We start from the raw sequence: 72,089 nt of genomic DNA, 5'->3' as shown, positions 1-72,089 counted from the left end.
CCAAATACCGCACCTGCCTAGTTTCACACGTGCAATATAAAGCCTCGGTTTGCCCGGTAAGCTGTGGTGCAAGGAAGGACATCCGCTCCTCCGCGGTGCCCAGGAAGTCGTGGGGCCCCAGTATGCTGACTCAGCCCGCACTGTGAGGCAGGCGGGGGCAGATCAGCGGTGGTCTCTTCGTCAGCAGCGGCGAGAGGCTTCTGCGCACCTGTTCGTTATCGGGCTTTGTGTGCCAGGAGGGATGCAGGGTAGAAGCGCGGGAGAGCCCACGGATGCTTGTGGTGATGAATCAGGCGGGTCCTGGGCCGCGCTATGTACTTCCAGCTATTTGGTGGGCGAATCAAAGCGACTGCGTGCGTGTCAGTAACGGCCGCTTTGTCGGCATTGGCTTGAAGTTTTTCCACGTTGTTCTCGCTGCACGGAAGGAGGCAGGAGGTTGTGGCCCTGAAAAGACGACCTTTCTAGAGCCTCTTGCGGTCGTCCCACAGAGGTGTGCGATACCACTGATTGTTTTTTCGATCCAGCAAAATTCAGGCTGGTATCCGCGATACCAATCTGACACCGCTACTTTGTAAATACTAATGTGTATGTTAAAATGTATAAAGTAGTGTATTTCAAGAGTTGCTGCTTTTGGGGAACTTTCTTCAAACGCTACAAATACAATCACAGGGAAAAAATAAATAACGGCGTTATTCTGCACTGAATGTCATCTCATTCAAATTCAACTCTTTATGTAGTGTCTCCAAATAGCCTACAATAAAAGTGTACATACACTTGTTTTATAATACTGAGTGACTCATTTTAATTGCTAGTTTTTTTCTTGCTTGAGCTTTATGTATACACCTAGGCGGAAGAAAAAGTAGTTTCCACCAATCATGTTTCATTTAGACAAGATCTTAGTAATTAAGTTACTTTACACTGTTGCTGTTGGTGATATGCCGTATTTTTCGGATTATAAATCGCAGTTTTTTTTCATAGTTTGGCCGGGGGTGTGACATATACTCCGGAGCGACTTATGTGTGAAATTATTAACACATTACCGTGGCAGAGGGGTTAGTGCGTCTGCCTCACAATACGAAGGTCCTGAGTAGTCGTGAGTTCAATCCCGGCCTCGGTTAAATCACCAAAAATTATTCCCGGGCGCTGCCACTGCTGCTGCTCACTGCTCCCCTCACCTCCCAGGGGGTGATCAAGGGTGATGGGTCAAATGCAGAGAATAATTTCACCACACCTAGTGTGTGTGACAATCATTGGTACTTTAACTTTAACAACCAACATGAGAATGCGCATTAGAAAGTGTATTAAAGGCACGCACCTCTATACTGGGTGTTCCTGAAACAATTAGGTTAAGCCCACACCTCAGGACTACTGGGCGTGAGAACTGGGTCCTAGAATCCGCCCCAATATAGACATTTCCACATATTGCCTTCATTATAAGGCTTATATAAGGTTTTCATTATTTTGCGGCTCCAGACAGATTTTTTTTTGTATTTTTTTTTTTGTCCATTATGGCTCTTTTAACATTTTGCCGACCCCTGTCTTAAACAATTCCTAATGATTAAAAAATGGCAAATTGATGGATGTTAAATCATTCCTTTTTGATGAAGATGCTGCACTAAAATTTAAGAAGTTGTCCACCATCATTCGTGCGTTGCCCTCTTTTGGCCACTTGTGTCTGTCTATTGGTGATATTTCTCGATGTTGCCTGTTTGTTACTGTACCGTTTGCATCGGCTGCAGGCTATCTGTGTGTGTCTGTGTCTGTGTTTTTGGAGACTATTGTTGCTTTAGGTTAGTGTATGAGCCTTTAAACTGTCACTTTCCACTGAAAACCTTGTGTATGTTAGCTGCAATGTTTGGCAAGTGTGCTACTCAACCATGCAGTGTTGGTTCTCTCTTCTCTCAATCCTCCAAAAACCTTTAATCCCCACTTTTTCCTGCTGTAACTTTTATGTCTTTATCCATGGAAAAGGGATTTGTCAATGCAGCGCTGCCTGCAAAACTTTCACACACACGAGTGCATACACACACGATACACACTGATACCTGGGTGACTGGAACAGGCACGTTGGCGATGTTGCAGCAGACATGATAGACTAGAAAGACCATTTGTTGACGTTGGTATCAATATTTTAGCCTGAATGCTGAGAGACAAAACCTGTCTGATCTCCTTGTCTCTCCTCTAGATCGGGACCGGCTTCAAGGATGAAGATCTGGAGCAACACTACAAGTTTTTAAAGGTAAAGTAGTGCCAACTCAGCCCATCTCTTGCGCTCTTTCTTCAGTTTTTTTCTAACAGAATAACAGCACAACACTAGGCTGCTGCTGGCAGTTTTATTTTTAGACTGATTTAGGGTGATCAATTTTGAATTGTAATCATAATTACGGTGATGTTTTAAAAAACAAAACAAAAAAACATTTGTTACATCAAGTTTTCGCTCCATCATAGTGTATACCATAGGCTCTTATTTCCTGCAACAGCGCTCTCCATAAACGTATGGCACCCCCCCCCCACACACACACACACATTAGTGTTTTCCATATACCGTATTTTTTGGAGTATAAGTCGCACCGGAGTATAAGTCACGCCTGCCGAAAATGCATAATAAAGAAGGAAAAAAAAAACATATATAAGTCGCACTGGAGCCCGGCCAAACTATGAAAAAAAACTGCGACTTATAGTCCGAAAAATACGGTAAGCATTTGTTTGAGGCTGCAAATGACATTTACACCGTCGATAATGCGGATTTGTCACTTCCGGTTCACCTTCGCTCATAAACATACTACAGTGTAATGGAGCATACTTAGCAAAGCGGGATCTGTGTTGCTAATTTTGTGGCTTTGTCACTAAATTTACATTAAAAGTTATAGAGAGGAGCGTGTCTTGTTGTGCATTCAATCATTAATCAAATATAAGCGGTAAAAAACAACAACAAGTAGCTGTAGTGTGAGTGAGAGCGCATATCCGCCTCCACAAGCTCAGAGTGTGTATAACACTGCCGTGCAAAGCGTGAAGAAAAGAGGAGGACATCTAAAAGTGTGATACCCAAACTTAATCACTACAATGAGTGCGAAAAAGACAGTTTAGAGCAGGGGTGTCAAACTCATTTTCATTGAGGGCCACATCGCAGGAATGGCTGCTTTCAGAGGGCTGCTTTTTAAAATTAATTTACATTATGCATGTGGGTAATAAACTGTGATTAATCATGATTAACCGAAATGCATATGCATTCGATTATTAGATTTTTTTAGGTATAACTTGCTTTAAAATCATAAATAAAGGTGACAAGCAGATATTTAACTATTTGTTTTTATCTCCCAAATTAGTTTTGCAATACAGTATATAATTATATAAATGGCATGATCAGATCATCTTAAAGTTTAAAATATGCATTTTTTTTCTGTCCAAATTTTAAAGTACAAATGCATTTAGTTAAAAAAAAAAAAGTTTTATTGAAACCCATTTTTTCCAGGCTTTCACAGGCCACGTAGAAGGATGTGGCGGGCCAGAACTGGCCCCCGGGCCTTGAGTTTGACACCTGTGGTTTTGAGGCACTTGTCCGTGCTTTGGCAACACTTAGTCTTCTCTGTGAAAAAAAGCAAACCAGTGGTATTTAAAGTGTGGCACCTGGGCCATGGGTGACCCGTGGCACATTGTGGTAATAAAATAAAAAATAAAAAAAAGATTAACATTTTTGCATAAAATAATAATAAGAATACAAAATGTTAATACTAATAAATGCACAGAGATCTGTCTTAAAAATGTTTAGCCTTTTAATTAGCCTATGTCCTTACAAATTACATGATGATGCCATTAACCCTTTCTTTTGTATTTTTTTTATACAAAAAACCCCAAATTGTAATTGAAAATGGTGTTTTGGGAGAAAAAATCTTTATTTTATTTCTGATGAAAATCGTTCAGCCTTAGGGTTAGTTTTGTAGATTGTGTTACCACTGAGTAGTAACCGGCAACTGATGGACTCGCTCTGATTGACTCCATTCAGTGAGGAGGTAAACATCAGCAGGTTTCAATCTTCCCGCTGAACATACTTAAAGTCCAGCTGCTTTTAACTTAGGTTAGGCAACTGAAGTATAGATGAGCTCACAATCACCTGCAACCACTTTGGCATAGCTAAGAAAACATTTGTGTTTCAAGTGTTTAAACTACAATGGTGAGTGGGGGGGGAAAAAGGACCTTGCTGCACATGGTGACACTTGAAAGTGTCTTAAAAGTATTTACGGTGCAAAGTACAGCACAATCACTTTGATTGAAAAGGAGCATGTTTTTTTTTTTTTTCCAATCCATCCTCGCTGTTGTGCTTTATAATCAAGCACCCCTTGTGAGCGTGATGGATGGTGGATTAAGGAGGCTGATGGAATCCAGGCTGCCAAATGATTGGCCGTGTTCTTGAATCAGCACCAATCCGACAGTGCATGGAACGTGGAAACATGGGGTTGCTGTCTGAGCATCGCAAACCCTTAATGTAATACTATGTAACACTGATAGCAATGGTGGTGTTTGTTGACCTTATCTTTGTCAAAAGTAAATTGCTACAGCTTCATAGTGTCTACTTTAATTTAATATATGTATTTATTCTGCAACAATGACTGTGGTTTTAGTGTTTCCCATACATGTTATTATTAATGGTGGAGGCACCACAAACAAATTCCCTATTTCGCCCTTGCTCATAAACAAATTATAATGGGACTGTCTGTTGTGTGAGTGAATTATATTTATATAGTGCTTTTCTCTAGTGACTCAAAGCGCTTGTACATAGTGAAACCCAATATCTAAGTTACATTTAAACCAGTGTGGGTGGCACTGGGAGCAGGTGGGTAAAGTGTCTTGCCCAAGGACACAACGACAGTGACTAGGATGGTAGAAGCGGGGATCGAACCTGGAACCCTCAAGTTGCTGGCACGGCCACTCTACCAACCGAGCTATTCCGCCCCACTGTTAATGTGGCATGTCATTACAACTCTGTATTGTGTGACGAAAAATTTTGATTCACATTCAAATCTTTCCAAATTCTCATTGACTACAATTCTGGTTAAATTCAAAATTTTAAGAAAGTTTCTTTTTTCAACATTACCACACTCACAGTTTGCTTGTACAGTCGTGGTCAAAAGTTTACATCCACTTGTGAAGGACATAATGTCATGGCTGTCTTGAGTTTCCAATAATTTTTACAACTCTTATTTTTATGTGATAGTGATTGAAGCACATACTTGTTGGTCACAAAAAATATTCATGAAGTTTGGTTGTTTTTTGAATTTATTATGGGTCTACTGAAAATGTGACCAAATCTGCTGGGTCAAAAGTATACTTACAGCAATGTTAATATTTGATTACATGTCCCTTGGCAAGTTTCACTGCAATAAGGCGCTTTTGGTGGCCATCCACAAGCTTCTGGCAAGCTTCTGGTTGAATTTTTGACCATTCCACTTGACAAAATTGGTACAGTTCAGCTAAATTTGTTGGTTTTGTGACATGGACTTGTTTCTTCAGCATTGTCCACACGTTTAAGTCAGGACTTTGGGAAGGTCATTCTAAAACCTTAATTCTAGCCTGATTTAGCCATTCCTTTACCACTTTTGATGTGTGTTTGGGGCCATTGTCCTGTTGGAACACCCAACTGCGCCCAAGACCCAACCTCCGGGATGATTATTTGAGGTTGTCCTGAAGAATTTGGAGGTGATCCTCCTTTTTCATTGTCTCATTTACTCTCTGTAAAGCACCAGTTCCATTGGCAGCAAAACAGGCCCAGAGCATAATACTACCACCACCATGCTTGACGGTAGGAATGATGTTTCTGGGATTAAAGGCCTCACATTTTCTCCTCCAAACATATTGCTGGGTATTGTGGCCAAACAGCTCAATTTTTGTTTCATCTGACATCACATGGACAAAGATAAGATCTTTTGGAGGAAAGTTCTGTGGTCAGATGTATATGTAATGTGTCAGTAGCCCTGAAGAGGAGCTTTTGAATTAGTATTAGTATAATTTAAATACCGAATGATATACTGTCAGAATCGGGTTGAATTGAGTATAGATTCTAAATTGAATCCGAAGAATCGTAATGGAATTGAATCGTGAGTTGCTTCTCAAAGCTGCTGTGTGTCACGGTGAGGTACTGTAGATTCTTTAAGCACACTTGCGTTTGATCAATTTGACTCACCCTCTTTCTAGTTCAGACCTTCAGGATACGTACATGCACATTGAAAAACAACCACATGCAAGGGCAGTGTTAGGAATGATTCATGTCTCGCTCACCTGTTTTGATGCTGCACGGCGGCCCTTGCAGCCGTTTTTTAAATGCTTTTGCAAATGTTTATCCTGTGGGTGGGCATGTGTAGACATTTATTTATGAAATCTGCTTTGTTAAACCACTAATAGCAACATAAGCTATCCAGTGGTGGTATATTTTGGTTTGGAAAATGTAACTTTGAGCAAGTTGCAAACAAGATGTAGCAGGAGGGCACAGTTTAGTCAATTCAGTGATTTTGTGACTGTATTTGGCTAGTATTTTGATACCTGTACATACACTTATTATAAAAACATACAAATCTAATGACTTTTTGTTGTCTTTTTAGACTTCAACTTGTAAGCTTGTATTACTCTTCTCAATGAGCAGCGGGTACTGTTTAAAACAATCATAAGCTTGTGAAATTAACAAAAAGCAATAGAAGTAAGTTTGTATTTTTAATAGGACTTCCAATACAATTAAATATTTAACTACCGGTACAATTAGGTCTACAGGTATTGATTACTTAAGTCATCGCGTAATCTATTGATTAATTTGTTAATTGATTAATCGAAATAAACACTTTATAGCCTCAATACAACTTTTCGGGAAAATAGTTGAAATAAACGAGGAATTTTTAAATAACCTTTATTCTTTTCTCTTACAAATGCACATACTGTACAATTGACATTGTATTTTTATGGGAGCATCACTATATATTACTAAAATAAACAGTATAACAGGCTATATAACACGAACAAATTCATAGATAATAAATAACCAAACTAAACAAACAGACTATGATAAAGTATGATACATTGAGTGACAATGTATTTAACAATTGAACACATACACATTTGAAAAGGTGGTAGTAGTAGTAGTGTTTTATATTTGGTCATCCAATTAGTTAGCAACTACTTAGCATTAAAGGAGCCATATGTAATTTCATGTCAAGTCATCATTAAATGGCCCTGATATGTCAGAAGGCATTATTAAATCATGTTATTTTCGAATACCTCTATAACTGATAACAGTAGTTCAGCCGGCATGTTAATTTCAAAATTAGATTTAAAACCCCGAAATCTTGTTATTGTTTTCATTTCGATGTCCCGCCCTCTACTGTTTGACCAATTAGAAAGTCCGTGAGTATGTCACATCCAGGTTGCCAGTTACGCACCACCCTCCTCGTCTGGCTACTGCCACTGGTAAAGTTACTAAACATGTCAGACCTTAGTAAATCTAAAAGGCGTTGTTACGATTCGCAACTTATTCATGACAAAGCCAGGAACAAAACGAGGATTTGTATCGGGGATGCCTTCGAAAGATAGAGACAATTGAAGGCGGAGAATATATTTTCATCTGATGCCAAACTTTTTAATTTCCTCCTTGATAGGTAAGTCTGGCATTTACGTTTTCTTATTACTTGTAATAAATGGAAATGGACATTTCGTATGTAAACTATATTGTCTAATACAGTCCTTTGATATTGTCTAACAAAGCTAGTATGTTCGTGCAACGAATGCTTAGTGTGACGGTGCTCAGCTCCTACTGTAATGCTTAGCATGCTAGCCCGGTCAATGACACATCGACATACAGGCTAACGGGGGAAATATATGCCCGTTAGCCTGTAATGTGGGTGTATTCGAACTGACAGGGCAAAATATATTTTCGACAAATAAAACCTATGTGGATATGGGTAGTGTCTGTGTCTATTTCGTTCTCAACATGCTGATACGCTGAGGAAATGGGTTCCAACTTTAGCATGACTGTCATCATGGCAGTGTGAAACATATGGAGACAGCCAAATCACATGATAAAACAATTCCTCATTCGTGTAGCCTATAGGCATACCTTGGTAAAATGTCTTCTCTTTAGTTGTGGGCGTACATTAAGCTGCTAAGCATGCTCTACCTATTTTCACCAGTATAACCATTGCTAGCGTTGGTTGTAGTTAGTTTTAGTCTTTGTTTTCTGATAGTACTGACAATAACCATAAGATTGCCATTTGTTGCGATATTGTACGCAGGCATGACGTACTTCTCCCTGAAAATAGCCCAGTTTCTTTCTAAAATGTGTTGGTTAGAGATTTGTTATTGACAAAACGCTTGTCTATTCAGCTATTATGGTCCCAGCACCTCAACCCTTACTAAGAGGCATAGAAGTTGAAAGTTCCTTGGAGTAACCCAGTAGATCGAGCTGGATTCGGCTACGTATATGGCAACCTCAGTCAGGGAGAGAAGGAGGGGACTACAGAATTTTGATCGTGATTGTAGTACCATTTCTGGCCACATTATTACATATGAAAAACACTCATGTAAATCAAGCATATGTTAGCTACCTAAGTAGGCTTTTATTTTGCTTGATTGCTGCTCTTAAATATGCAGAATGAATTCTGGTAAGCATTAATATTGTACCGCTATTGTGACATGCCAGCTCTGTTTGACAGTGCAAACATTTCGCCACGATGTCTGTCTTACTCACTTTTAAATGATCGCAACACCTGTCTCTGATATTCTGTGCTCTTCTCTATCTTCCACTTTGCCGTTGCATTTCTGAGCTACATCTCTTTATTAGCACCCGCTCCCACACACAGTCCACACCACCGGCAGCACAAGCTCCATCACCAATAGCTGCACTGCTCACGTGTGTGCAGGAGCAAGACAATGTCCACATTTTTTAGTCATTAAACGGATCATCGAAGCAACAAAGTACAAATAGATGAATTTTTTTAAACCGATGAATCGTTGCAGCCCTAATCACGATGAATTGCATCTTCTCCGTAGTTGTTATATATTGCAATTAATCCTTTTTTTCAAGTTTTTCATACCATCAACACTGTACAATATAGACAATATGTTTGCTTGATGCAAATATTTTATTACACATTATGCTTTTACAGACAAACTCAGACTAACAGTTACACAACAAACATACTCTTTCACACACGCCTACTCCATCTGACACATGCTAACTTACAAAAAACCCTACTATAAATGACAAAAAAATACAGACAGCGCTCCAGCAACTTCTCCAGCTCAGCTGAGTGTGTGACAGTGTCAGCCAAGTACCACTACTCAGTCTTCATAGTCAAAGCATGCATCTATTTCCAGCAACCCCTCGTCATCCACAATATTAATCTGTCACAAAATGAAAGCCGTAGCCACCCACCAATTTAGTAATTACTGTTGAAAGGTAGTTCATGGACTCAAAGAACTTTATTGGTCTTTCACTCACTTTGACAGCACACCTTTTTAAAGATATTTGTTTGTGTATCTTATGTCTTTCACCCCCAACACACCACGGCATATAGATATCAGTCCTGTGAGTAAGACTACATTTTCTGTGTCCCCATCAGGAACACATCCTACCTAAGCCCCGAGCCTATTACCGCTTCGACCAATCAACCGAACCTGACGTGTGGCTGGATGCAGTACAGGTGTGGGAGGTGAAGTGTGCCGACCTGTCCCTGTCGCCCGTCTACAAGGCCGCCATGGGAATGGTTAGCTTTGTCTCCACTGTTTGTCAAAAGCATTTTGTTAAAGGGGAACATTATCACAATTTCAGAAGGGTTAAAACCATTAAAAATCAGTTCCCAGTGGCTTATTTTATTTTTCTAAGTTTTTTTCAAAATTTTACCCATCACGCAATATCCCTAAAAAAAAGCTTCAAAGTGCCTGATTTTAACCATTGTTATAGACACCCGTCCATTTGCCTGTGACGTCACATAGTGATGCCAACACAAACAAACATGGCGCATAGAACAGCAAGCTATAGCGACATTAGCTCGGATTCAGACTCGGATTTCAGCGGCTTAAGCGATTCAACAGATTACGCATGTATTGAAACGGATGGTTGTAGTGTGGAGGCAGGTAGCGAAAACGAAATTGAAGAAGAAACTGAAGCTATTGAGCCATATCGGTTTGAACTGTATGCAAGCGAAACCGACGAAAACGACACGACAGCCAGCGACACGGGAGAAAGCGAGGACGAATTCGGCGATCGCCTTCTAACCAACGATTGGTATGTGTTTGTTTGGCATTAAAGGAAACTAGCAACTATGAACTAGGTTTACAGCATATGAAATACATTTGGCAACAACATGCACTTTGAGAGTGCAGACAGCCCAATTTTCATCAATTAATATATTCTGTAGACATACCCTCATTCGCTCTCTTTTCCTGAAAGCTGATCTGTCCAGTTCTGGAGTTGATGTCAGCAGGCCAGAGAAGCTAGGGTCGATATTCTTCTCTTAATCATCTTCGGTGGCATAAGGGACGGTGTGAGCCAAGACATCCAGGGGGTTTAGCTCGCTCATCTGCGGGAACAAACTGCCGCCATTGCTTGCCGTGCTACCGAGGTCCTTTGTCCCTGAATTGCTCACACACTCCGGCAGATTCAATGGGGGTCTGGCGGAAGATTTCTTTGACTTTATCGTTGGAAATGCATCTGCTTTGAGTGTCGCAGGATATCCACACATTCTTGCCATCTCTGTCGTAGCATAGCTTTCGTCGGTAAAGTGTGCGGAACAAACGTCCAATTTCTTGCCACTTTCGCATCCTTGGGCCACTGGTGCAACTTGAATCCGTCCCTGTTCGTGTTGTTACACCCTCCGACAACACACTGACGAGGCATGATGTCTCCAAGGTACGGAAAACAGTCGAAAAAACGGAAAATAACAGAGCTGATTTGACTCGGTGTTTGAGAAAATGGCGGATTGCTTCCCGATGTGACGTCACGTTGTGACGTCATCGCTCCGAGAGCGAATAATAGAAAGGCGTTTAATTCGCCAAAATTCACCCATTTAGAGTTCGGAAATCGGTTAAATAAATATATGGTCTTTTTTCTGCAACATAAAGGTATATATTGACGCTTACATAGGTCTGGTGATAATGTTCCCCTTTAATCAATTAGCTATAGTCTTTGTGTTATTCATCATCAGCGGTTTTAGAGTCTTGTCTGCTTGCCAGGTGGATCCGGTGAAGGGCATCTCTCTCAGGTTCCCCCGTTTCCTTCACATAAGAGACGACAAGAAGCCTGAGGACGCCACAACCGGATCACAGGTGAGTGCCCTCATCTGGCAGGTGGTCCTGAGACATCCTGATGAGCACAACGTGATTAAAGTTGTTTGGTTACTGCGTCACGGTCGCATCCTGAAAAAGGACCTGTTAAGTTTCTTTATATTTCAAGGGTGAATGCAACTACAAGGACAATGCTGCTTTACTGAGCCGCCATCGCTTTATGGCCGTCCAATAGGGCTGTATAACATCCAGCTTTAAGTGTTGGCTTCTGCCTAATAAACTGTGGGACAGCGACCAAGCAGTCGCCTTCTAATACATAGACCACCCAACAAAGGAAAAGTGCTCGTGCGTTTGCCCCAGGCCACTAGGTAGTGCTGGTGCGGCTCACACTAGTTCATTGGGCCCGTTTTAGAGGATACAGTAAACTACGGGTGTCCCGATACAACTTTTCCCGATACCAATATTAAACCTACCGGCTATCAGCATGAATCATTGTACATAGGGCTGGGCGATATGGCCTTTTTTTAATCTCTCGATATTTTTAGGCCATGTCACGATACACGATACATATCTCGATATTTTGCCTTAGCCTTGAATGAACACTTGATGCATATAATCACAGCAGTATGATGATTCTATGTGTCTACATTAAAACATTCTTGTTCATACTGCATATATATATGCTCATTTTAAACTTTCATGCAGAGAGGGAAATCACAACTAAGTCAATTGACCAAAACTGTATTTATTAAACCGTTATTAAGCAGTGGCACAAACATTCATGTCATTTCAAAACAGAAAGTGCAAGATTGTCAGAGACATTTTAAAACAAGCTATTAGTGCACGATGTCACTAAGATGAAATATCAAAACAACACTAAATTAAAGTGCACTTTTTGTACAGAACACCACTACAATAGTTAAAAAAAAATGAAGTGCACTTTTGTGCATGATGTCACACAAGATATTTCAATAACTGTCAAATAAAAATGAGCTGCATAATAGGAAATCAAATAGTGTATGTCCTTTGCTATGTGGTAGGTTCCTGCGAACGTTATCTCCTTCTGTTGTTGACTATTTTTTTCATACGGTGTTGATGTGGAAATGGTTGCTTCTGCATTTTGTTGGTGTGGCACCGAACGGAGATGTTGACATGCGGAGTTTCAAGCACTCTTCATTCTCTAGCAGGTGACTTTTCAAATGATGCTACATATTAGCAGTAATGCTACTTTTTGTAGCAACACTTTTGCCCCACACTTGACAAATTACATTCGACATATTCCCACTTAAAGCCAAACCACCACCAGACGATGGACCCCGTGCTGTTTTTCTTGGGAATTCATTCTTCCTTCATTTGTTACCAGATTCGCACCTTCTTTCTCTCGTATTACCACTCACACCACAGCTAACGTTACCCATGCCGCTACCTCTCTGCTCCGCGAGGGCGTATATGTATGTGACGTATGTAAGAATAACATGTATTTGTTATGTTGTGTTACGGTGTGGATGTTCTCCCGAAATGTGTTTGTCATTCTTGTTTGGTGTGGGTTCCCAGTGTGGCGCATATTTGTAACAGTGTTAAAAATTGTTTATACAACCACCCTCAGTGTGACCTGTATGGCTGTTGACCAAGTATGCTTGCATTCACTTGTGTGTGTGAAAAGCCGTAGATATTATGTGATTGGGCCGGCACGCAAAGGCAGTGCCTTAAAGGTTTATTGGCGCTCTGTACTTCTCCTTACGTCCGTGTACACAGCGGCGTTTTAAAAAGTCATAAATTTTACTTTTTGAAACCAATACCGATAATTAATAAGTAATATTACATTTTAAAGCATTTATCGTCCGATAATATTGGCAGTCCGATATTATCGGACATCTCTAATTAAAACTAAAAAAAAACTAAATCATGTGTACATAAGTATTTACAGCTTTTGCGCAATACTTTGTTGATGCATATTTAGCAGCAATTACAGCCTCAATATTTTTAAATACGATGCTACAAGCAAACCTCTCTTTGCGCAGTTTCGCCCATTCCTCTTCACAGAACCGCTCAAGCTCCATCAGGTTGGATGGGTAGCGTTGGTGCACAGCCATTTTCAGATTTCTCCAGAGATCTTCAATCGGATTCAAGTCTTGAGTTTTAGCTGGGCCACTCAAGGACTTTTACAGAGTTGTCCTGAACCAATTATTTTAATATCTTTGCTCTGTGCTTAGGGTCCTTGTTCTGCTGAAAGATTTAAAAGCACTCTGGAGCAGGTTTTCATTTAGGATGTCTCATACCTTACTGCATTAATCGCTCCCTTTATCCTTACTAGTCTACCAGTTCCTGCCGCTAAAATAGATCCCCACTGCTTAATGGTGCCACCACACATCACTGTAGGGATGGTATTGGCCTGGTGATGAGCGGTGCCTGGTTTCCTCCAAACATTAAGCCTCGCATCCAAGCCAAAGAGTTAAATTTTTTGTCTCATCAGACCAGAGATTTTTTTTTTATTATTTCAGTGTTTTTCAGGTGCATTTGGACAAACTCCAGGCAGGCTGCCATGTGCTTTTATTTTATAAATTTTTTTTAGTAAGGAATGGCTTCTGTCTCGCCACACTACCATACAGGCCTGATTGGTGGAGTGTTTCAGAGATGGTTGTACTTCTTGAAGGTTCTCCTCTTTCCTTGATGTAGCTCTGACAAAGTGACCATTGGGTTCTTGATCATCTCCCTGAAAAGGGCCCTTCTCCCCCAATCGCTGAGTTTAGATGGCCGGCCAGCTTTAGGAAGATTCCTAGCCATTTCAAACTTCTTACATTTTCGGATGATGGAATCCACTGTGCTCATTGGGACCTTTTTAAAGGCCTACTGAAACCCACTACTACCGACCACGCAGTCTGATAGTTTATATATCAATGATGAAATCTTAACATTGCAACACATGCCAATACGGCCGGGTTAGCTTACTAAAGTGCAATTTTAAATTTTGCGCGAAATATCCTGCTGAAAACGTCTCGGTATGATGACGTCAGCGCGTGACGTCACGAATTATAGAGGACATTTTGGGACAGCATGGTGGCCAGCTATTAAGTCGTCTGTTTTCATCGCAAAATTCCACAGTATTCTGGACATCTGTGTTAGTGAATCTTTTGCAATTTGTTCAATGAACAATGCAGACAGCAAAGAAGAAAGCTGTAGGTGGGAAGCAGTGTATTGCGGCCGACTGCAGCAACAAAAACACAGCCGGTGTTTCATTGTTTACATTCCCGGAAGATGACAGTCAAGCTTTACCATTGGCCTGTGGAAAACTGGGACAACAGAGACTCTTACCAGGAGGACTTTGAGTTGGATGCGCAGACGCGGTACCGTGAGTACGCATGCAGCTGCGGCTTCCAAACATTTGATCGCTTGCCCGTGCGTGCGTGCCGCTATGTGCATGTCACGTACGTAACTTTGGGGACTTTGGGGAAATATATGTGCTGTATGAACTTTGGGGAGGTGAACGGTACTTTGGGCTGTGGGATTGAGTGTGTTGTGCAGGTGTTTGAGTTGTATTGGCGGGTTATATGGACAGGAGGGGGGAGGTGTTTGTTATGCGGTATTAATTTGTGGCATATTAAATATAAGCCTGGTTGTGTTGTGGCTAATAGAGTATGTATATGTCTTGTGTTTATTTACTGTTTTAGTCATTCCCAGCTGAATATCAGGTCCCACCCGCCTCTCACAGCATCTTCCCTATCTGAATCGCTCCCACTGCCCTCTAGTCCTTCACTCTCACTTTCCTCATCCACAAATCTTTCATCCTCGCTCAAATTAATGAGGAAATTGTCGCTTTCTCGGTCCGAATCGCTCTCGCTGCTGGTGGCCGTGATTGTAAACAATGTGCAGATGTGAGGAGCTCCACAACCTGTGACGTCACGCTACTCGTCTGCTACTTCCGGTACAGGCAAGGCTTTTTTATCAGCGACCAAAAGTTGCAAACTTTATCGTCGATGTTCTCTACTAAATCTTTTCAGCAAAAATATGGCAATATCGCGAAATGATCAAGTATGACACATAGAATGGACCTGCTATCCCCGTTTAAATAAGAAAATCGCATTTCAGTAGGCCTTTAAGGCAACAGATATTTTTCTGTATCCTTCCTCAGATGTGTGCCTCGAGACAATCCTGCCTCAGAGGTCAACAATTTTCTTCGACTTGATGCATTGTTTGTGCTCCTTATATGTAGACAGGTGTGTGCCTTTCCAAATCATGTCCAACCAACTGAATTTACCTCAGGTGGACTCTAATTAAGCCATAGGAACATCTCAAGGATGATCTGTTGAAACAGGATGCCCCTGAGCTCACTTTTCATTCAGTCATTAGGGGTATTTTGTGTAGATTGTTGAGGACAAAAATGAATGTATTCCATTTTGGGATAAGTCTGTAACATAAAATGTGGAAAAAGCGACACGCTGTGTAGACTTTACGGATGCACTGTGTTTTGAACTAAGGAGCTGGAGGTAGCTTAGTTGAAAATCAAATGAATACACTGTTCCTTCCTATCACCCCACTACCAGATGCTTTTCAAACATTTTAGGACCTTTTTTTGTATGTCGCTGCAAAAACCCTATTGATTTTGTAAACTATGTTCTAGTCAGTTGGTCGAGTTTCACCAACTGATGGCTTTCATACTTTTGCTTACCATTATTGTTCTGTGGCAGAGCAAGAACTCTATTGATTTTTGCAATACGCAGATTGCTGCAACTTTTTTTTTTTTTTAAGTTTTTCCTTTCTCATAACTGACAGTCTCACACTTTCTTCTCCTCTTCTTTTTCTTCCTCTTCCTGCTATTCCTCCTTGTCCTTCCTCAATCTGTTGTTCCCGCTGCAGATAGCCGATCTGTATAAGAAGCAGCAGCAGATCCAGAACCAGGGAGACAAAGCGGACCCTGAGGACTACTACTGACTTGTGCACCATGAATGAAATCAATCATTGCTATCAGTCTAAATGTAAATATCTTTATTTTTGTCAGCTTGAATGAAAATAAAGGCCTGTACCACTTTTTAAAACGTCTGTTTGCTTCATGAACGGGACTCCCCACGGGTGTTCCGGTGCTGGGCGTTGGACACTTCATTAAGTACGCATGCGCATTTCAATATCAGGGGCCGTATTTGCATCTTTATTTATTCTTTGCTTCATTATCAACACTGCATAAGTTAATCAGAGTGTCTAGACAGGACTTGTCCACAGGGCTCCAGATGTGCATTCTGAAATGTGACAAAAAGTGCATCACAATGCTTCTTTCCGGTTGGCACGTGGCGCCAATGTCTTCCAAAATCTGCAAGGAGAAGTGGTGAGCACACACTGCTGAATATTCTCGTGTAAAACATTGTCTGTTTGATGTTGATGTGGGCAGCAGGCAACTGTGTGTTCAAGGACACCACCTACATTGTGATTCGTCCCTCCGTCTCCTTTCACCAAGTAGGTGTCTCGTTGAGTCTCCATCTCCAGCACACGTCTGCCAGTGCATCTTGATTATCACCACACATTTTTTTTTTTTACACAGATCCAGTGTTGCTCAAAAATCTGAATTTCAAATATCATCCTCCGTCTTCCCCCCCCTCCTCCTCCTCTTCGTTGTTGTTAGACTCCGACGCAAAAGGCCCAAATGGAAATCAAACAGGCAACCAAGCATGAAATATTGGAAATATAAATATGTAATGAGGTCTGTATTGTTTGTGCTGAAAGTGTGTGTATTTGTTCCACAGAGTGCACCTGTTAGCTGTTTGCTGCATTCATGTGTTACAAGTCTTTGGGGAGGCCACCAGGGCTGGCGGGTGGTTATCACTAAACAACGCCCTCTGTTGCCTGTGCATGCAAGACGCATTGATGAGCCTACATCCTGTCTCCGCCTACGTCTATGTCACCGAGAGCCACCTTGAAAGACATCCACCCCTTTGAAATACAGGTGATGTTGTCATAAAAATGTCTAAATAACTATGTTCTTCTCAAAATTTTAACTGATACTAGTACCAAATTGCTACTTTAAAAACGGTGCCAGCGCTTAAATGGAACCCAAACCTGTATTTAAAAAAAAATGGAAAACATGCTTATTAAAATAAACTGCCTTTTTATTTTTATGGAAATTGTCAAGTTAAACAGAGTAGTCATTTAAAGGGGGCCTATGATGATTTTAAAGGGGAGCTGCACTTTTTTTCGGAATCGTTCACTATCAGTATGAGAGACAAAAACACGTTATTTTTTTTAAGATTTTAAAGATGATAAGAAAACGCGTGGAAGATGCGGCTAATGGGAGTCACCATTGGAGCCTTCAAAGCCCTCTAAAACAACTTCAAAACCCTACATTTTTTGCATACACTGCAAGTATAAATATATAATGTAGTAACAGACACGTTTATAACAATATGAAATACATTACCGTATTTTTCGGATTATGAGTCGCTCCGGAGTATACGTCGCACCGGTCGAAAATGCATAATAAAGAAGGAAAAAAACATATATACGTCACACTCGAGTATAAGTCTTATTTTTGGGGGAAATTTATTTGATAAAACCCAACACCAAAAATAGACATTTGAAAGGCAATTTAAAATAAATAAAGAATAGTGAACAACAGGCTGAATAAGTGTACGTTATATGACGTATAAATAACCAACTGAGAATGTGGCTGGTATGTTAACGTAACATATTATGGTAAGAGTCATTCAAATAACTATAGCATATAGAACATGCTATATGTTTACCAAACAATCTGTCACTCCTGATTGCTAAATCCCATGAAATCTTCTTCCTCGTTGTTGCTCCTGGTATGCGCTGCTAGCGTCCTTTCTTTCTGCTGCTCGATCGCCGTTTTCTGCTGCATATTTCACTACGTCCAGCTTGTAATCTACAGTATATGATTTACTTTTTGGTGCCATTTTTGTTCAGTTTTTATAAGTTACCGCCAATGTAGAAATGATCCGTTTTAATAGCTACGGCACAATGCACTTCTGCCATGACCCTCCCCCGCCGAATTCTTATTGGTTGACGTGTGAGTGACGATTGCTGCCGTTTTGCTTTGTCTCTTCTGTGAATTAGTTAAATATTATTATTTGATATTTTACGGTCATGTGTTAATTTCACACATAAGTCGCTCCGGAATATATGTCGCACCCATGGCCAAACTATGAAAAAAACTGCGATTTATAATCGGGAAAATACGGTATGTACAATATTTACCATATTTTGGTCATTTCAATGATTTCTTCCTTGCATAGACTTCCGTTTCCATAGCAGCACACGTCCGACCTCTGGCAATAAATGTGTGTTCCTACTTCCGGAAACAAGCACAAGTGTGTTGTAATCATGGCAGACTTAGTAATAGAAAACGAAGACGACTATTTTTGGACAAATGATGATTCACAACCTTATCTTTTTGAAGCTGATTATACGGAAGAGGATAAACTACTGCTTCTAGAAGCGAGCACGACGAAAGCCAAGAGAGTGAGGTCGGGTTGACTCGAAGCTGTAAATGTGGAACTTGATGCCCAGCTATTTTGACATGGAGTGCTTACCTTAATAAACCGGAAAAATGTCCCTGGCCATCTGGAGCAAACAGACAACTGTCCATCAAGAGAGTCACCCTTTAATATCACTCATGATACATGCAGCACGTCATGAGTGTTATTCCAACTACGTACGCTATCTGGCTGGCTGTGTACAAAGAAATCATGAAATGTGGGTTAATACTTTACAGATACTGTAATATGATTGTTCATGTTTTTCAGTCAGTACAGATTGGTGTCTTATCACCATACTTGCCAACCTTGAGACCTCCGATTTCGGGAGGTGGGGGGTTGGGGGCGGGGCGTGGTTGGGGGCGTGATTAAGAGGGGAGGAGTATATTGACAGCTAGAATTCCCCAAGTCAAGTATTTCATATATATATATATATATATATATATATATATATATATATATACACATCCTGAAAATATGCAAACAAAATAGTGTTTGGATAATTGATACTTCAAACTTGCATAAATAAATATTAAGGAATATAACATAACTTGGCTTCTGAGAACTTCAAAATGTAATGAATAAAATGCTAAAGTTGTTGATAAACAAGCAATTGTTTTAATAATTAAATATGGTCATTTTAAATGAATTATGATAATTTAAAATTAATTATTTCAAATATGTTTATTTTAATGTATAATTCTATGGCTGGATGTAATAAGGAGTCAGAAAAAATAAAAATACAACTAATTTTGATGTTTTTAGCAAAATATAGTAAAAATGTATTTAGTTTTTTGTTTTTTTTTAATTAATAAATATATTTATTTTTAGGTAAGATAAACATAGTAATACAATTTATCTCTAGTCTGGATGATTTAGTTCTTGTCACCCTGTTGTCCTCCCGTCGTGAAAAAAGGCTGGAGGGGGCGTGGCCTCCAGCTCTGGCTGAAAATCGGGAGATTTTCGGGAGAATATTTGTCCCGGGAGGTTTTCGAGAGAGGCGCTGAATTTCGGGAGTCTCCCGGAAAATTCGGGAGGGTTGGCAAGTATGCTTATCACGTTGTGATGGGCTTTGTACCGAGGATGTCGTTGTGGCTTGTGCAGCCCTTTGAGACACTTGTGATTTAGGGCTATATAAATAAACATTGATTGATTGATTGGTTGTGTTGTGCATTACAAACTCAAACGAGTTTCGTGCTGACGTATAAGCCAGCTTATCTCTGTCCGTAGTGAGCTTTTACGGCTAATACCGAAGCATGCTGTTGTGTTATCACATTAAGAGTTCCTCGGTGTTCGCTCTTACACTAACAATGTCGCTACAGCTTGGTTCAGATTACGGAACGTACATGAAGTATTGTTGGCGTTTTTGAATGCATTTTTAAAGTGATTTAGAGGTAGAATTGATTGCTCCCGTTAGCTGCATTGCCAGACACCAAGAACGAGCCATTTTTTACATGTTGTAATGCAAAAAAAACAACAACATTTTTTTCTTCTTGCCTTTCATAATGATTGCGAATGATAGACAATATTCCCAAAAATGTCAGTTCCCTTTTAATCTACATTTAAAAAAACTTATTTGTGGTCTGGATATCCATCCATCCATCCATTTTCTACCGCTTATTCCCTTCGGGGTCACGGGGGGCGCTGGAGCCTATCTCAGCTACAATCAGGCGGAAGGCGAGGTACACCCTGGACAAGTCGCCAACACAGTGGTCTGGATAATCGGTGTTAAATATGCTTTGGTGTAAATTTGTTCCACAGTTACTTTTATTACTTGTCTTTTGAGTCCATCTGCAAGGTGTTTGTTTGTGGAGGCGTTCCCAGATTGCAATTAAAACCACGCCCCACCCTCTCCAAAAGTATAATTTTTGGGGGGTAAATGTACACTCTTTTTTTTTTTTTTCCCAGACACTGTCCAAAATAAACTTTTTAAACGTTACAGAGATTTACCGGGTCACAACATTAAGTCCACCAGCACACTCCGGTCGATTAAGACTCTGCATAAAATGCTGATTTTAGCATCATTTATACTGCTGTATGCCGCAATGTTATGAAAATAATACTTTATCCTACATTTTTATGGTTTCCTCATCGCCTCTCCCTCATTAGTACAAAATTAGGAAATGCTGTGTTTGTGGTTAGCCTAACGTTGTGCGAGAACGTGTCCAGCTGCAGAGGCAGACGCTTTTAAGTTGCGCCCACAGGGTTGACGACAAGGGAAGTGAACTGTGTTTTAAAGACATTCCCACAGTGGCACTGACAACAGGAGCGTGGACACTTGATTTGTAACTTGATCCAAGATGGTTAATGCAACGCATTATGGTTATTATTTTCAGTTGTTGAATGTATTGCTTTTTCGGCTGGTTATATGCAACTTTACCCCTAAGCCTAACCCTAACCAAAACCTAATCGTAACTTATTTTCAGCAATATTTTTTTATTAATTTCTGATTTCCGTGTTACGTATTCTTTCTCCAGCTTCACTTCCGTCTAAGACACGCTTCACTTCCATTATTGTCACACCGTGTCTTACAGTGGACACAACTTAGCTGTGTCTCAATTCGGGGGCTTGTATCCTTCCAAGGACCCAGACCATGCGGTCGACAAAGTGTGGGTCCTGGCGAGAGTCCTCCAGCAGTGGCTGGAGCGATATGAATTGGGACATCTAGACCAGTGTTTTTCAATCACTGTGCCGCGGCACACTAGTGTGCCATGAGATACAGTCTGGTGTGCTGTGGGAGATTATGTAATTTCACGTCTTCGGGTTAAAAATATTTTTTGCAAACCACTAATTATAATCCGCAAATAATGTGCCGTTGTTGATTGTCTGTGCTGTCTAGAGCTTGGCATATTAACCGTGTAATACTCTTCCATATCAGTATGTGGCAGCAAGTAGCTCATTATTTTGTGGATGTCGGGGAACATGGTTTGTCATGATCACAATATGCAGACCACAGCGGGAGGCAAGTAAAAAGGTATCTAACGCTAAAATAAACAAAAGGCGAGTGACGCTAAGAAAAGGCATTGAAGCTTAGGGATGGCTATGCAGAATGAAACTAAAACTGAACTGGCTGCAAAGTAAACAAAAAATGAATGCTGGACGACAGCAAAGACTTACAGTGTGTGGAGCAGCAGACCGCGTCCACAAAGTACATCCGTACATGACATGACAATCAACAACAAAATAGGAGCGCAAGACAAGAACTAAAACACTACACGCAGGAAAACACCAAAAACCTCAAAATAAGTCGCGGCGTGATGTGACAGGTGGTGACAGTACACCTACTTTGAGACAAGAGCTATAGTGATGCATGCTTGGTTATGGTTTGAATTCATATCCAACAATTGTGAGAACTACTTTTTACTGTCAATATCAGCTGCGGAGCTTCATTTTTTAATGTTTTCTGCTGGTGGTGTGTCTCTGGATGTTTTCGATTAAAAAAAATGTGCCTTGGCTCAGAAAAGGTTGAAAAACACTGATCGAGACTACGAAACACTTCCTGGTTACGGCAGTTGTTACATTTACGTCACGTATCTGCTGCTCAGTCCTGCAAGGTTGAATAATGGCAAACTTAAGAGAAGAATGTTAAATAGTTTTTTGGTGATCTCTTGTTCCTTTACCTAATTTCAGAGGAAGCGGCTAAGAGCTACTGGCACCACCGGCTTCTGATTTTCCTGTCGTTAGAGCATGGGTGATGGTTGTCATGGAGACATGTCATGTGTTGACAAGCATTTTCTAGCTGTTATTCCTAATTATTAGTTAATGATGGATTTTATTTTTATGCTTGTGAATGGTTGTTGTAGTGGGACATTTAAAAACACACAGACAATTCAGAAGTATCCATACAGCAACAACACTATTCTATTTAGGGGGATGGCGTGGAACGGTTGGGAGATTGGCTGTGCCAGCAACCTGAGGGTTCCTGGTTCAATCCCCACCTTCTACCATCCTAGTCACGTCCGTTGTGTCCTTGAGCAAGACACTTCACCCTTGCTCCTGATGGGTCCTGGTTAGCGCCTTGCATGGCAGCTCCCGCCATCAGTGTGTGAATGGGTGAATGTGGAAATAGTGTCAAAGCGCTTTAAGTACCTTAAAGGTAGAAAAGCGCTATACAAGTATAACCCATTAGTAGTTACTTTTTTAATATGTGAGTCACAATTGATGTAGTTTTCTAATCTTGTCAAATTGCTTGTATTATAGCCAGTAATAGTAAATATCGGGGTAGCGCAATGTTATTATCATCATATAATTATTTGCAATGAAGGCAGAGGAAATTAATCACTGCAACTGCAGTTTCAGCAGTTTTATTAATTTGTACAATTTACAAAAATACTTACCGGTAGTTTTCAAATAAATTATCATCCAAAATGTTTTGTTTTTTGGCTCTGTTATACTTTAAATTGCCTGGTCCACGTCCTTGTCCTCCTTGATTATTCTACACAGCAAAAAAACAAAACAACAGAAAAGTTAAAAACAAGAATACAATCATTTATATAAGTAAACGTTTCAAAATAACATGCAAATGTACACAAAAAAACAGCAATAACTAATATCGGTACATGGATGCATACATTTACAATACTTCACTTTTGCAGCCACACTTCTTGCGGTCTAAAAAAAATAAATTAAACAATGTCAGGCTTAACTTCCAAGGTTGAGGAAAAAAAAGCTCTGGGCAAGAAGCTGTCTGCAATGGCCAGATATATGGCTCTCCCTCGGGGTGAATAGAGGGGCAAAGAGCACAGAGGTCGCTCAACATTACGATAGTCGAGATCTCGTATTTTAACACAAATGTATATCACTACTGTCACCCGAGCTTGAAATGTCTGCTTTTAGCTGTTTTAAATGAATAAATAAAGCTATACTTTCCGCGCCGCCATGTTGAAAATAAACTTTCAGAGTTGAGTGCACAAAGTATCTCGGGATATATAACGACGTGAAGTGTACACGGATGCACACTTCCAGCTAATGGGAGAAAATTACACATTTGTTGGCCGGATTCGAAGTAGACTTGGAACTTTTTTTCAATTAGGACAGCGTTTGTGCACGGCGAGGATGTCCGCACCCCACAAATGCAAAGGAAGCAGCCGCTGAATTGAAACATCTTTAGAGTGGGCGCGACTTAGACTTAAAGTGGGCACGACTTAGATTGTCTGTGGCCGCAGCTACATGTACTTGCGTTTAGGGATGTCCGATAATGTCGGACTGCCGATATTATCGGCCGATAAATGCTTTAAAATGTAATCTCGGATATTATCGGTATCGGTTTCAAAATTATCGGTATCGGTTTCAAATAGTAAACTTTATGACTTTTTAAAACGCCGCTGTGTACACGGACGTAGGGAGAAGTACAAAGCGCCAATAAACCTTAAAGGCACTTCCTTTGCATGCCGGCCCAGTCACATAATATCTACGGATTTTCACACACACAAGTGAATGCAACCATACTTGGTCAATAGCCATACAGGTCACACTGAGGGTGGCCGTATAAACAACTTTAACACTGTTACAAATATGCGTCACACTGTGAACCCACACCAAACGAAAGAATGACAAACACATTTCGGGAGAACATCCGCACCGTAACACAACATAAACACAACAGAACAAATACCCAGAACCCCTTGCAGCACTAACTCTTCCGGGACGCTACAATATACCCCCCCCCCCCCCCCCTCCCACCTCAACCTCCTGAGAAATCATGTCCCAAATTCCAAGCTGCTGTTCTGAGGCATGTTAAAAAAAATAATGCACTTTGAGACTTCAATAATAAATATGGCAGTAGCATGTTGGCATTTTTTTCCCATAACTTGAGTTAATTTATTTTTGGAAAACCTTGTTACTTTGTTTAATGCATCCAGCGGATGCCACCAAACCGGATCCCCTCAACGCCCTGACTGCACCTAGAAATTCTATCCATAAAAGTTATGAACCGAATATTTTGCACAAAAATATGTATTTCCCATGAATTTGGCTTAGTACAAAACTTGCCACAAAATAAATGTAGTTCAATTAAAAAAGTATAATTCGTTTCACATAAATCATAAAACGAGTGAAGATTATTTTGTAATGGGGCAGGAGCCTCAAAATAACATTTTTCTTAGGGCCCCAAATTTAGCCTGGGGACGACCCTTTTCTGTTCCCAGTGCACAACGCGAGGTCCACAAAGATCTGCTTCGATGAATTTGCCGTGGAAGAACTGCAACAGAGCTGGAAACAGAACCTCTCTCAGGTCATTTCAGGTCCTCGGAGAAGAGTCGGCTTTGTCATTTTCTTCACTTCCCACTTCCTGTAGGTGGAACACGTCCCATTACTTTTGCCCCTCATGGTGTCTGTGTCGCCCTCACAATGGCCGCTTTCTCTCCGCCGGTAACAAAGCCTTCTGTTTTCCTCCGCCTCCTCGGCCGTCCATCCCGCCGCATCTCTCCAACCATTGGTTTGGCGCTCTCTGTGACATCGCTGCCATTCCAGGCCGTGAGGGAGAGAGCGGGAAGGGACAGGCATCGCCATTGTCCGCCGCACAACGCCACAGAATATCAATAGTGTTTTTCTTCGGCCTGCAGCAGGCAGCGTTGGCCAGTAACCTTTTGGATTTGATGATGTCAGGGACCCTCGTTTTTGGGGGCCTTTTTTTTTTTTTTATACGCGTGGCCTCCGCGCTCTGCGAGACAGTACCAGATTGTTCGGGGTGTGCCGTGTGACTCATCGCCGCTTAGAACATCTTTCTTGATCCTGGCTGATGTGCACTTGAGCTGCTGCCGCCTCTTCCCCTCGGTGATGAGGCTTATAAACCATTAGCTGGTGATGGCGTTCTGCTTGTTATTGTCAAGGTTTCACTTTAAGCTGCTCGAGTGGCTGAGGTCAGAATCCTCGTCATTGGATCACTGTCCGCCATCATTAGTCTCATGGACTGACGTCTGTGTCATCCTTGTGACCCGCCAGTGTAAAAGCACAAAGCCACACAGGAAGTGCGCTCTAAGAGCTCTATTCTCTCAGGTGCTTAAGTGAATTTCCACAGCATTTTTTTCCCTCTCGACTTTAGTCTGTCAGCGCGCGCCTTCATCCAAGATGCGTCCCTAAATGTGGATGTTCTCTGTCAAACCTGGCTTTATGCATATTCTCCCCATCAACTTGAATACTTTTGTCCCTTGCGCTTCTGAGGTTGCAATAAGTCTAGCGCTCCTGGAAGGTGAAACATTATATTTCACTTGAGGTTTGGATTCAGTGTACACCACACATAATAAAGTCTTTATTGGTTACATCGCTATTATGGCTGCTCTCAAAGGGACAGTGAATATATATGGATATAAATGAATAACAGACCCATTACACATTTTGCTTAGTCAATTTGTTGGATTATTAAATTTTTTTACTAACAGATTGACTGATAACTTAGTTTGAAATCGTAAGTCAAGGAGACAAGCAGATAAGTATTCATTTTTGATAACCCACAAAAATGCCTGGAATATCTTCTTGCTGGATCAGATATTAAAGTTTAAAAGATAAGCAATTGCATGCAGTAAATTTTTTCAGTAAAAATGAAAAGAACAAATACAATTAAAGCTGCAAGCAGCGATGGACGGGACCGACTTTGACGGCTCATAAATTCATTATGGCGGTAGAAAATGGATGGATGGATGTGTGGAAAGTAATATTTATTTCATTATGGTTTTTAAAAAGTCTTAAATTTGCAATGTTGAAACCTGCGGAAACCCTAAAATTTGCAAAAAGTGCCATGAGGCCATTTTAAAGAAAAAGCTTTGTAGCCAAATTTCAGCCATCCATCCATTCATCCATCCATCCATCCATCTTCTTCCGCTTATCCGAGGTCGGGTCGCGGGGGCAGCAGCCTAAGCAGGGAAGCCCAGACTTCCCTCTCCCCAGCCACTTCGTCCAGCTCCTCCTGGGGGATCCCGAGGCGTTCCCAAGCCAGCAGGGATATATAGGGTCTTCCCCGTGGCCTCCTACCGGTCGGACGTGCCCTAAAAACCTCCCTAGGGAGGCGTTCGAGTGGCATCCTGACCAGATGCCCGAACCACCTCATCTGGCTCCTCTCGATGTGGAGGAGCAGTGGCTTTACTTTGAGCTCCCCCCGGATGGCAGAGCTTCTCACCCTATCTCTAAGGGAGAGCCCCGCCACCCGGCGGAGGAAACTCATTTCGGCCGCTTGTACCCGTGATCTTGTCCTTTCGGTCATGACCCAAAGCTCATGACCATAGGTGAGGATGGGAACGTAGATCGACCGGTAAATCGAGAGCTTTGCCTTCATGCTCAGCTCCTTCTTCACCACAACAATTTCAGCCATCGAACTTTTAAATTAAACTGATTTGTCAAAGATGGGGGGAAAATTGTGAAACATGTCCGCGTTTGGTCAAAGACTCAAGGTTTAAGTTTGAATAACACAGCTATTTTTTTTAGAACTTTATAAGTCTGACAAAATAAAGAATGCTGGTTTTCAAAAAAGGAATAAGTTAAAGTACAAAGTACTAATGATTGTCACACACACACTAGGTGTGGTGAAATTATTCTCTGCATTTGACCCATCACCCTTGATCATCCCCTGGGAGGTGAGGGGAGCAGAGAGCAGCAGCGGTGGCTGCGCTCGAGAATCATTTTTGGTGATTTAACCCCCAATTCCAACCCCTTAAGAGTGAAATGAGTAGTCTGGTGCCCCTGGTCCTTAGATTTTCTGGAAATATGGCTCCTAGAACAATTTAGAAGTGCTGGGTGGTGTGTCTAGGCCAGGCCTGGGCAATTATTTTGACTCGTGGGCCACATTTAGAGAAAAAAATGTGTCTGAGGGCCGGTATATCTATTTTTAGGGACACTAATACAAAACTTCACAATAATGTCTGATTGAATGCTAAAAACGTTATGACAGACCGCCTTAAAAAACGTAATGGAATTCTACATTTTTCTATGAACGATAAAACATTAAATATTGACAAAATATGAATGTCACACCCCCTTTCGATCCACATATTTTACAATCAAGTGAAACGCAACAAAAATGCAACAAACAGTGAAAAATTAACGCCAAGGGTACAAAATAAACCCACCTACAATCTGATATATCACTAAGCTTTAGAACTTTGTTGTGAAAAGCTCCTACCGCGTCTGTGGAAACGCTTCCCGCCCACACTGCTTGGTGCCTCGTCTGAGCTGCTGTGACGTAGATTACCATAGTAACTAATTAGATGACCATAGTAACTAATTAGATTACCACGGTAACTGGTATATCATCCATAAGCGCAGATTCCAACCATTGAAATACTTTGTATAGTTGAAGACTTACGGTCATTAGAAAGCATGACTGCACATCATAATGGCAGCTACACTTTCCATCTTAAATATCTAAAAAAATGATTTGGGAATGTCCGGCGGGCCAGACTGAAAAGCTTAACGGGCCGCATGTGGCCCCTGGGCCTTAATTTGCCCAGGTCTGGTCTAGGCCATACTTGCCAACCCTTCCGATTTTCCCGGGAGACTCCTGAATTTCAGTACCCCTCCCGAAAATCTCCCGGGGCAACCATTCTCCCGATTTCCACCCGGACAACAATATTGGGGGTGTGCCTTAAAGGCACTGCCTTTAGCGTCCTCTCTCACCTGAAAAGGAGACTATTATATATGTCTCCGTTATCTAATAGGTTTATCTATAACCCATAAAGTAGGCAGGCAGGGAGCTATTTCCCAGCGTGTGTTTATTCCAGCCGGCACGTTAATACACTGACACACAACATCCGGATTTCCCGTCATGCATTGCTTCAAAACTACGGCAAGTAGTAATGTCCAAAAACATAACAGAGACGAAGCAGAAGAACAAAGAAGAGACATGGCGACGACAAGTAAGAAGAAGTACGCTTGCAAGTTCCAAAATGATTGGAAAAAATAATTTCAGTTCATCCAGGACAGCTGGAAGGGGAAGGGGTATTCTGCCTGCATATTTTGTAGATCAGGGGGCGTATTTATCAAGCGTCCTTAAGTCCTGAGAATTTTCGAAATTTAGTCCTACTCTCAAACTTAAGAATAAAACCTATTTATTAACTTTCTTAAGTCTAAGAATCACTCTTACTCTCCACGATATTTAAGAGACCTTCAGAGGTGTCCTAAGTGGTTAGGAGTTACCAGCGGGGGATGGCACTGAGGCGAGAGAGACGTGCGCGAACGTTCAGGAAGCGGAAGGATGTCCTGGCTTTGTTTGATGACGAGCAGCTGATCAAACGGTATCGTTTAGACAGAGCGGGTATTATTTTTGTCACAGATTTAATAAGGGGCGTCATCTCATCAGCAACATCACGCAGCAGAACTTTCACAGCAGAACTAAAGGTCATCACAATGCTTCGATATCTCACCACTGGGAAAATGAATTGGAAAGAAAAGGAAACATTTATTTTTGATTCATTGCCAATATTGTTTGTTTGTTTTGTATTATTTTGTAGTTTATTGTCAAAATATACACTCCCATTGTCCACTTAAATATTTCTAAGATATTTCTTTATTCTTAGAGAAAGGATTCCCTTCCGTGATTGGTCATGTCTATGGACACAGAAATGACGTCACCTAAAATTCCGTTTACGGCACATAGTAATGTCATAATTCAGCTCTGAGTGTGACACTTAAGATTCTTTTAAGTGCAGCTTTCAGCGAATAATTTCTTTACTCATAAGTCAACTCTTAGCAGACTTCTTAGGAGTAATTCTAAGACGCTTGATAAATACGGCCCCAGACTTTTCCATTGAACACGGTGACCGAACGGATATACTCATTCATGAACGGATTATTTATATATATGTATACCGTATTTTTCGGACTATAAGTTGCAGTTTTTTTTCATAGTTTGGCCGGGGGTGCGACTTATACTCAGGAGCGACTTATGTGTGAAATTATTAACACATTACCGTAAAATATCAAATAATATTATTTAGCTCATTCACGTAAGAGACTAGACGTATAAGATTTCATGAGTCATCATCAGAGTATATACATTGAATTATTTACAATTTTTACAATCCAGGATGTGGAGGGGGTTGGGGGGGGGAGTTAGGTTTGGTTGATATCAGCACTGCAGTCATCAACAATTATATAATCTGAGAAATGGACATTGATTTTTTCATAGTTTGGCCGGGGGTGCGACTTATACTCAGGAGCGACTTATGTGTGAAATTATTAACACATTACCGTAAAATCCATCCCATCCATTTTCTACCGCTTAATGCCTTCGGGGAAATATCAAATAATATTATTTAGCTCATTCACGTAAGAGACTAGACGTATAAGATTTCATGGGATTTAGCGATTAGGAGTGACAGATTGTTTGGTAAACGTATAGCATGTTCTATATGTTATAGTTATTTGAATGACTCTTACCATAATATGTTACGTTAACATACCAGGCACGTTCTCAGTTGGCTATTTATGCCTCATATAACGTACACTTATTCAGCCTGTTGTTCACTATTTTTTATTTACTTTAAATTGCCTTTCAAATATCTATTCTTGGTGTTGGGTTTTATCAAATAAATTTCCCCAAAAAATGCGACTTATACTCCAGTGCGGCTTATATATGTTTTTTTCCTTCTTTATTATGCATTTTCGGCAGGTGCGACTTATACTACGTTGCGACTTATACTCCGAAAAATACGGTATATATATATATATATAAGAAATACTTGAAAATATTTACACCCCCCACATCTACCGAATTCGGAGGTCTCAAGGTTGGCAAGTATGGTCTAGGCAGGGTGCCCTCTCCTACCTGCACCAGTGTTCTACATCACCACCAGCCCACGGATCAGCTTCCGCAGTGTTTGGGCTCTGGCCACATTCTGCAGCTGCCAAGCTCATAAAGAAGCCACCAAACACCCCAATCTGCCACCTTTGTCCCGTCCTGTTTAAACATTCAAAGCCAAGCATGTGCTTTCAGCGGCGGGGACAAGATGGCAGATGGTCCATTTGGTTCCGTGTTGACGTCAGCGGACTATTTGGAAAGTAGGTGATTTGTCACCGAGTGGCCAAAATGACTGCAGCAGCCCCTCCTAACCCCCCCAGGACCTGGTGCACCAGGAACCTGGACGATCAAGACCTCCTCATCAGTGTCTACTCGTTCTGCGCCGTCATCGCTCATGCATCCCTCGGGTGCTTCCAAGTTGTGCAAACGTGACTAATGAGGCTAACTTTGGCTAACTTTCGCTTTCAGTCAGCGCTACTCCTCCTCAGCCACCTCACACACTAATAGAACCATTTAGCGAGACGCGCGTCCAACATCTGCACCGGTTTTAACCCCTGCCCCGCCCCTTTATAATCCTCATACATGCCGAAGAGACGCGTGGCGTGGGCGTTCAATGCGTGTCTTTGTCTCTCGGGCCGAGTGGGGGAGAGAAAGCGCCATTGACCCGTGGCCAGGCCCTGTCCCCCTCGCGCTCCATTGTGCCAGCAGGGGTCTGGGAGGGACACCAAAGAGTCCGGCTTTTGTTCAGACGTCAGGTCTAATGAAAGTAAACCACCGTCCCAGAGTTTGACCCCACCCCTAAATTTCATCTTGGACCTCCGAAAAACACCAATAGTTATGTTACTCACAGCAACCTTTTTGCAAGCAACCGGATCCAGCAGATGGCGCTGTAGTTCTCGTTAATACAGAGGAGCGATTCAATTTAGCAATTAATGAGATAGGCTCAAGCGCACGCCCGCTACCCTGTCAGGGACAAGCGGTAGAAAATGGATGTGTGGAAAGTAACATTTATTTCTAACTCGATACAGTTCAGAAGGGTGCTGGAAAAAAAAACAATTTACATCCGAGTCACGATTATTTATTCCAATTCTAAACCGATTCCTAATTTTTAAGAAACAAACACATTTTTTTAGGCCATCTTTGTAATACGTCAGCAGCCCAAAAAAACTTTTCACACCTTTTCTGTTTTGAAAAGGTTTTACAGTCGTCGCTCCCCACTTAGTGCTTAAGATATGGCTAATTAAAAAAAATAAAAAAAATACTGAACACATTTTTTAAGCATTTTCTACAATTTCTTTAATTACCGTATTTTTCGGAGTATAAAGCGCTCCGAAGTATAAGTCGCACCGGCCGAAAATGCATACCGTATTTTCCGCACTATTAGCCGCACCTAAAAACCACAAATTTACTCAAAAGCTGACAGTGCGGCTTATAACCCGGTGCGCTTTATATATGGATTAATATTAAGATTCATTTTCATAAAGTTTCGGTCTCGCAACTACGGTAAACAGCCGCCATCTTTTTTCCCCGTAGAAGAGGAAGTGCTTCTTCTTCTACGCAAGCAACCGCCAAGGTAAGCACCCGCCCCCATAGAACAGGAAGCGCTTCTTCTTCTACTGTAAGCAACCACCCGCCCCGGTAGAAGAAGAAGAAGCGCGCGGATATTACGTTTCATTTCCTTTGTGTGTTTACATCTGTAAAGACCACAAAATGGCTCCTACTAAGCGACAGGTTTACGGTTCATGAAAAGACGCAATCTCTCCATCCGCACACGGACTACTATTTCACAGCAACTGCCTAAAGACTTTCCGTGCATATTGTAAAAACAAGATAGCTGAAAAAAAGATCCGACCAGAGAACATTATCAACATGGACGAGGTTCCACTGACTTTTGATATTCCTGTGAACCGCACTGTGGATACAACGGGAGCACGTACGGTGAATATTCGCACCACAGGGAATGAGAAGTCATCCTTCACTGTGGTTCTAGCTTGCCATGCTAATGGCCAGAAACTTCCACCCATGGTGATATTCAAGAGGAAGACCTTGCCAAAAGAGACCTTTCCAGCCGGCGTCATCATAAAAGCTAACTCGAAGGGATGGATGGATGAAGAAAAGATGAGCGAGGGGTTAAGGTAAGTTTACGCGAAGAGGCCGGGTGGCTTTTTTCACGCAGCTCCGTCCATGTTGATATACGACTCCATGCGCGCCCACATCACGCTGGTTTTTAATATATTATTAAAGTTTGACTGACCTATCTGACTGTTTTTTTGACATTCCTTTAGCGCAGTTAGATGCGGCTTATAACACGGGGCGGCTTATAGGTGGACAAAGTTTTGAAATATGCCGTTCATTGACGGCGCGGCTTATAACCCAGGGCGGCTTATGGTGCGGAAAATACGGTAATAAAGAAGGGAAAAAACATATATAAGTCGCACTGGAGTATAAGTTGCATTTTTGGGGGAAATTTATTTGATAAAACCCAACACCAAGAATAGACATTTGAAAGGCAATTTAAAATAAAGAATAGTGAACAACAGGCTGAATAAGTGTACGTTATATGAGGCATAAATAACCAACTGAGAACGTGCCTGGTATGTTAACGTAACATATTATGGTAAGAGTCCTTTAAATAACTATAACATATCGAACATGCTATACGTTTACCAAACAATCTGTCACTCCTAATCGCTAAATCCCATGAAATCTTATACGTCTAGTCTCTTACGTAAATGAGCTAAATAATATTATTTGATATTTTATGGTAATGTGTTAATAATTTCACACACAAGTTGCTCCTGAGTATAAGTCGCACCCCCGGCCAAACTATGAAAAAAACTGCGACTTGTAGTCCGAAAAATACGGTAAGCACTTTCTCGCATAAAAATAGTTAAATAAACTACAAACATTCATACCGCAGTAGTGTTGGCTACTTGATGAGACCAAACCAATCAGAGCGTGCTGTTAGGTACCGTGGCCACTGATTGGCTCAGCCTCAGGCAGAGTACTCATAGGTATGGTTGTATTTTGGCCTCATTCCTGTGAGAATCCTCCGTGTGACTGAAGCACTAAGGAGTGGGACTATGCAGGACTAGCTGCAGTGTGCTCGGGACAACCACCAGCTATCATCCCTTGCAAACTTATCAGGTCGGTAGTGCATACTTCACTCACACTTCAGAATCAGAATCCGAATACTTTTATTGTCATTGTATGGAAACGACATTGGACAGCAATCCAGCTCAGTGCTTTTAAAACAAACCTACATAAAATAGTCTTAAGACAACAACAATAATAAAACAATTTAAAATTTAAAAACATAATAAAATGTTTAAAAAAAAACATATTGCACAGTAGATCTTTATCAGAGTTAAGCAGGTAATAAAGTGGTGAGTGTTCAGGTAAGTGCAGAGTTTAGGGCAATAACAGCTCTCGGATAGAAACTGTTTTTCAGTCTATTTGTCCTTGCCTTGATGGTCTTATAACGCCTCCCTGAGGGCAAGAGTTTAAACCAGTGGTGACCTGGGTGGGATGAGTCCTTGAGGATGCTGTTTGCTTTCCTGTTGCAGTGTCTCTTATGTCTCTCTTCAAGGCAAAAATACAACCTTACTGACTGTAAAGGTGACTACAGGGTGTTATTTCATGTCAAGAGGGCTCTCTGGTAAAGTTGAAAAACTTATTTATAGTGAACTATATTTATATAGCGCTTTTCTCTAGTGACTCAAAGCGCTTTTACATAGTGAAACCCAATATCTAAGTTACATTTACACCAGTGTGGGTGGCACTGGGAGCAGGTGGGTAAAGGGTCTTGCCCAAGGACACAACGGCAGGGACGAGGATGGCGGAAGCGGGGATCGAACCTGGAACCTTCAAGTTGCTGGCACGGCACCTCTACCAACCGAGTTATACCGCCCCTTTACCCTGTAAAGGTGACTAAAGGGTGTTATTTCATGTCAAGAGGGCTCTCTTGTAATGTTGAAAAACATATTTAGAAGGTAGTAAACAGTATTTATGCCCTTGTTATGACAATATTTGATTTGATTCGTCCTTCGTGGAAAAAGTATTTATTGCGGTCATGTTCGGAAACAATTAACTGACTGTATTGTCTTTTTTTTATACCAAATAATACATTGCGAGAGTCCGTTTGAATCGAATATCAGGTTAAATCGAGAACCGATTCTGAATTGAATCGTCAACCCAAGAATGCCAATCAAATCACTCACAATTTCATTTCAGTCTTGAATATATATTTGTAAAATGTTATTGAAAATTATTTTTATTCATGTCTTTTTAGAACAGTCTAATAAATGATTGAATACAACAAAGCACATTATTTGAATTGTAAAACACAAAATTGCAAGGTGCTTAATCATTTTGTTGCGATAGTATTGGTTTTTTTACCGCAAAAATATGATTTATTTTTTTTCTTAAATGTGTTTATTTTGCAAGCTTTATATTAAATTAGTACTATTTTGAAAATATCCAAAAATACATATTTTTTCATTGCATATTTTAACATATTTCACATTTAAGTGAACACACTTTCACACTTAAATGTAGAATATATTTATATTATTCATATATTATATATATAATATATATATTTTATTATTTATTATTATTATTGTCTATTGTGAGCGAGCTGTGGTGCTGAATTTCCCCCAGGGATCAATAAAGTACTTTCTATTCTATCTATTCTATTCTATTCACAGTAATTAATTTCTCTCATTCATATTTTTTTCTTCCTTGCAGGTGACACGAGCGCCCTTCAAGGTCACATCCAAGAAGACAGAAAAAAAAAATGCTGGTTTTCAAGTGACCTTTCACCTCAGGGGTTAACTTGTCCGTCCCTCCGGTCCACCAGGGTGATGATGTGTGTGTTGTGGACTGATGTCCTCCGTTGCCCCTGTGGAGGAGGGGTCCTGGCCTTCGCGAGCGAGGGGTGTGTCCGCCTATAAACACGCCGGCCGCTGCCAGGCCTCCTGTTGCTGTCCCCTGGTGTCCTGGCTCCCTGCACCCATCTCTGTCCACTCCTTGCCGAGTGGAACTCTTCCGCCGTGTGCGCCTTTTTCTTCCGCAGACCATCATGCTGACCCTGGTGGCGCTGGCCTCGCTCGTCGTCCTGGGAATAGGTAAACCCGCACACTTTTGTCTTTATCGCCATGACAACGTGCGTCCTCTCTTTGATGGACGCAAAGGGGATGAGAAGCTCAGTGGGGGATTAATTGATTGAACTTTAATTGCTCAATTAGCTCTCTGCACTCTGCCTTAATTGACATGTTGGCGTAAGATGGGCGTGCAAAAGTATTTGTACACGCTTGTGGGCGCTTGGAGACAAACATAACTTAATGAAGATGTTGCAGCAGAGGTCTGACAGCTCCCTGCATCACATTTATTTCTCGCGCTGTCAATTATTGATTTAGTGTGCAAGAGCAAATTAGCATCATTCATCAGTTCACACTCTCCAGTGACGCGTTCAATATCTGCGAGGACAGTCGGTGTACTTGTATTGTGCCAATAATAATGTGCTGTATACACTACCATAGTGCAGTGTGGTACATCGCTACACATTTGCATTGTCCATTTCTGGATTATCTTTTATTAAAAAGCTAAAAAAAAAACGAGTCAAACAAGTCAAAACAGATGTATACCAAGGCTGTCAAAAATAACGAGTTAACTCGTGTGATTAATCACAAACAATTATCACATTAGTCATGCAGATTTGTGCCCCTTTACTTTAACTGCGCATAGTGGATTTATGTCGAAATATTAGGCTCTTTTTTTAAGTTAATTTTAATCTTGCAAGGGGGTAAATAACTCGTAGGTGTGGTTGTATTTTGGCCTCATTCCTGTGAGAATCCTGCGTGTGACTTAAGCATGAGTGGGACTATGCAGGACTAGCTGCAGTGTTCCCGGGACAACCACCAGCTATCATCTCTTTCGAACTTATCAGGTCCGTAGTGCATTCTTCACTCACACTTCAAGGCAAAAATACAACCTTACCGACTGTAAAGGTGACTAAAGGGTGTTATTTCATGTCAAGAAAGCTCTCTTGTAATGTTGAAAAACGTATTTAGAAGGTAGTAAACAGTTTTTATGCTCGTGCTATGACAATATTTGATTTATAATGAATGATTCCTACTTCGCGGAAAAAGTATTTATGTTACATAACTATTGGTGTTTTTCATGTTCGGAAACAATTAACTGACTGTATTATCTTTTTTGTTATACCAAATAATACATTGCGAGAGTCCGTTTGAATTGAAAATCGGGTTAAATCGAGAACCGATTCTGAATTGAATCGTCAACCCAAGAATGACAATCGAATCACTCACAATTTAATTTCAGTCTTGAATATATATTTGTAAAATGTTATTGAAAATGATTGTTATTCATGTCTTTTTAGAACAGTGTAATAAATGATTGAATACAACAAAACACGTTTTTTTTGTCCAAATATTGGGCTCTTTTTTTAAGTTAATTTTAATTCTGTAAGCGAGTAAATAACGTGTGATTAAACATGATTAATCCAAATTCCAAGGTGTTATTGATCTGAATAAAAACAAATCATTTGACCCACTAGTATAGTGTACACACAAAGTGTATGATCATGTCCTCATCCTCCTTACCCTCTAGTGCCCGAAAAGTCTGAGGCCATCGTGATCTACACGGGCTGGGAGCGCCACGCCCTGGTGGGCTCGGACGTGCGGCTCTCCTGCTCCTTCTTTTCCTGGCGCTGGACCTCTGAGGACGTCACCTTCTCCTGGACGTACAGGCCTGACGGCTCGCGGGACAGCATCTCTGTAATGGACTCACACACAAACACACACACATTGGCCGGACACAACACCTGCTTTCATGACATCATCATCCTGCATTCTGATTTAAACCACATTTGCCCACTTGTGCTTGAATTTGGCAAGAGTCAGTAGAGCATAGGATGTCTTCCAACCAATCAGCAAAGAGAGGCAACGGTCACAATGTAAGGGTTAATAATGATGGTCATGCAGGGGGAGCTCCACAAACCACGTTAAACCCAGATTCCGATCTAACAAAGGTCTTAACTCATTCTCCTTCTATGCCACATCAATATGGAATGCACTCCCAACAGGTGTAAAAGAAAATGCATCTCTATCCTCCTTCAAAACCGCACTAAAAGAACACCTCCAGGCAACTACAACCCTAAACTAACACCCTCCCCCCACCACATCCCACCTCCCCGGATTGTAAATAATCAAATGTATATACCGTATTTTTCGGAGTATAAGTCGCTCCGGAGTATAAATCGCTCCGGAGTATAAATCGCACCGGCCGAAAATGCATAATAAAGAAGGAAAATAACATATATAAGTCGCATTTTTTGGGGAAATGTATTTGATAAAACCCAACACCAAGAATAGACATTTGAAAGGCAATTTAAAATAAATAAAGAATAGTGAACAACAGGCTGAATAAGTGTACGTTATATGAGGCATAAATAACCAACTGAGAACGTGCCTGGTATGTTAACGTAACATATTATGGTATGAGTCATTCAAATAACTATAACATATAGAACATGCTATACGTTTACCAAACAATCTGTCACTCCTAATCGCTAAATCCCATGAAATCTTATACGTCTAGTCTCTTACGTGAATGAGCTAAATAATATTATTTGATATTTTACGGTAATGTGTTAATCATTTCACACATAAGCCGCTCCTGAGTATAAGTCGCACCCCCGGCCAAACTATGAAAAAAACTGCGACTTATTGTCCGAAAAATACGGTACTTGTTCTTATGCTTTCTGAGCTCACTGTGTTCACTGCTCGCTGTAAATATCCTACCAACTCAGACCTACACAGTTTCAATGTCCATTTCTCAGATGATATTATTGTTGATGACTGAAGTGCTGATATCTACCAAACCTAACCCCCCAACCCCCGGATTGTAAATAATGTAAATAATTCAATGTATATACTCTGATGATTAACTTGTGTGATGACTGTATTATGCTGATAGTATATATTTATACCATGAATTGATTAACGTGGACCCCGACTTAAACAAGTTGAAAAACGTATTCGGGTGTTACCATTTAGTGGTCAATTGTACGGAATATGTACTGTACTGTGCAATCTACTAATAAAAGTCTCAATCAATCAATCAAAAAGTCTAAATAAAACATCTAAAATAAGTTAAAAAAAATATGTGGTAAAGTCTAAAGAAATCATTTTCTAAGATTAAAATCTTTAATTGTATTTCAATGTAGTGTTTGGATGAGTGGGTTTCAATGTCAACACGGGAGGACAACCTCATCATTGAGATAAAAGCATGTCAGAGAGCACAATGTACTTATTAATGAATAAACGCAACACACACACACACACACACACATTACAAGTGTAATTTGCATGCATTAACTTCTAATCGCGCTCTCCTTCCCACACCTTTCATTTCGCCGCATCCGCCCTTATCGTCCTCTTCCGTCACTTTAATCTCGCCATCTCCTCCCGTCCTGACCGTCCCACTCCCTCCTCTGCCGTAATGTCGTTCCCCGGCTCCGCCCTCCTCACCCTCCTCTCCTGTTATCTCTCCCACCTCCATCCTTGTCCTAACGTGGCCTACTCGCTGCATGTGGAACTTCACTTTCCTCCTTCTTGGCTGTTATTTGTTTGCAGATCTTTACCTGAACTATATATGGCCACCATTCATAACATGTCAATTTGTAACAGCCTGCCTCTGCTGCACTTATTACATTAACAAACTGAGACTTGTCCATCAGCATCAGTAATAATCATATATTACATTCATATAGAACTTTTCTAGACACCCAAGCACTTTACAGTGAGAACTGCAAACCCATCATTCATTCACTACACATTCACTCCACCTTGGTGGTAAGCTACATTTGTAGCCACAGCTGCCCTGGAATAGACTGATAGACGTGGCTGCTAATCCACCAAACATTCATACACCAGTGTGAGCGGCACTGGGAGCAGGGCGGGTGAAGTGTCTTGTCCAAGGGCACAACGGCAGTGATTAGGATGGCGAAGGTGGAATTTGTAGCAGGAACCCTCAAGTTGTAAGACTGCAGCTCTACCATCTGAGCCATGTTTTTATTTCAGTAAATTTGAAGAAATACACTTGTGCCGATCCCATGAGAATTATTATTATTGCTGTTTAGATTTTTCTGAGAACTGTGGTAAATATTTGAGAATGTTTTTGAACATTTTTTTTTATTTATTTAGTCGAACTTTCCATGAAAACTAGCGTACTTTAATTTGTATAAAAATGGCAGAATTGTATCTATTTTATTTTATATATTTGTTGATTTAATAAGTAAATTGGCCCTAGTGAGTGTGAATGGTTGTCTTGTCTGTGTTGGCCGTTTGTATCAGGCTGATTATCAGCTGCTTTCAAATGCCAAAAGAGCGCATTATTTTTACAGTTATTTTTTATTTATTTTTCAATTTAAGGTGTTTTTAATTATATTACATTTTCTAATTAAAAAGACATTTTTATCTTAAATTTGAAAATCTTATTCAGATTTTTTTTTAGGTCTAGGAATTTTTTTTAAATTTCATTAGTCAAATTTAAACTACATTTCATCTTAAATTTGAACCTTATTTTAATCAGATTTTTTTTTAATTACAAGATGTTTTAAAAAAACGTTAAGTTTGAAATATGTTTTAGCTTAAATTTGAAAAACTTATTCAGATTTTTTTTTAGGTCTAAGAATTTTTTTTAAATTTCATTAGTCAAATTTAAACTACATTTCATCTTAAATTTTAATCTTATTTTAATCAGATTTTTTTAAACTACAAGATGTTTCAAAAAAATGTTAAGTTTGAAATATGTTTTAGCGTAAATTTGAAAACAATCTTATTTAGATTTTTTTTAAGTGTCAGAATGTTTCTTTTAAATTGTATTACATTTGAGAATAATATTAGTGAGATTCTTTGTGTAAGTGGAAGAATCTTTATTTTTAATTTTTATGAAATTTAAAATAAAAAATAAAAATTATATTAAGATTTTGAATGATGTCAATTATAAATGTATGAATAAATTGAATTATAAGCAAACAGTTAATATATATAATGTCTTTTTTTTTTATTTAAACATTTATTTTTTTTACAAATATAGGCTGAGATTGGCAACACTAAATGGTCACCAGTTTGTGAATGTGAGTGTGAATGTTGTCTAAAAACAAAACTATTCCCAAAAAAACATCCATCCATCCATTTTCTACCGCTTGTCCCTTTAGGGGTCGTGGGGGGTGCTGGAGCCCATCTCAGCTGCATTCGGGCGGAAGGACAATTCGCCACCTCATCGCAGCCAAAAAATAAAAATAAACATTTTTAAAAAACATAACAAAAAAACATGTTAATACAAAAATTACATGTTTTAGGTAAAGACATATTTTTGTATTGACCAAAAAAACATGTTAATACAAAATATGTCTTTACTCAAAACATGTAATGTCAGTTGAACTGATGACCTTTATTGATGCACAACATTCCAAATAGAATCGAACATAGAACAGATAAAGCTAATAGACGTTTCCCATGCCATAAAGACCAGAATGTTCCATGAAAGAAAGTATCCCACTTCTCAACATGTGTTCTTGCAGGTGTTCCACTACACTGGGGGTGTGGCCTACGTGGATAACAAAGGCCCCTTCAGAGACCGCCTGGAATTCGTGGGCGACCCCAGCCGCCGCGATGGCTCCATCCTGCTGAAGAACTTGGACTTCGCCGACAATGGAACCTTCACTTGCGACGCCAAGAACCCTCCTGACATCGTGGGCCGACCCTCAAGCGTGCGCCTGCTGGTGTTCGAAAAGGGTGAGCCTTGCCCCCCCGCCCTCCCTCCTCTCAGCTGCCAACTGTTCTCAATTGTTGTTACTTTGCTGGCTCCAAAAGTGTGAAATTAATCTCAATTTGCGCGTCAGACGACGGCGGGACTCGTCGTCACGCTGCCTGGTTAGCGCGGCTACGCCGCCTGTTCGATGAAAGCAATTATCTACTTTTTTTTTACCGCCGCCAACGAGGTTATCAAAATTTCAAACCGGGATTACGGAAAAACGACTCAACCGAGTTCTGTGAAACTTTGTACAGGGGTGACACACAGGCCAACTTTTCTTTCGTTGCTTAATTGATCATTTATGAATGAAGCCTTGGCGGAGGTCTGAGTTCTCTACTGACTGCCATCCTGATTACACAATAAAGTTAAAGTACCAATGATTGTCACACACACACTAGGTGTGGCAAAATGATTCTCTGCATACGACCCATCACCCTTGATCACCCCCTGGAAGGTGAGGGGAACAGTGGGCAGCAGCGGTGGCCACGCCTGGGTGATTTAACCCCCAATTCCAACCCTTGATGCTAAGTGCCAAGCAGGGAGGTAATGGGTCCCATTTTTATAGTCTTTGGTATGACTCGGTTTGAACTCACAACCTACCGACCTCAGGGCGGACACTCTAACCACTAGGCCACCTAGTAGGTTAGAGCTGATTTTCCCACCAGTTCCATTAAACCTTGATGAGAGGCCCCACGGGACTAAAGTGCAAGAATAGTTTTGGTTATAGTAGGATGTTTGTTGCTATTGTTTTCCCCATTTACACATCGACCCAAAAAACAACTTTAGGCCCCCCTTGCTTTTTTAAGGGGCCTTTTACACGTTTTTAAAACAAGAACTATTAAATGTGTATTTTTTGACAAGTCGTTAGCATAAAAAGAGCAAAAACGTGCATCACAGTGGCATTTTTTGAGTGTTTCTTTATTTTAAACTCACATATTTGAACTAAAAAAGAGTGATTCATTAATTATCTGTAATTACCGTATTTTTCGGACTATAAGTCGCTCCGGAGTATAAGTCGCACCGGCCGAAAATGCATAATGAAGAAAAAAAAACACTGGAGTATAAGTCGCATTTTTGGGGGAAATTTATTTGATAAAACCCAACACCAAGAATAGACATTTGAAAGGCAATTTAAAATAAATAAAGAATAGTGAACAACAGGCTGAATAAGTGTACGTTATATGAGGCATAAATAACCAACTGAGAACGTGCCTGGTATGTTAACGTAACATATGGTAAGAGTCATTCAAATAACTATAACATATAGAACATGCTATACGTTTACCAAACAATCTGTCACTCCTAATCGCTAAATCCCATGAAATCTTATACGTCTAGTCTCTTACGTGAATGAGCTAAATAATATTATTTGATATTTTACGGTAGTGTGTTAATAATTTCACACATAAGTCGCGCCTGAGTATAAGTCGCACCCCCAGCCAAACTATGAAAAAAACTGCGACTTATAGTCCGAAAAATACGGTAGTTAAGCCAATTTTAATCTTTTAATCTCTTTCTTTCTTTAGTTTATTTTGAATATGAACACACTTACAGTATAATACATCACACAATTTCATATCATTTCACTTTACATCATGTCCGAAAAGGAGTAGGAAGAAGCAAAGCTTATTTAATCCTACCCCTTTCCCACTTCAGAGCGTTTACAAATATATAGAATCATTTACTGACCTTTTTATAATAGAATGACATCTGTGAATTAGTATATACAACAGTTTTGTAATATGTAATTAATTAATTCAGTCATTATTAACATACTGAGATGAAGAATATCTTATTTTCAATAAGGTTGAAAGTAATTCTCATAATTCTTCTTCCCCTAAAAATTGCGGAGGAAAGCCCTCAATTTGAAGTATTTTCAAATTAATTACATTATTCTAAAGGTAGATATATTAACAAAAAAAAGTAACGTATTCTTTTTAACAGAATTGAACAGATTCGATCTGTTTTATTTACTAAAGTACAACATCAGCTCCATATAAAGTGCTGAACACTTTATTTAGCAACAAGTATTGATTAATTTAATTAACTTTACCATAACTATTAATTTTAGTTTTTTCTTATGAGTGTTTTCAAACATTAAAAAATAGTAATTATGGAATTATGATCTTAAATTTAATTTTTTCAAATTTGTGATTAATTTCATCTGCTTTGTGACACGCATGCGCAAATGAGTGTGCTCCGATTATGCGTATAATGTACACATATTGTACTTGTATAATATATATATGTATATAAATATAATGTACACATATTGTACATGTAATATATCACTTTAGTGATTTTATATACAATATACACATCATTGAACAGGTAATATAGTGATGCACAAATGTGTTATATTAGTATAAAGTCAGTTTATTGTTGGTCAAAACACACCCAGAAGTGACGCCATTTCTCGGTACAAATAGCTACATGCAAGTAACGCAAAAACAAAAGCATCGTCGACTCTCCGCTAAAAACAAGACAATCAAAAACACTCAAATACCTCTGATATATATTTAAGTTCATTATGAATATTTTACACTATTTGTTAGATATGATTCATCCTGTCCCTGCTATTTAAAGTCACCAGTCTTGTGACAGAGTGAGACCTCCTTTTCACCCAGACCACGTACTATCTTTTGTGCCGCATGTTGCTACTGTTACATTCATATAGAGACAGTAATATTACAAATGTGATTAAAAAAACACAACGCACCAAATATGACTGTAATTAATGCGGTGGTGACTTGTCCAGGGTGTACCCTGTCTTCCGTTCTAGGGCAGTTGGCATAGCCCCTCCCACCCACGACCCTGAAACGGACAAGCGGTAAAAAATGGAAAGATGGTTAATTAGTCACAATTGAAGACAGTTTTACGGAAGATCGCTGGAGGACATCGCCACCTACTGGCCTGGCATGCTCATTACATCTTAGCTTTTACTCAGTGGCCTAGTGCAGTGTTTTTCAACCACTGTGCCGCGTACAGTCTGGTGTGCCGTGGGAGATTATCTAATTTCACCTATTTAGGTTAAAAATATTGTTTGCAAACCAGTAATTATAGTCTGCAAATGATGTGTTGTTGTTGAGTGTCGGTGCTGTCTAGAGCTCGGCGGAGTAACCGTGTAATACTCTTCCATATCAGTAGGTGGTAGCCGGTAGCTAATTGCTTTGTAGATGTCGGAAACAGCGGGAAGCAGTGTGCAGGTAAAAAGGTATCTAATGCTTAAACCAAAAATAAACAAAAGGTGAGTGCCCCTAAGAAAAGGCATTGAAGCTTAGGGAAAGCTATGCAGAACGAAGCTAAAACTGAACTGGCTGCAAAGTAAACAAAAACAGAATGCTGGACGACAGCAAAGACTTACAGCGTGTGGAGCAGACAGCGTCCACAAAGTACATTTGTACATGACATGACAATCAACACCAAAATAGGAGCGCAAGACAAGAACTAAAACACTACACACAGGAAAACACTGAAAAACTCAAAATAAGTCAGGGCGTGATGTGACAGGCCGTGACAGTACACCTACTTTGAGACAAGAGCTATAGTGATGCATGGTTGGTTATGGTTTGAATTCATATCCGACAATTGCGACGACTGAGTTTCATTTTTTAACGATTTCTGCTGGTGGTGTGCCTCCGGATTTTTTCAACGCAAAAAATGTGCCTTGGCTCAAAAAAGGTTGAATAACTGGCCCTGAGATCAGTAGGTTGTGAGTTCAAACCCCGGCCGAGTCATACCAAAGACTATAAGAATTGGACCCATTACCTCCCTGCTTGACATTCAGCATCAAGGGTTGGATTTTGGTATTAAATCACCAAAAATTATTCCCGGGCGCGGCCACCGCTGCTGCTCACTGCTCCCCGCTCCCCTGACCTACCAGGGGGTGAACAAGGGGATGGGTCAAATGCAGAGGACAAATTTCACCACACCTAGTGTGTGTGTGTGACAATCATTGGTACTTTAACTTTAACTTTATTAATGAGTTACATTATTAGATATTAATTTGATTCGTCAACAAAAAGAACTAAGATGTCTTGTTCAGTTATACATCTTTAATGGGTATTAAAATGGAGATGTCCGATAATATCGGCCTGCGGATATTATCGGCTGATAAATGCTTTAAAATGTAATATCGGAAATTATCGGTATCGTTTTTTTTTTAAATTTATTTATTTTATTAAATCAGCATAAAAAACACAAGATACACTTACAATTAGTGCACCAACCCAAAAAACCTCCCTCCCCCATTTACACTCATTCACACACATTCATACAAAAGGGTTGTTTCTTTCTGTTATTAATATTCTGGTTCCTACATTAGACTTAGACTTAGACAAACTTTAATGATTCACAAGGGAAATTGTTATATATTGTATAATTTTATGATTATGATATTATATATCAATATATATCAATACAGTCTGCAAGGGATGCAGTCCGTAAGCACACATGATTGTGCGTGTTGCTGCTCCACTAATAGTACTAACCTTTAACAGTTAATTTGACTCATTTTCATTAGTTACTAGTTTCTATGTAACTGTTTTTATATTGTTTTATTTTCTTTTTTATTCAAGAAAATGTTTTTAATTTATTTATCTTATTTTATTTATTTTTATTTTTTTTTTAAAAAGGACCTTATCTTCACCATACCTGGTTGTCCAAATTAGGCATAATAATGTATTAATTCCACGACTGTATATATCGGTATCGGTAATTAAGAGTTGGACAATATCGGTATATCGGCAAAAAAGCCATTATCGGACATCCCTAGTATTAAATATGCCCTCAGTGGAAAATGTTGGACACCCTTTTTGTAGGTGATGAATTGTCTGTAGGGGGCGCCAGCAATGTCGTGAATAATGCATGTTTCTCCTCACTGGAAGACGTTGGCGTTATCGCTCAGATTGTTATCGCCATCTTTAGCTCCGCCCATTCCACCTTCACTCCCCTCTCTGCACTCATTCATGCGCTCGTCTCCTTCAGTGCGACCTTCACCGTCCTCCTTCAACTTTTTTTTTTATCTCTCCTCCCTCACTGCAGTGCCCATCCAGGCGGGCGTGATCACGGGCTCCATCATCGGGGCGGTGCTGGGCCTGCTGGTGCTCATCGTGGTCATCTACTACCTGATGCGCTTCCTGGTGGCGCGCCGCGTCTTCAGCCTCAACGTCAGGTCAGTGCCCGGCCCCCGACTGGCGGCGGCGCTGTCCCGGGCCGGCCTGTGTTGCCAGGGTCTGGAGCTGAAACCAGAGCCCCTCCCTGGCACGGACACCTGCGTGGCCAAGATGGCGTAGCAAATTCCCTTTACGGGTCTGCTGAGAGAAGGGGAAGTTATTTAGCTGTCTGATAGCCATCTTTATCTTGATGTAATCCAAATGCACTGGGGGAGGGGTGGGGGGGATGTCATGGTGATAATCCACTGGATCATGAAGATGATGCATCCATCATCTTGCCCGTATCTTTCCCATCTTAAGAGATCCTAACACATTTCCGCCACAGGGCTGTTGCTGGTAGATGACATGCAGGGACACCATGTGACCACTAGGGGGAGAGGAAGACATCCTGACATTGTCTCTTCTTTTTTTTGTCCCCTCCAGCAAACATGGCAAGAAAAAGAAGGAGGGATCACAGCAGAGACAGGCAAGTTCCTTCCGCTTCTTACTCTTTCTTTCCACCCAGTCTCTCTTGCTTCTCGCCACCGCCGCCCCCTTTTCTTCTCGCGTGTCCAAATCGCACGCCGTCGTCTGAATCAACAGCTGGCTGTCAGCAAGTATTTGGCCCGCGCAGGAAAAATGTGGTGTCGGAATATTTGTCGTGACGTGACTTGTGCAGTAACAGTCAACGACAAACCGCAGCCGTGCGGCGTGCCAGCAGGGGGCGTAATTGGATGGTAGCGATGGAGGTTTGCTGTTGCCGGCACTCACATGGAAAATAACAGACTATTATGACCTGTCCTGCGATGACGGCAGGAGGGGGATGCATGTCGGTGGTGCAAACAAACACAGCAGCGCGCTTGATTGTGAGAGTGAATAGGCCCATTTCCCACAATGCAACACTCCAGATTACCTTTCGCGCTCATCCTGCCGGTTAATTGCTCACCATCAGTCCTTTTAAAAGCGTCTTTACGTCTTCGAGCATTTCTGGGAGTGGCTGTGGTGACGTCACGGCGAGATCCCTATTGGTTTTGAGTGACACACTGAATATAGGACAAGATAGCCGAGTGAGGGTAACTGAGGTCAAAGGTCAAATCAGTGCAGCAAAGGAGCTTTTCTGGTTTGCAACACATGAAAGTTAATTACCGTATTTTTCGGATTATAAGTTTTTTTCATAGTTTGGCCGGGGGTGCGATTTATACTCTGGAGCGACTTATGTGTGAAATTATTAACACATTACCGTAAAATATCAAATAGTATTATTTATCTCATTCACGTAAGAGACTAGACGTATATCAGCAATCCTCTTTAAAATGTCTATTCTTGGTGTTGGATTTTATCAAATAAATGTCCCCCAAAAATGCGACTTATACTCCAGTGCGACTTATATATGTTTTTTTCCTTCTTTATTGTGCGACTTATACTCCGGAGCGAAGAATACGGCACTGCATGAATCCTATTGATTTTATTAGGGTTGGGTGTTATGGCCTAAAATCTATATAACATATAATGCATCCATCCATCCATCCATCTTCTTCCGCTTATCCGAGGTCGGGTCGCGGGGGCAGCAGCTTAAGCAGGGAAGCCCAGACTTCCCTCTCCCCAGCCACTTCGTCCAGCTCTTCCTGTGGGACCCCGAGGCGTTCCCAGGCCAGCCGGGAGACATAGTCTTCCCAACGTGTCCTGGGTCTTCCCCGCGGCCTCCTACCGGTGGGACGTGCCCTAAACACCTCCCTAGGGAGGCGTTCGGGTGGCATCCTGACCAGATGCCCGAACCACCTCATCTGGCTCCTCTCGATGTGGAGGAGCAGCGGCTTTACTTTGAGCTCCTCCCGGATGGCAGAGCTTCTCACCCTATCTCTAAGGGAGAGCCCAGCCACCAGGCGGAGGAAACTCATTTCGGCCGCTTGTACCCGTGATCATGTCCTTTCGGTCATAACCCAAAGCTCATGACCATAGGTGAGGATGGGAACGTAGATCGACCGGTAAATTGAGAGCTTTGCCTTCCGGCTCAGCTCCTTCTTCACCACAACGGATCGATACAGCGTCCGCATTACTGAAGACGCCGCACCGATCCGCCTGTCGATCTCACGATCCACTCTTCCCCCCACTCGTGAACAAGACTCCGAGGTACTTGAACTCCTCCACTTGGGGCAAGATCTCCTCCCCAACCCGGAGATATAATGCAGCCAAAACTATTATTAACCTACCGGTACTTGATAATTTACTTTTAATATCCCGTTACTTTCTGTTGTAACACTTCTGTTAAATATGTAAAAAAGCACTTATTCTTTCGTTGTTTGGATACTTGACATTAGTTTTGGGCTATAATACAAAGTACCGTATTTTTCGGAGTATAAGTCGCACCGGCCGAAAATGCATAATAAAGAAGGAAAAAAACATATTCTTGGTGTTGGATTTTATCAAATAAATTTCCCCAAAAAATGCGACTTATACTCCAGTGCGACTTATATATGTTTTTTTTCCTTCTTTATTATGCATTTTCGGCCGGTGCGACTTATACTCCGGAGCGACTTATAATCCGAAAAATACGGCACTGCATGAATCCTATTGGTTTTATTAGTGTTTTATTAGGGTTGGGGGATATGGCCTAAAATCTATATAACATATAATGCAGCCAAAACTATTATTAACCTATTTGATAATTTACTTTTAATATCCCCGTTACTTTCTGTTGTAACACTCCTGTTAAAAATGTAAAAAAAACACTTATTTTTCTGTTGTTTGGATACTTGACATTAGTTTTGGGCTGTAATACAAAGTAGTTACAGTGACACTATTGGTCACACCAATGCTGACACTCACATTATTTCAATATTACTGAATAATTTCATTTTTATGACACTCATAACCAGACAAAAGGATGGTGGTGAAACAATATCAATTACATATTTATTTCATTATTCTCATTTATTATCGGTACATACTGTATTTTTCGGAGTATAAGTCGCACCTGCCGAAAATGCATAATAAAAAAGGAAAAAAACATATAAGTCGCACTGGAGCCCGGCCAAACTATGAAAAAAACTGCGACTTATAGTCCGAAAAATACGGTACTATTTTGAGCAAAATAAAGTAAATAATGCAAATATTAAGCATAATCAAAAACTACACTTAGCTCTGTTTTAAGTCATTAGGCGTTTACCCTTAAAGTCCTCCTGTGTGTCCAGGGACTTATTTCTGACTTTGTAAAAATAAAAATGCCAAAATAACAAAAGATTTTGTGATAGTAAAAAAAATATCGATCTAACTACTATACACTGATGCTATACTTGTTATCGTTGCTGTAGTTTGGTCTTTATTTGAAGGGACAATGCACAGAAACATTAAGCTCAAAGACAGATATCTTCTGTACCAGTTTATAGCTAAAAAGCTCATTTCCACTTGCAGTCCCTGGCTACCTAAATTAAAGGGATACAAAAATCATGCAATAAAATTATGACAATAAAATCATATTATAGCATGTAATCACAGTCATAAAATGCCCTTTCATGGACACATATTTAATATACAATACAACCACACCTCATTTACATCATCGCACAAAGACAATACATGCTCTTGTTCACATCTGTCATCATTTGTAAAAACAACCATGATTTTAACCCACACCTCACAATTTACAACAAAACGCTCTCGTGGATAAATATAATACACATTAAGTTGAGGTGTCAAACTGTCTATTCGTATCGATCCACCCACCTCTGTTTACATTGCAGAGCTCTAGCTTAGTGTTTAGCATGGCTTATTGTATCCTCCTGCGATGTGTAGTGTAGCATATTTAGCTATTCCTTGCCCTCCAGTGATAATGATACTTGTAAGAAACTTAATTATTGCCGCCATGGAGGTGAGGATTGCTGACTTAGAAGCAGCTTTGCACTGCAGAGGGACATTAGCCACGTTGTCCGCTCATCGCTGTTAAATTTGCGGGACACAACTAGAACGTGTCATCAACATACATAATCACAATAGTGTTAAAAGCTGTATCGACGACCAATTTTATATCGTCCATATCGCACAACCCTATGTCCTGATGGCTTCTCGTTAAACAGGCCGCCGTCTACGCTTTGGATTGTCGTTGAACTGGCAGGTGCGTCAAGAGTCCTATTGGTTTTGAGCGATAACAGGAGAGTCAAATCGGTTTTGCGTTTTTTCTCCACCTCTCAAAGTAACTTTTGAACTGATGATCTTTGGGAGTACCGTTGGAATGTCACTGCAAGAACCCTGTTGGTTTTGAGTGACATATAACGTAAAGAGTCAACCCAAGTCAAAGGTCATTACGGCGCCAAAGCTGGAGTTGCACTGGTGGAACAAGAACCCTGTTGGTTTTGAAGGATAGGTGATATCAAAAGTAAGTTTTCTTCTTGACTTGTTCGCGACAAGATCCCTGTTGGTTTTGGTAGCTCCGATTGAGGTGAAAGGTCGTATTAGCACTCAGCATTTTAACACATTGCTAATCAGTGAAAGGCCACTACTGTTGTACTGTATTATGATCATTGTGAATACTACTTGTATTTTGAGGTATGGGGGCACACTGGGGGGTCCCCACCCGCAATGTGAGGGGGACACCCCCCCACCCGCCCATTGCACCATCACATCCCTCCCACTTTCTTCTTTTCTTCTTTTAACTGTCAGCTTGCCACTGCCTACATTGTGTGTGTGTGTGTGTGTGTGTGTGTGTGTTCTGGCAACTTAATGGGGACATTGCTCTGTTTACACAGTCACCTTTAGGGGGCCTCTGACGGTATGGGGACAAAAAAACAGGTTCCTTAAAGGGAAACCTTTTTAAATGTTAGTCAGATCCATAAGTGATTTTTAAGCTTTGGCCCATAAAACATTAATAGTACTGTGATTTTGTATGGTATCCATTCTTAGTTAAAACTAATATATTTTTCCAAAAACAAAATCTGGTTTAGTGTTCAATAGGATGACATTTTCATACAGCATGATTTTAAAACATTATTACCTTAAAGCAGGGGTCTCAAACTCAATTTACCTGGGGGCCACTGGATGCAGAAACTGGGTGAGGCTGGGCCGCAAGAAAAGATTTCTTAAAAAAATCTAACATGCACTTTTTAATGAATTCACCTTCTTTGAATGGCTATCCCGCCCTAGCAACATACTTGCTAACCCTCCCGATTTTTCCGGGAGACTCACGAATTTCAATGCCCCTTCCGACAACCTCCTGGGGCAACCATTCCCCCGAATATGTCCCGATTTTCACCCGGGAAACAGTATTAAGGGCATGCCATGAAGGCACTGCCTTTAACGTCCTCTACGACCTGTCGTCACGTCCGCTTTTTCACCATACAAACAGCATGCCGGCCCAGTCACATGTTATATGCGGCTTCTGCAGACACACGTAAGTGACTGCAAGACATACTTGGTCAACAGCCATACAGGTCACACTGAGGGTGGCCGTATAAACAACTTTATCACTGTTACAAATATGCGCCACACTGTGAAACCACACCAAACAAGAATGACAAACACATTTCGGGAGAACATCCGCACCGTAACACAACATAAACACAACAGGACAAATACCCAGAACACAACGCAGCCCTAACTCTTCCGGGCTGCAATATACACCCTCGCTACCACCAAACCCCGCCCACCTCAACCAACGCACGGAGGAGTTGGGGGGGTTGATGTGTGGCGGCGCAGGGTTGGGGGGGGGCGGGGTTTGGTGGTAGCGGGGGTGTATATTGCAGCCCGAAAGAGTTAGGGCTGCATGGGATTCTGGGTATTTGTTAAGCTGTGTTTATGTTGTGTTACGGTGCGGATGTTCTCCCGAAATGTGTTTGTCATTCTTGTTTGGTGTGGGTTCACAGTGTGGCGCATATTTGTAACAGTGTTAAACTTGTTTATACGGCCACCCTCAGTGGGACCTGTATGGCTGTTGACCAAGTATGTCTTGCAGTCATTTACGTGTGTGTACAGTAGTCAAATACAACATGTGACTGGGCTGGCACACTGTTTGTTCAGGTTGTAGAGGGCGCTAAAGGCAGTGACATCACGGCACGCCCTTAATATTGTTGTTTGGGTGAAGACATTAGAGAGAATAGTTGCCCTGAAATTCGGGAGTCTCCCAGAAAAATCGTGAGGGTTGGCAAGTATGACGCTGTCAAGCGCCGTTCATATAAAACTCGCGGGCCGCACTAACATTACATTTTCATATTAAGGTGCGGGCCGCAAAATAAGGTCTCGCGGGCCGCAATTGGCGTGTCTGAGACCCCTGCCTTAAGCTATGATTCACATTCAGAATGTTCCATCCTTCTATGTATGGTAGTTGGAATTGCAGACAACTTCATTACTGCTAAATAGCAGTTTTCAGTAATGTCACAGAAGATGCAGGATTTGCTTTAACATTTAAGTGGTGAAACTTCCTATAAGAGGACAGCTGTAGTGCTGTATTCTGACCATCATGTCATATTTAATTTGAACTTTTTTTTTTTTTTAAATGGTCCTCAGTAGTCACGTACAAATTTGTGTGAATTATGCAAAATTATTCAAATTTAGTCCCCATGAACCATATTAAATCTTTTTTCCCCAGGGTCCCCAGTAAGAATGATCAGCACATTACCGTATTTTCCGCACTATAAGGCGCACCTAAAAACCTCCAATTTTCTCAAAAGCTGACCGTGCGCCTTATAATCCGGTGCGCTTTATATATGGACCAATATTGAGCCACAACAAACGCTTACGACGCAGAGTTTAAAATTAAGACGATCAGCCACGCGGTAGAACACGGGAATAGAGCAGCAACGAGAGAATTTAACATAAACAAATCAATGGTGTTTAATTCGGACACTGGAGAAGAAGAATTCGAGGGATTCGTGGATGAGGAATAACATCATAAAGTGAGCTTTATATGTTTATTTTGTGTGTTGTGTTGTGTGACATTAACGTTTGAGCAACGTTGAGTTATTGATATATTGTTATTGCTCCGCACTATTTGGAGTGTTACTATATTGTGATTGCACTAACGTTTGATTTACCGTAACACTATCACTGTTTTTTACCTGTTTATTGAATCAGGGAAAAGTTCCCCTCCACTATGTGATATAAATGTTGCACTACATGTTATACCTTGCTGTTGTTAAAAGATAAACAAAACACCACGTCACCGACTTTACCGCGGGGAAAATAATAAAACAGCTGTTTATTCATTTTGGGAGTGAACAGAGTTGTCAGAACGCTGGTTTGTAATCTATTAATAAAGTTGGACTGACCTATCTGACTGTTTTGTTGACATTCCCTTTAGCGCAGCTCCATCTAGTGGATGTATAGGTGCGCCTTATAATCCGGTGCGCCTTATATATGAACATAGTTTTGAAATATGCCATTCGTTGAAGGTGCGCCTTATAATCCGGTGCGCCTTATATATGAACAAAGTTTTGAAATATGCCATTCATTGAAGGTGCGCCTTATAATCCGGTGCGCTTTATATATGAACAACATTTTGAAATATGCCATTCATTGAAGGTGCGCCTTATATATGAACAAAGTTTTGAAATATGCCATTCATTGAAGGTGCGCTTTATAATTCGGTGCACTTTATATATGAACAAATTTTTTAAATATGCCATTCATTGAAGGTGCGCCTTATAATCCGGTGCGCTTTATATATGAACAAAGTTTTGAAATATGCCATTCATTGAAGGTGCGCCTTATAATCCGGTGCGCCTTATATATGAACAAAGTTTTGAAATACGCCATTCATTGAAGGTGCGCTTTATAATCCGGTGCGCCTTATGTATGAACAAAGTTTTGAAATATGCCATTCATAAACGGTGCGCCTTATAATCCGGTGCGCCTTATATATGAACAAAGTTTTGAAATATGCCATTCATTGAAGGCGCGCCTTATAATCCGGTGCGCCTTATATATGAACAAAGTTTTGAAATATGCCATTCATTGAAGGCGCGCCTTATAATCCGGTGCGCCTTATATATGAACAAAGTTTTGCAATATGCCATTCGTTGAAGGTGCGTTTTATAATCCGGTGCGCTTTATATATGAACAAAGTTTTGAAATATGCCATTCATTGAAGGCACGACTTATAATCCGGTGCGCCTTATATATGAACAAAGTTTTGAAATATGCCATTCATTGAAAGCATGCCTTATAATCCGGTGCGCTTTATATATGAACAACGTTTTGAAATATGCCATTCGTTGAAGTTGCGCCTTATAATCCGGTGCGCCTTATATATGAACAAAGTTTTGAAATATGCCATTCGTTGAAGGTGTGCCTTATAATCCAGTGCGCCTTATATATGAACAAAGTTTTGAAATATGCCATTCGTTGAAGGTGCGCTTTATAATCCGGTGCGCTTTATATATGAACAAAGTTTTGAAATATGCCATTCATTGAAGGTGCGCCTTATAATCCGGTGCGCTTTATATATGAACAAAGTTTTGAAATATGCCATTCGTTGAAGGTGCGCCTTATATATGAACAAAGTTGAAATATGCCATTCATTGACAGTGCGCCTTATAATCCGGTGCGCCTTATATATGAACAAAGTTTTTAAATATGCCATTCGTTGAAGGTGCGCTTTATAATCCGGTGCGCTTTATATATGAACAAAGTTTTGAAATATGCCATTCATTGAAGGTGCGCCTTATAATCCGGTGCGCTTTATATATGAACAAAGTTTTGAAATATGCCATTCATTGAAGGTGCGCCTTATAATCCGGTGCGCCTTATATATGAACAAAGTTTTGAAATATGCCATTCATTGAAGGTGCGCTTTATATATGAACACTGTTTTGAAATATGCCATTCATTGACGGTGCACCTTATATATGAACAAAGTTTTGAAATATGCCATTCATTGAAGGTGCGCCTTATAATCCGGTGCGCCTTATATACGAACAAAGTTTTGAAATATGCCATTCGTTGAAGGTGCGCCTTATAATCCGGTGCGCCTTATATATGAACAAAGTTTTGAAATATGCCATTCATTGAAGGTGCGCCTTATAGTGCGGAAAATACGGTACTTCATCAATCCAGAGATTTAAAGACGTGTATGAGCTAACTGGGCAGTGGCCATTTTACCTAATTTTTTTTTTATGCCCACAAGATGATCAAAAACTTGGTCCCCATTCCAAATGATAACCTGTGTGTGTGTGTGTCTGTGTGTTTGTGGAGGCGGCGCGGGGGCTGACAGTGCCTGTATGAATAAATAACGTTTAAAAATAAAAGCTGACATATGTGACAGCGGCGTCGTCACGGCAACCGAGCAGAGGCGACGTGAACACGCCCAACCTCTCTCTAACTTGATGAAATAATGCACGCCAGGAAGTGGGAGGCAGGGTTTTGTGATGTTTTTTTTTGGAAGGGACACAGTTTGCCCTGGAACATAAACACACACACACACACACACACACACACACACTGCTGGAATGATAATTGAGAAGCGCTCATGCAGTATCGATCCCTCCCTCCCTCCCTCCCTCCCGCCTCACCTTTGACTCCCCCCGCAGGCCTGGAGGAGCATCCGCCCGTCTCCTTCCCCTACCCTCCCTGATTTCTTCTTCAGGTCATGTGATGTGCCAGACAGGAAATCACTCTTCATCTTGGAGTGTCTCTCTCTTTTAGCACGCTGCCGAGGACAGCCCTCACTCCCCCGTCCTCCCCTCCCTCCCCTTTTCGCCACACTGGCGAGCTGGCCGGGCCCACGGTTCCGGACCGTGGTCGTGCACTGTCGTTAAGAGCAGCCTGCCGTGAGATGCGGCTTAGTAAGCAAGGCGATGGGGCGTGACAGGATGCGTGTGTGAGCGCCGGTCGTCACACACATCCGGTCCGCCGCGCCGCCGCCTCTTCCTTCTGATCTCAGCCGAATTAAAGATGTTCTAAGGCAATCAGCAGGGGGTGATTAGAGGGAGGCTGAGTGGAGACCACCAGCACCGCGGTGTGCTCGCCAAGCTGATGCTGTCTGTCACTTGCTAACATTTTTAACCAGTAGGCTTTTTTAGTGGCTGCATCATTGTGTGTACGTACATGTGTGTGTGTGTGTGTGTGTGTGTGTGTGTGTGTGTGTGTGTGTGTGTGTGTGTGTGTGTGTGTGTGTGTGTGTGTGTGTGTGTGTGTGTGTGTGTGTTCTGGCAATGCTTACTTAATGGGGACATCGCTCTGTTTACACAGTCACCTTTAGGGGACCTCTGACGGTATGGGGACAAAAAAAACAAACAGGTCCCCTAAAGGGAAACCTTTTTAAATGATAGTCAGATCCATTCTGAAGATGCCTAAGTGATTTTTAAGCGTTGGCCCATAAAACATGTTTACTGGTTAGTTTGAGTGTGAGACATTTGCACAGCAGCCCCCTCATTAATAGTACTGTGATTCTGTATGGTATCCATCCTTAGTTAAAACTAATATATTTTTCCAAAAACAAAATCTGGTTTAGTGCTCCTTAGGATGACATTTTCATACAGCATGATTATAAAACATTATTACCTTAAAGTAGATACATAGATAGATAATATGTCCATTTGGGACAGAGGACCCTATTATATTTGTAACGTTTTATTCTTTCTTTATTATTATTCCGCAGCTTTGCGCTGTAATTTGACCCCCTTAACATGCTTCAAACTCACCAAATTTAACACACACATCAGTACTAGCGAACAAAACTATTTAGTCAAAAAACCAAACCCCAAAACTCAAAATTGCGCTCTAGCGCCCCCTAGGAAGAAAACAAAACTGCCTCTAACTCCCAGTACGAGTGTTGTAGAGACATGAAACAAAAACCTCTATGTAGGTCTGACTTAGACCTAGATTTCATACATTGACATCCTTCAGCAAAAATCAACAGGAAGTTGGCAATTCCCCCTTCAAAACAAAAGTTTCGTAAAAACAGTCACTTTTGCCTCTTTGAGCTGTAATTTGACCCCCTTAACATGCTTCAAAACTCACCAAATTTAACACACATCAGTACTAGCGAACAAAACTATTTAGTCAAAAAACCAAACCCCAAAACTCAAAATTGCGCTCTAGCACCCCCTAGGAAGAAAACAAAACTGCCTCTAACTCCCAGTACAAATGTCGTAGAGACATGAAACAAAAATCTCTATGTAGGTCTGACTTAAACCTAGATTTCATACATTGACATCCTTCAGCAAAAATCAACAGGAAGTTGGCAATTCCCCCTTCAAAACAAAAGTTTAGTAAAAACAGTCACTTTTGCCTCTTTGAGCTGTAATTTGACCCCCTTAACATGCTTCAAAACTCACCAAACTGGACACACACATCAGGACTGGCAAAAATTGTGATCTAATAAAAAAACAAAAACCCAACCCGAAAACTCTAAATTGCGCTCTAGCGCCCCCTAGGAAGAAAACACAGACACAACTGCTCCTAGGATGAAAACTCAGACAAAACTGCCTGTAACTTCCAGTAGGAACGTCTTAGAGATATGAAACAAAACCCTCTATGTAGGTCTCACTTAGACCTACATTTCATAGATTGACAACCCCCAGCAAAAATCAACAGGAAGTTTGCAATTCTCCTCAATCTCGTTACCCTGCGTAATGACAATAAAGCTGATTCTGATTCTGATTCTGATAGTACTTTATTGATTCCTTCAGGAGAGTTCCCACAGGAAAATTAAAATTCCAGCAGCAGTGTACAAAATTGAGATCGAATTTAAAAAGTAAATAATGGGGGTATAAACGGAAACAAAATAGAAAAATATTACAATAGAATAAAATAAAAAGCAACACTGAGAATAAAAATATAACAGTAAAATAAGGATATAACAAGAGAAACTAGACAGTAGTGACCATGTTATGAAAAAGTGATGATCAAAAACTTGGTCCCCATTCCAAATGATAACCAAGATGTGTGTGTGTGTGTGTGTGGGTGTGTGTGTGTGTGGGGGGGGCGGGTCACGTTGCGGGTCAACGACTCAGCGCACAATAATACACACCAGTGTGACCACGACCTCTTCTACGCTATGCCTTGTCCTTCCTCCTCTTCCTCTTCCTCTGCTGTATTTCTGCACAGATGTTTTTTTCATGTTGCGCTACAACAATGTGAGTTTTTTAATGCGCAGCCACAACATTAGGTACCCCGCCGCACTGCTTTTATTCTGCCTTTTCAAACGTATTGAAGCACTGGGAGCCCTTTCTAATAGTTCGACCCCCCGAAACTAACGAAACTAAATTGTCAAAAGAAAGACCTCGCCGTCAAAAGGGAGCGTTGTTTTCTTTGTATAGATCAGGGGTGTCAAATTCATTTTAGATGGGCCGGACTGGTAAAATCACTGCACGATAACTTAGAAATAAAGACAACTTCAGATTGTTTTCTTTGTTTAAAAATAGAACAAGCACATTCTGAAAATGCACAAATCATAATGTTGTTAGTTTTTCTTACACTTACATGTTGCGGTTAATAGTATTCTACCTTTATTTGTTGTTATTTATACTTTCTGAATAAATTATGTAATAATGTTCATCAGTCAACTCATTGGGGTTAATTTTAGAGATGTCCGATAATATCGGCCTGCCAATATTATCGGCTGATAAATGCGTTAAAATGTAATATCGGAAATTATCGGTATCATTTTTTTTATCATCAGTATCGCTTTTTTAATTTTTTAATTTTTTAAAATTTTATTTAATCAACATAAAAAACACAAGATCCATTTACAATTAGTGCACCAACCAAAAAAACCTCCCTCCCCCATTTACACTCATTCACACAAAAGGGTTGTTTCTTTCTGTTATTAATATTTTGGTTCCTACATTATATATCAATATATATCAATACAGTCTGCAAGGGATACAGTCCGTAAGCACACATGATTGTGCGTGCTGCTGGTCCACTAATAGTATTAACCTATAACAGTTAATTTTACTAATTTTCATTAATTACTAGTTTCTATGTAACTGTTTTTATATTGTTTTACTTTCTTTTTTATTCAAGAAAATGTTTTTAATGTATTTATCTTATTTTATTTAATTAATTTTTTTAAAAGTACTTTATCTTCACCATACCTGGTTGTCCAAATTAGGCATAATAATGTGTTAATTCCACGACTGTATACATCAGTTGATATCGGTATCGGTTGATATCGGCATCGGTAATTAAAAAGTTGGACAATATCGGAATATCGGATATCGGCAAAAAGCCATTATCGGACATCCCTAGTTAATTTGCAATCTGTCAAGATAAATAATAATATCAAAATCTAATTACAGGATGTTATTTATGTAGTTTGCTCATTTTCCCTGACTGGTGCACTAACATCTAGTGGTTTATTTTTTTTTTTACATATGTAGCATCGTCTACAAAGATACAAAGAATTGCTATTGTGACATCTAGTGGACACATTTAGAACAGCAGTTTTTTTTTCATTCCAAAATTTCGGTTCATTTTTATACTTAGCAAACTAATCCCGTGGGCCGGATAAAACCTTTTCGCGGGCCTAATCCGGCCCACGGGCCGTACGTTTGACACCCCTGGTATAAATGAATGTCTTGCATTGGATGTCATTAGATTGTGTACCTAATGAACTGTCCGGTCAATCAATAAGCTCACCCAATACGCCATTGTGCACATAGTCTAAGTTAAAGACACCTTCTTATTCAATAGCATGAAAATGTGTCTCTGAACTTCTACTGCAACTTCTGCAATGTTTTGCTAGCCATCAAATTTATTTCCCAACCAAAAGGGGACAGCACACAATTATGACAATAAAGCAGATTTATTCATTATTACATTGAAAACACGTTCTCTTTTTTGGAAGGTTAAGAAGACTCACTGTTGCCCCATAGAGTTGTACAGTGAAACCTCGATTTACAAACCAAATTGGACCATAAGCAGAGTTTGTAAATTAAAAAAAAGTGCGTATATTGGAGCAAATTTCTCCATAAGGAACAATGTAAACATAAATAATGGGTTCCAGTGTGGACAAAAGTACATATTTTAGTAGAGGCTTGTACAATTTGAGCTCAATATAAAGCGCTATACAGTACTGTATATCAGACAAACATCAGATAAACTTTCTATTTATTAACAAAGCAAAAACAACAAAGAGCGGAACTGTCCTCATTTCAGCCGCTCTACCGACACACACACATAGAGTGGTGCACTCACTGTTTGAAATCACAAAATTTCTAAACTTTAACCACCAGGTTGCTAGAATGATTAGGAATAAAAAATCTAAATAATCAATCCACTTTACCTAGTCGTTTAATCTTCTTGGTGTGCAGTGTAAGAGAGGGGAAGTGTCGACAATGCTGTGGATACTTCCTGAATGTTTCAAACCACACATCGCTTGTCCATTGCCTTCTTTGGACTCATATTAAGCTAGCAAAACTAGAAAAAAAATCTATAAAAAAAAAAAAGCACACTAAGTAAAAATTAATAAAGTAGCTAACCGCAAGGCAAAATGGCTGTTCCACAACTTGTGGATGGAACGTTGGTACACAAAGACAAGGTTCGTACAGCAAAGCATATTTTTGTAAGGTCTGTGGTTTGTAAATTGAGGTTTCCTGTTTTGCAAAAGTTTTACCAAGAGGCACTGAATCAAACACTGCCTTGCTGTGGGTACATGAGTATGTATGCATGTGTATAGGTATGTATGTGTATATATATATGTATATATATATATATGTATGTATGTATGTATGTGTGTGTGTGTGTATATATATATATATATGTATGTGTGTGTGTGTGTGTGTGTATATGTATATATATGTATGTGTGTATATATATGTGTGTATATACATATGTATGTGTGTATATATATATATGTATATATATGTATGTATGTATATATATATATATATATATGTATGTATATATATGTATATGTATATATACATGCATGTGTATATGTATGTGTATATGTATATATATATATATATATATATATATATATATATACAGTATAAATATATGTATATGTATGTGTGTATATATATGTATGTGTATATGTATACAGTATATATATATGTATGTGTATATGTATGTATGTATGTGTGTGTGGTGTGTGTATTATTGATGACATCACAGTTGTACGGAGCCCACCTGTCACTGTGTCCCATCCTAATGCATGGTTACCTTTTGTCACCCCCCCACCTCCGCCCCAATCCAGCTGTGGACACCGCCCCCCCTCACTCTTGCTCCTCGCCCCTAAAAGCGACCGTTTCTCCGCCCCCTCACATCCTCTTTGAATCAAATATTTTTTAAATGTGTTTTTTTCCTCTCCCCTTTACAACAGCTCCGCCCGTCCCGCTAGACCCCCCCTGAACCCACCCCCCCAAAACACCACCCTACCCACTTCGCACTCCTTTCCTCCTCGAGTGACTCTCCACCCCTGTTCTCCCCCCGGCCCCCCTTCTCCCTTGCTTCCTCCGCAGGGCCCCGCACCGCTCGCCGACCCCGCCAAGCTGAAGGCCTCGGAGAAGAAGAAGCAGGAGTCTCGCAAGGATAGGAAATAGGATACGGGGTGGGGCTGGGGCGGGCTCGCGGGCCGGCTGCTCCAGCCCCTGCGCCAGGCGGTGGCCAGGCCCCCGCCTGGGCGTGGCGTAGCCAGTAGGGCGGATAACGAGGAGGGCGGCGGCCGGGTGCTGATGACCATCGAGCTGGAGATGACCCGCCAGAACGGCGCGGAGGGGAGCTCCCGACCTCCAGGCCTCCTCTCTCGGCTCGCCAACCAGCTCTCCTTCAAATAGGCGGGGGGCCGGGAGGGGAGGGGGTGTTGATGCAGGAGCCGCCACCTATAATAAATGAGTCCAATGGTATCTCATCGACTGTACACGCAGATTTATGGGCCCCCTGTCGCCATTATCTTGTCGACTGCTCGTTTGATAACACCTCCTCGCTTAACCCCCTCCCCGCCCCCACCAGTGTCCGATACGCATCATGACGCCCCTTCTCCATGCCCCCCGCCTTCTCCCTATGCCAATGTTTTTAACTGCTGTCCTGTCTCTTTGTCTCACTCCCCATCCCTTCTTCTTCTTCTTCTTCTTCTTCTTCTTGTGCTCCAGATAAAGGTCTGACTCCTCCGTGACGCCTCCGCCTCTCTAGTCTGCTCCACGCCGCCCCTCCCCTTCCGCGCTCTGCCGCCATTACTCGCCATTATCTCTCCTCCTTTAAAGCAGGCTATAAGAGGAATAGTCCCGCTCCGTCGGTGGCAGCAGTGTCAAATAATTCCCCGTCGCCTCGCCGCCGCCCCTTTATGCACTCGTTGGGCAAAGTGTAAAAGTGTTTAAGGCCTAACTGCGCTCGTAACCTCCGCCAGAGGAGCCTTCTAGGCGTGCCTCGGGGTTTTTCCTCAATCTTCTCCACCCCCCTTTTTTTTTTTTACGACTCAATCTGGCGCACATAGCGAGCCTGGACCGCACCTCCGCTAGAGAAATACGACGCCGGCTCATGGCGGACGATCGGAGCTGCCGGCCCAACGCAGCTAATGGAGGTCGTTTTCGCCGGCTATTTCGGGCCTTACTGTAACAGCTGCACATTTCTTGGAGGAGAGTGATCTTTAAGGGGGGGGCTGGCGACTGACGAGCGGGGATGACGTCACAGGCCAGAGGGCAGGCGGCGGACGCCCTCTGGGATTTTACAGTAACGAAAGGCGCCCTCTTCATTTCCTGAAGGTCCTCTTTGTGTCTTCACCTTTTATCTCTTCCACTTCCTGTCGTCTGGCGCATTATTAGCCCACAGGAAAAGTCCGCTACACAATCCACTCTGCTCGTTAAGCCGCTCCTTATCTGACCTCACAGCCCCGCCCCCCCCATCCCCTTCGTTGTCCTTCAAAACGCCCTCCCCCCCCTCACACAAAGCACCATTTCAACCTCGCCTTCCTTTGACCTTTCTGTTTCCGTTGCTTCAAATGCCAAAGCGCTCACCTCTTCCCCCTACTGGAAAAAGCAAAACACACCAGGGCGGGAAGCCTTTGACGAGCGTTCCTCCTGACTGACCAATGACAGAATGTCAGGAATCATTGAGTTCCGGAAGAAAAACCACGCAGAACAAGCCTGGATGTCATTTTTGTCGAGTAGAAACACAAACTAGCTTGATTCCTTTTCGTTATCGTCGTCGTCCGCGATATTTTCTTTTAAAATGGGTTATACTTGTATAGCGCTTTTCTACCTTCAAGGTACTCAAAGCGCTTTTGACACCATTTCCAACATTCACCCATTCACACACACACATTCACACACTGATGGCGGGAGTTGCCATGCAAGCCACCCATCGTTGCTCAAGAACACAACGGACGTGACTGGGTTGGTAGAAGCTGGGGAATCGAACCAGGAACCCTCAGGTTGTTGGCACGGCCGCTCTCCCAACCGCGCCACGCCGTCCCCAAACGAGACTTTTTCTTACCAAGTATGACTGGTGTCGGAAACCTTCCCAAACGTGGACAATTGAGAACCAAACTTTTCGGTGGAAACTTGGTCAAGCTAAGCTTAATGTAAAATAACAAAGCGACAAAACAAAAGTAGCTGACCCGAGTAAAGATAAAAAAAAACAAGTTGGAGGGTGTAGGTGGGACTAAGATCGGACTCACGGCAGGCAAATCCACATTCGTCTGCACACTTCCCTTGTCATGGTGCTCCCCCCCAACGTTCACCACGAGCCATAGACGGATGGCGATCGGGGTGGACGGCCCAGACTTGAATGTTCCTTTCGAGTTCCGAGCAGGAGGCGCTACGAGACGTCGTAACTGGAGATGTTTCTTTGACTCTTCAGCCGGGCCTCGTTTTTCATGGACACTTGCTTCTAGAACGCTCCATGCTTGGCTTACCGAGCGTAGTCCAGAACCTCATCATTCATTTGGTCCTACGAACTGTCGCACCACCCTGATAGGACTTTCTAGAGCAGGGATATTCATATATTTTTGGGGGGGTCTACATTCCTATAAAGCTAAGGACTGGGGGCCTCAAGTATTTTTAACTGAATTCGCGGGCCACCAGTTGAATAGCCTAAATGATAAAAAAGAGAGGACCTAAAATGTAACTTTGAGGAACACCATGAGTATAACTAAAGTTGAACAGACAACTACTGACTGCATCTAAACACCTTAGTTACATGAATCAAGTTACGAAAAAAAATGTGCACCGGCCAAAAATGAGAGGACTTAAAAGGGTGCCCTGAGGAATGTAAATCACAAGTTTGGACCCCAGTGGTCTATGTTTGCTAGCAAAGTTAAAATGTCAATACAAGGATCTGCCATTGATTGATTTAGACTTTTATTAGTCGATTACACAGTACAGTACATATTCCGTACCATTGACCACTAAATGGTAACACCCCAATAAGTTTTTCAACTTGTTTAAGTCGGAGTCCACGTAAATCAATTCATGCCAATGTGTTCATAGTGGTCCAAGTTCCTCAATACAACACAAGTCCTCTAGTGTTTTTAGGAATTTACTGCAAAAAGGTTTGTCTTCCAAGTTTTGAACTCATTCCCGGGCCGCCAGTTGAATAGCCCTGTTCTAGATCCATCAGTACACTATGAATTATTCCCAATATACATGAACATATGTAATAGCGTCCACGGAAACTGGACCTGTCCTGTATTTTAGCTTTAAGCCCTCTAGCTAACAAATGAGAATGTTCACGCTAATTCCATTAAAACTTGTTTTCTTTGAATGTTTTATGAGCTGTATTAAATAGCAATGTAACATTGACCCTCATTTGAAATTTGACTGGAGCTTCTTTTGTGATTATTATTATTTTGACATTTGTTTTAATGCTTGTCGTCATTCTTAATGGATGTGTAATATTATTGTAAAAAGAACGTGAATAAACATTTTAAGTCTTGAGACACACGAGTGCACTTTGTTCCTCTTCTGGTTCAAAAGAAATACATATCTTTGAAATATTATTTTAAAGCTATCAGCACAACAACAGCTTATTAAATGCTAAAAAAGAAAGACTGATTTTAAGCCTGTTGCGTCCGACCAGGGAATAAAACACACTGGTCAATCCCAAATTCTTTCAGATGACATATATGTTGAGTAAGAAGGACCACCAAGACAGAATAGCAATATTACCAAGTTTTACTAAAGCTTTAGGAGACCAGCCCTTACAATGCGGTAACAGCAGCATCAAGAAGCGGTCTGAAAATCAAACGGAAAGAGTCAGCTTATTTAGTACGAAAACAGCCCCCACTCCCGCCCAGAAAGAATTACAGCCTTTTTGTTCTTTTGACCTTCAAGGTGAAACACAGAGTTCACTAACGATCATAACGTAAAAAACACAAAGTGTACACATTGGGAAAATATTAGCTGCTTCAAACATAATTATATGGATAAAGAAAGAACTCTTAAAAATATATGCATTCTCCATAAGCCACACCCACTTTTTGTACACGCGCGTCAAAAGAACTCAGCATTTTTATTTCTCTTTTCTATTTTTTCCCCTCTGTCTTCTACCCTTATAAATAAACGATAATATATGCATGGTCACCTGGGCAGAATTCCATCCTTTGTGCCCTCCCAACTCCAGATTTGAACACATTTTCAGGCGTCTGTTGTGTTTCCTTGAGGCAGAGGGATGTGCCGCCTCACACACTGAGGAACGGATAGGGAGAGTCGTCTTAAACAACACCATTCTTTGGGAATAAAACCTAAACCTTCTTCCCACCTCCAAAGACATGCACCTGCTGGGGATAGGCCAGGGGTATCAAACATACGGCCCGCGAGCCGGACCTGGCCAGAACAGGTTTTATCCGGCCCGCCGGATGAGTTTGGTAAGTATAAAAATGAGCCGAAAATTTTGAATGAAAGGAACTGCTGTTCTAAATGTGTCCACTGGATGTCGCAATAGCAGTTATTTGTAGATGATGCTACATATGTAAAAAAAAAAAACACATGTTAAATGATCAAACTACATAAATAACATCCTGTAATTTGATTTTGATATTTTTTTTATCTTGATAGATTGAAAATGAACACCAATGAGTTGACTGATGAACATTATCACATCATTTATCCAGAAAGTATAAATAAGGACAAATAAAGATAAAATACTATTAACCACAGCATGTAAGTGTAAAAAAAACAACAACATTAAGATTTGTACATTTTCAGAATGTGCTTGTTCTATTTTTAAACAAAATAAAACAATCTGAAGTTGTCTTTATTTTTAAGTTATCCTGCCGTGATTTTACCAGTCCGGCCCACTTGGGAGTAGGTTTTACTCCATGTGGCCCCCGATCTAAAATGAGTTTGACACCCCTGGGGTAGGCTGATTGGCAACACTAAGTTGGCCTTTGAACAGGTTTTAGTATAAAAATTAACCAAAATGTTTGAATGGAAGAAACTGCTGTTCTAAATGTGTCCACTAGATGTCACAATAGCAATTCTTTGTATCTTTGTAGATTGTGTTACATATGTAAAGAAAAAAAAAAACACATAATGTTAGTGCACCAGTCAAGGAAAATGATCAAACTACATAAATAACATGCTGTAATTTGATTTTGATATTATTTTTTTATCTTGATAGATTGAAAATGAACACCAATGAGTTTACTGATGAACATTATCACATAACTTATTCAGAAAGTAAAAATAACGACAAATAAGAATAGAATACTATTAACCACAACATGTAAGTGTAAAAAAACAACAACATTAAGATTTGTCTATTTTCAGAACGTGCTTGTTCTATTTTTAAACAAAGAAAACAATCTGAAGTTGTCTTTATTTTTAAGTTATCGTCCCGTGATTTTACCAGTCCGGCCCACTTGGGGGTAGATTTTTCTCCATGTGGCCCCCCATCTAAAATGAGTTTGACACCCCTGGGATAGGCTGATTGGCAACACTACGTTGGCCTTAGTGCCCCCCCGTGAGTGACAAGGATGATAATTATTTTATTGTGCAATTTAATTAGAGCAACAGTTTTTTTCACCACACCTTCTGGCGACGTGGATGCAAAAATGACCATTGCAACTCACCTCGAAATGCATTTCTTTTGCACGTTAAAACACTAATCTTCAGTTAATAATCAATACTTCACAAGAAATCAAGCAAAAGCAGTATTTTGTCTAAGTAGAATCTGAGTTGGTGAGTAAGAATCACACTCGTGGCTCCTCATGGACGACACTTGTAGAAGTATGTTTTACAGGGAGCGCGGAAACTAGCGAGTGGCGTGAAAATATGCGTCGTTGGTGTCACGGTGGCACCTGCGGCATCTGCTGTGGGGGCACGCTGGCGCTGCCCGGCTCGCCGTATGCTGCTCGACACATGGCGCTAATATCAGCTGCTCTCGAGCACGCACAAATAAACTTGTCGGCATGTTTGAGACCCACTGGGGTAAAAAAACAAAACAAAAAAAACCTGTTAATTTGGACAGATCTTAGAAGTGGATCTGCATTTATAATGTGGCTGCATTTACAATTTGTTTAGGTGTGGATGAGCTTCCTTTCGCCTTTGACCCGCCGACGCCTTCATGCTCTGGTCTTTGAGGAAATGGATGTTGTCATCCTCAGGAACCTGGCAAGTCACTCCTCTGACACCTGGTTCTATTGATTCAATTTGAGCGCTTCTGGTTTCTGTCAGGTTCCGACACTGATGACATCTATTAAACAAGACAAGAAGCAAGGAATCAAACCGAGACATAATTAAATTTGGCTCAATTAAGGAGAAACGTCTGGGCTGTACTCTTTGTACAGTGTCCCACCACGCTCTGACGTGAGATTGTGCGCCTCCTCTTTTATTTGGACTTTCCCTGATTACATGGCAACAGCTGTTTCTAAGGGAGGTGGGGTCATAAACAGCCGTCGCCTTTGGTTACAAAACAATTCAAAGAAAAAGGTTGGTCCAAAGAAAAGGTGGTAAACAGCCCTTGCCCTCGGTCACAAAACAGTTAAAAGAAAAGGTGCCTGGAGGAGGGTCAGGCCCTGCCTCCTCTCCGCTTTGTAGATCTCGGGTCAAGACAAAATCTGTCTGTGGATTACAATACATCAAAGAAACCGACACCATCATGTCGCTTGCCATCCTACACAGTGGAGTTTTACAAGCCTTTTGATTGGGAAGACCAAAGACAGCTTTTGTCTGCTCGCCGGGAACTCATTGAAACACAAAGTTTTGTGATAACTTAGATACAATTATTCTGGCAGTTTCCGTAGTAAATAATTTTTTTCCGAGACAGGGAAACTAGCCTTATGCCCAACTCCCAACCTGGAAGACCAGCTTGGCGACTCTTTTTGTCTGGCTTCTACCTCTCTTGGGTGACCCTACCAGAAGTTCTGGACTCTAGACGGCGTAGCTCTTCAGGTTACGGACGCATGCCAGCACCCTCACCGACGACACGGTGGTAGCCCTCTCCCACATGTGAGAGAGCGAGGGGAAGTAGACACTTTTTTGAGGTACCAGTTGCGTCACATAACCAATGAAACTTGGATCCCGAGGTACAATAAGAAAGAAAAGTTTCCAGAAGGCGTAGTGCAAAGTTCCATCCATCCATCCATTTTCTACCGCTTGTCCTTTTCGGTGGTCAATGGGAGGTGCTGGAGCCTATCTCAGCTGCATTCGGGCGGAATTCAGGGTACACTCTGGACAAGTCGCCACCTCATCGCAGGGCCAACACAGATGGACCATCCAGTCTATTTTCATTAGGATCGCGGGTAAGCTGGAGCCTATCCCAGCTGACTTCAGGTGTTATTGCAAAGTTATATAATAATTATTACCTAAAAAAAAAATGTTTTGTGCAAACGCGCTCCGTAGTAGCTGTGAACGGAAGTTTCCTCAGTGCAGTCGTAGGATTTCAGTCAAGAGGGCCCCCCTTCAATCAATCAATCAATCAATCAATCAAAGTTGATTTATTTAGCCCTTAATCACAAGTGTCTCAAAGGGCTGCACAAGCCGCAACAGCTCAGATCCCACATCAGGGCAAGAAAAAACTCAACCCAATGGGATACAACGAGAAACCTTGAAGGGGACCACAGATGTGTCTTTACCCGAGATCTACAAAGCGGAGAGGAGGCAGGGCCTGACCATCCCTCCAGGCACCTTTTCTTTGAACTGTTTTGTAACCAAAGTTGATGGCTGTTTATGACCCCCCCTCCCTTAGAAACAGCTGTTGCGATGTAATCAGGGAAAGTCCAAATAAAAGAGGAGGCGTACAATCTTTCGTCAGGGGACGACACTTTACAAGGGTACAGTGTCAATGCGTTTCTCTTCAATTGAGCCAAATTTAATTCTGTCTCTGTTTAATTCCTTGCTTCTTGTCTTGTTTAATAGATGTCATCAGTGTTTGAACCTGACATTTAGTAAATATAATTGCCTCGTTTTTAATTAATACTTAGGCCCACTATGGTACTTGAATGTTGGTCTTCATGGTGCTCCTTGGAGGGTCAAGTGTTTTCTGAGGTGGTGCTGGGTGAAAAATAGTTGGGAATGTTGTATAAAGAAAGTAGGTGGGTTAGGGTGTGCCAACCCTTCCGATTTTTCCAGGAGACTCCCGAATTTCAGTGCCCCTCCCAAAAATCTCCCGGGGCAACCATTCTCCCGAATTTCTCCCGATTTTCACCCGGACAACAATATTAAGGGTGTGCCGTGAAGGCACTGCCTTTAACGTCCTCTACAACCTGTCGACGCGTCCGCTTGTTCACCATACAAACAGCGTGCCGGCCCAGTCACATCATGTATGCGGCTTCTGCACACACATGAAAGTGACTGCAAGACATACTTGATCAACAGCCATACAGGTCATGCTGAGGGTGGCCGTATAAACAACTTTAACACTGTTAGAAATATGCGCCACACTGTGAACCCACACCAAACAAGAATGACAAACACATCTCGGGAGAACATCCGCACCGTAACACAACATAAACACAACAGAACAAATACCCAGAATCCCTTGCATCCTTAACTCTTCCGGGCTACAATATACACCCCCGCTACCACCAAACCCCGCGCCCCCCCCCAACCCCGTCCACCTCAAACCCCCCTCAATCTCCCGAATTTGGAGGTCTCAAGGTTGGCAAGTATGTGTGAGTGTAGGGCAGGGGTGTCAAACTCATTTTAGATCGGGGGCCACATGGAGAAAATCTACTCCCAAGTGGGCCGGACTGGTAAAATTACGGCACAATAACTTAAAAATAAAGACAACTTCAGATCTTCGTTTAAAAATAGAACAAGCACAATTTGAAAATGTACAAATCATAATGTTGTTGTTTTTTTTACACTTACATGTTGCAGTTAATAGTATTCTATCTTTATTTGTCGTTATTTATATTTTCTGAATACGTTATGTGATAATGTTCATCAGTCAACACATTGGTGTTCATTTTCAATCCATCAAGATGAATTACAGTATGTTATTTATGAAGTTTGATCATTTTCCTCGACTGATGTACGAACATCATGCGGTTTATTTTATTTTACATATGTAGCATCATCTATAAAGATACAAAGAATTGCTATTGCGACCTCTAGTGGACACTTTAGAACAGCAGTTTTTTTAATTAAAACATTTCAGGTTAATTTCTATACTTAGCAAACTCATCCCGTGGGCCGGATAAAACCTGTTCGCGGGCCTGATCCGGCCCTCGGGCCGTACGTTTGACACCCCCGCTGTATGGGCTTTTTGAACAGGTGGAGGTATCAACCGTATATGTCACCCCTAAACCTCCATCTCCACACCTCCCTCGCTCCAACAGAGTGGGAGTGATGAGATTCATGTTACCCTCACGTGGCGGAGGGGCTGCCTGTGTGTGTGTGTGTGTGTGTGTGTGTGTGTGTGTGTGTGTGTTTCCAGGCCCCCAAAAAAGAAACAAGTGTCTCCCACACGTGGTGGCGGTCAATGTCAGACGAGGGTCCCAGCCGTGTCCCCTCAGTGTCTTCCTTCACGTCCTAACCTGCCGTCTTGTGGATATCCAACATGGGCGGAGGGGTGAGTGCTTGTCAATCTTTTTGATTTCACGTCATTATTTGTCAAATAAACGAGCGGGTTGAGGCGGAGGCTTATTTCAAATGTTTTTGTGTGAATTAAAAAAAAGAAAAAAGTTATCTTTAAAAATGCCATGTGATGCAATTTGGATGCGAGCGACAAGCGGTAGAAAATGGATGGATGGATGGATGGATGGATGGCGAGGACGCCATTGTTGTTTTAATGAGGGATTGGTGACTATGTTCACCTCCTGCTGCACGCGCCGGGCCGACATGCGCACGTGTGTCCTGGTGAGGGCTGAGTGTCAGCAGCAGGTGACTTCCATGTTGCTGTGTGTGTGTGTGTGTGTGTGTGTGTGTGTGTGTGTGTGTGTGTGTGTGTGTGTGTGTGTGTGTGTGTGTGTGTTCCTGTATTTCTACCCTTCTTGAGACATCAACAAGCAAAAGTACTTTCCATATGAGGACCGGTGAACAAGTTAGGACATAAATCATGGTCCCAATACAGAAAACCATTGCATCTAATAGAGAATATCTCATTTGCACCCCTGGTGGTGAATTTTTTAATTCATTTTTTTTAATTGACTGTGTGTCGGTTTTAAAAGTGCTCCCCCTCTGGTCAACATATGAAATAACAAGTGTGTGTAGACATTTTAAGTGCTCCCCCTCTGGCCAACGTATGTAATAACAAGTGTGTGAAAATATTGCAATATTACAGAACCAGAAAGAATATGAGAAA

General features: G+C 41.1%; 3 protein-coding genes across 7 annotated transcripts in view; all 3 read left to right on the top strand.

The window, feature by feature from the left end:
- The window catches only part of lig1 (ligase I, DNA, ATP-dependent), an 80,286-nt gene extending 63,991 nt beyond the window's left edge, over nucleotides 1-16,295 (top strand). For all 3 annotated transcript variants that reach the window (XM_061979010.1, XM_061979011.1, XM_061979009.1), the window contains exons 24-27: nucleotides 2,186-2,239; nucleotides 9,600-9,743; nucleotides 11,212-11,304; nucleotides 16,117-16,295. In XM_061979010.1, coding sequence (XP_061834994.1) covers nucleotides 2,186-2,239; nucleotides 9,600-9,743; nucleotides 11,212-11,304; nucleotides 16,117-16,191 — 366 coding nt within the window. In that variant the 3' untranslated portion in view covers nucleotides 16,192-16,295. The remainder of the gene's footprint in view (nucleotides 1-2,185; nucleotides 2,240-9,599; nucleotides 9,744-11,211; nucleotides 11,305-16,116) is intronic.
- A 19,143-nt stretch (nucleotides 16,296-35,438) lies between these two features.
- Nucleotides 35,439-65,278, top strand: mpz (myelin protein zero). 3 transcript variants are annotated; one of them, XM_061979014.1, is made up of 6 exons: nucleotides 35,439-35,600; nucleotides 37,105-37,271; nucleotides 41,084-41,297; nucleotides 46,360-46,489; nucleotides 46,914-46,956; nucleotides 62,498-65,278. In XM_061979014.1, the coding sequence occupies exons 1-6, from the start codon at nucleotides 35,555-35,557 to the stop codon at nucleotides 62,507-62,509; spliced, it is 612 nt and encodes a 203-aa protein (XP_061834998.1). In that variant the 5' UTR covers nucleotides 35,439-35,554; the 3' UTR covers nucleotides 62,510-65,278. The 3 variants fall into 3 exon arrangements, with proteins under 3 accessions (XP_061834998.1, XP_061834996.1, XP_061834997.1); XM_061979012.1 differs by having other exon boundaries at nucleotides 61,868-65,278; XM_061979013.2 differs by lacking the exon at nucleotides 62,498-65,278 and adding an exon at nucleotides 61,603-61,835.
- A 5,981-nt stretch (nucleotides 65,279-71,259) lies between these two features.
- Nucleotides 71,260-72,089, top strand: part of atp1a2a (ATPase Na+/K+ transporting subunit alpha 2a) — a 158,889-nt gene continuing 158,059 nt past the window's right edge. The window contains exon 1 of the mRNA XM_061979017.1: nucleotides 71,260-71,357. Within this exon, the coding sequence (XP_061835001.1) occupies nucleotides 71,346-71,357 (12 nt within the window). The 5' untranslated portion in view covers nucleotides 71,260-71,345. The remainder of the gene's footprint in view (nucleotides 71,358-72,089) is intronic.

Source organism: Nerophis lumbriciformis, linkage group LG19, assembly GCF_033978685.3.
Source record: "Nerophis lumbriciformis linkage group LG19, RoL_Nlum_v2.1, whole genome shotgun sequence".
NCBI classification, from domain to species: Eukaryota; Metazoa; Chordata; class Actinopteri; order Syngnathiformes; family Syngnathidae; genus Nerophis; species Nerophis lumbriciformis.
This window is presented reverse-complemented; position numbering and strand designations above follow the sequence as displayed.

Coding starts and splice junctions, on each gene's coding strand:
- mpz (XM_061979012.1), top strand. CDS start 35,555: ATGCTGACCCTGGTGGCGCTGGCCTCGCTCGTCGTCCTGGGAATAG. Junction 37,272..41,083: donor GCTCGCGGGACAGCATCTCT/GTAATGGACTCA, acceptor GTGTTCTTGCAG/GTGTTCCACTACACTGGGGG. Junction 41,298..46,359: donor CCTGCTGGTGTTCGAAAAGG/GTGAGCCTTGCC, acceptor CCCTCACTGCAG/TGCCCATCCAGGCGGGCGTG.